Genomic DNA, 57,862 nt, shown 5'->3' on the forward strand with positions numbered 1-57,862 from the left:
ATATTAAAGACCAAGAATTTTTCTTTGCAAGTTAAAGTTCGCAACTCCAACTTGTTGAGGAGTGCTGAAGAGTGTATATGGAAGAGTCTTACATAAGTCTCATGGTCGGAAATATTAGAAAGAAAGAACATATATGGAAAAGTCCTACATGAGACTCATGAGAGGAAGTCTTACAAAAGTGTTTTAGTTCAAAGATGTTTTAGTTATTTTAGTTCTTTATAATTGATGTTTACTTTGTTTCTATTAGGAGTTCTATTATGGGTGTAACTGGGATAGATAGTTTAATTATACTTTGATGCTAAGTGTTCCCCCTATTATAAATAGAGGATCATTTTACTCAATTAACACAAAATTAATGCTTTTTTTCTTTCCTAAAATTTCAACAAAAAACACTTCCACACATACAACCATAATAACATAATAAAAATTATAGTGACTCACAAGCTATTGTTATGCATCCACTCTCAATGTGTTTCCAAAATTTGAAGTTCATTCCATTATTGAAAAGGCAAACAACACTTAACCATCGAATAGCATTACAATTAATTTCGACAAAAAGACTTACATGATTTCCATTAGGCTACAAAAACCTAATACACAACAACTCAAGACAACCATTGCATTTTTTCTTTAAGTGAGTACCCAACTCGCTTGACCTACTACACAATAATTCTAGCAACAAAGACTTCTAGAATAGATCGGAAAGAGGTTTTAGATTTGCATACACAAGGCTTGCACAATTACAATGTGCAAGGAACACTATCTTACAATATAATTATAATAAGTGCCGTTTGTATAGGCTGATTTAATAATATAAGATAAATTGAGAATAGCACACCCAAGCCAGAGTGCCTAATGACGTGATGAGTAGAAGTTGCGACTAAAAAGATTTAGAAAAATAATATTCTTTTTGAAATTCTCAAATATGATTTGAGCAAAAATCAATTTGTGAGCTGGTAAAGAAGATAATATGAAATTTGAATTGAAGGAGGATAGTTGAATACTATTCAATGATTTTAAAATCAAATCCAGACAATTTCAACGTTCACATGCTAAACACAATAAGTGCTTTTAAAATCAAAGCCTAGGGTTCTTAGCTATTTTAGAATGACAAAGATTTGAACTTTTAATCGTAATGGAAGTCTCCTCAAATAATTTGAAATATTTGGAAGCTTTGGAGTTGGTAGGAATCACTTGGGCGTTCCTTTCTTGGTTTGAAAATGGCGAGTTTGATTAAATAGCACAATCCTAAAGTTCTAAAAAGTAGTCGATGCTCTTTGAAAATAACTTTTTGGTTTGAAAATGGCAAGTTTGATTAAATAGCACAATCCTAAAGTTCTAAAAAGTAGTCGATGCTCTTTGAAAATAACTTTTTGTCCTCATAAGAAAAGCAATCAAAACATGCATAAAGGATTGCAAATAAGATGGTTAAGACGATGACATGAGATCCTTAACACAGTGGAAGATATTAAAAATATTTGAAGACCTAAAAACTCCAAATTCAAGCTAAAAAAATCTCCTCAACAAGTTTTGGGTTTGACTTGGTTGATCAACATTTCTTCTTTTGTTGTAGAACTTGGTCGATGAACTTGCTTCTAATAATATTTTGGTTTTACCAACTAGACTTTCAATATTCTTTTAAATTAATTTTTTGTCAATAAACCTTGTTCAACCAACTCGACTTGGTCAATCAACTTGACATCCATTAGCTTTTTGTATTAAAATCTTGGTTTATCAACATGACTTAGTCAGTCAACCTTCTTCAACTGCCTTGTTATGTTAAATCCTTAATCAACCAATATGACTTGGTCATTCAACATTCCTTCAATACTTTGTTTTTCCAATTATTTGATTGGTCAAACTTATTTGTTTCATCAAGTGCTTGTCAAATCCTTAATAAGTTTGACAATTTGTTCTTAAGCAAAAAAAATGGTTTCATTTGTTTGTTATCATAAAAATAAGGTGAAACGAGGATTTTTAGACAAATTCAAATCCTACAAAGTGGGCACCCCTTTTCTAATATCTATATATATATTTTGTGTAGAGTTGCATACAAGAAGGGAGGGGCTCAAATCTCTCCCTCATTTTGGGAGAAGGGTGACCTCATTTCTCATATCATGTCCTTGTCTTGGAGGGCAAATCCCACCATCCCCCTCCCCTCCTCCTGAACAAAGAGGGTTGCAACCAAACTCCCTGTTGAGGAAGGGCAATGTTTGTTTCCCACAAAGAGAACTCACTAGTAAAATAAAGAAGAGCATTGTCAACCTTCCTTTGCATAATCATCAAGACCTCATAAAAGACATATGAGGAGGTAGGATTGCATCCCCCTCCTTGATTGGAGAAGGTTGCTCAGTTATCCTCCTCTTATAGCTAGGGAGAAGGGAATATAAGTGAGCCCCCTTCCCTTTTTAATTTTTAACAACAAATTTAAAAAGAATTTATATATGATATTAAACAAAAGTAACACAATACGAACGATCATTTTACTTTGATTGCTAATATTTTATGTTGGTAAAACTTATAATATTGTTATATTTACAACGATAGTCTTTAACGACATTTTAAAAATATGATATTAAAAAATTAGTGAATAGGAGTTTAGTCATCAGATAAAATTGTTAGGCATAGTGACTAGGGGTGTAGTTATCTGTTAAAATTGTTAGCCATGGTGACTAGGGGTGTAGTTATCTGATAAAATTGTTAGGCATGGTGACAAGGGGTGTAGTCATAGATAAAATTGTTAGCCATGGTAACTAGGGGTGTAGTCATAGATAAAATTATTAGCCATGGTGACTAGGGATGTAGTCACAGATAAAATTATTAACCATGGTGACTAGGGGTGTAGTCATAAAATTGTTAGCCATGGTGACTAGGGGTGTAGTCATCAGAAAATAAAAATTGTTAGCCATGGTGACAAGGGGTGTAGTCATCAGAAAAAAAATTGTTAGCCATATCGACTCGACTAGGGTATAGTCATATGGTAAAATTGTTAGCCATGGTGACTAGGGGACTAGGTGTGGGTGGGGGGTAGGGGTATTGCCCAGTCAAATTATACTATGATAGTTTCTTTGTAATGTCATGATTCTTGGACCACCACGAATTGTGGGCAAGCGCCACAGGTTTTCGAGATTCCAAAGATATTATTTGCCAGCGCTTAGTCATCTATCTCGACTTTCCTTGATCTCTGGAAGCTCGGCAAATCCCCCTTACCTGAGAATTCAAATGGCCGTTAGTCTTTCCCACCCTCTCCCTTGCTTCTACTATATCTGCAGTAACAAATCCTCTTCATGTCACTCCACTCCCGCAAGGCGGACCTCTCCCATCTCATCTCTTGAAAGGCGCCCCAAGCTCAAATTAGCCTATCGAGTTGTCCCAAAGTGTTTGTCTCAGAAAACTTCTGTTCGTACCCAGAACGCCGACAATAATCTAGTACCAAAGCCGAAACCTTCCGTGTGCAAGAAAAAAATCACGAGCTCAAGACTCTTCTTCTGTTCATGGTCCGCAGAATCGATTTATCGTCTTTTCTGTGACATAGGGAACTGTAGTGGCAAAGACATCTCTTGCGTTGTTCTTTTTTTTTTAAGCCAATTCTGATCTTGTTATGCTTCCTGTTATTATTGCTATCATCGTTACTATTGATTATTATTGAATCTGAAGCTTGGGAATTTGATACGATATGCAGGAACGATTGGAAGATCGATGAGCTTGCTTTGGAGATACTAGCAATTGCACTACCAGCAGCATTGGCACTTGCTGCTGATCCCATTGCATCGCTAGTTGACAGTGCATTTGTGGGTCATTTGGGTAAGTTTATTCATTTGAAAAACCGTGGCCTTGTATCTGAAATGTCATTTAGAGATAGTTATAACTTGGTGGAACCAGTCTCAGTAAGTATTTCCTGAGAAGGTGTCAGATTCTGTATCTTTTGATCAATTAGCTTATACTGCAGAAATGAGATTGGACCAGTTGACGTAGAAAACTTATTTTTCCAGATTACTGATGCTTAGGGTACCAGGTAAAGAAAGCCAAGCTGAATCATTACCCACTAGAACCTACATATGGCCATACATGCACAGCCGCTGAAGTCCTTATCCCAACTTAAAACTGTTCTGAGTAATGTCATTACTTCGAGGAGAGGAAGGGTGGTTTGCAAGAATCTGATCTGGAATGTTGATTCCTTATTCTTCCAGCTAGTGTGAGCTAATAATTAATTTTCAGTTCGAGGCCATACTTAGAAAGTCTTATTTCAATGAGTGCAATTACACCATCCACAAGAATGTCATTCCAATTGTGAAAATTTCACTTAACTATTTGGTTCCACAAGGATGAACCTAGAGGGAATGAAGGGGGAGGGGGGGCTAATGTTAACTAAAAATCTCCCTAACTGACAAGTATGTCTCAATCAAGCAGTATAGATCCTGCAATCACAAGTTAGTTATCTATAGTAGTTCATAGCCTTCTCTACGGATTGCTAATCGACTCTCTAGGTGTTTGCATGTCAGAGTTAATTCACTATATTCAGTAGCTAAATAACATCTACAGGAGCAGACTGTAAAGGTTTAAATTATAACACCTGCCCACATTTGGGACTTACAATCAGTAGTCACTAGGTACACACACCTAGACCCACAAAAAGATTTTCAGCTACCAATTAGCTTATCTAAGCTTAATTAGTTGGTCTACAAATGCAAGGATCACTTGTTTTACTAATTGTAGCATAAAAGCCTTTAACAAGGCAGATTTTACAATTATATAAACACAATAATGATTCACCCAGTCTAGGTGATTCTATCACAACAATAACAACTCAATTTGATCTCAAAATGAGTTTAAAGTATAAGCATGATGATATTTAAGAACTCAATACTTAGATTTTTGAAATATAGCTGTCAAAGGCTTCAATTGAGAGTCTAATTTAAAAAAACTCATAGCTAAAACTCCAGCTGAACTCAAATATATGTTTCAAAATACAAGGAGCAAAGTCAGCTAAGAAACGACTAAGCACAATTAGTAGATCTCAAACTAAAAGTGCAATGTACTAAGCTTTTTCGAAAACCTCTTGGTTTTGGCCCATTTTGTTGAATTCAAGAATCACGAGTTGTTTGGAAGGCTTGGAAGAGCTTGGGATTGCTTTGATTTACAGTGGGAAAGCATTATCTATAGTGTGGGGTGTGAATTTTCTTAAATAGAGCTAAATTAAGTGGTAAAAAACTAGCATTTTCTCATGGTCCTTTGCAAAAGTTGACCAAATCAAAACATAAAAATCTCGGGAAAATAATTAAAATTAATGTTTTGAGCTGTTAATCAAAATAATAGGCAACTTACAAATTTTGGAGACCCATAGTGGCCAAATCAAATTTCTGAATCTTTACCCACAACATTTTTGGGTCGTCCTGTTCAAAGGCATATAGACTGTCTGAATGGTCTTCAGAATTTCCCCTTTCATTTTCTTCAGTCTGTCCAGATGGTTGGTTGGACCGTTCTTATAGACCCTTTACTCTCTCATGTCCATGCAGAAGCTATCGGTCTAGTAGAACAGTCTTCCTTAACACAGCATATTTCATCCTTTTTCTTTTTCTTATATAGAGTTTTCTCTCCTGGGCATTTGGGATGATATCTTTCTGGTCGAACAATCCTTCTGGTAGTGTATCTTTTCTAATTTCTTCTTTATGTCTTCATTAGCCTTGTCATTTGGACGTTTTAGGGTCAACAAATACAAATAGAGAGCTTTATCTCTCTTGTCCAGTCGAACAGTTGTTAGGCATTTATACAATCATCTTTGATCTTGAGCTGTCGTTCATTCCTTTTTATATGGGGCAGTTAGGCAGTCCTTGGTCTATAGAACGGATGTCCTGCAATTTTGTCTGAGGATTTTTCTATTATTATAGCTCACTCAAACTTCATAATTTGTTGATTAAATGTTTGTTATTATCAAAATTAACTTAAAGGCGATCTTGAGACCAACATTAAGATGCTGTGTAAATGAGGCAAAACCATTGTTTGTGTTTGCAACTTGTAACGGCTTCACACTGCTTCTAAAAGTTTTGCTCCAATTGGTCCCTTCTTACTTCACATACTCACTTAAATTAGTTACCAAGAGAAAATACCTCTGATTGTCTCCCCTCCCCCCACCCCTTCCAATTATTCTTTAGTGATCTATTTTTCAGCTTTACTGCATGGCACAATAAAGGTTGTATAATGGGTCATCCTGCACATGTTGATTTGAAAAGAAGGTTGAATTTCCATGTCTGTGGTGCTACTTCTGTTTCGTCATGAGGCTTTTTCAGGGTTATGACATGAGATTAATTACTGACAATCAAAACCCTTAATTTATTTACAAAAGAATATACCCTTCATATCACTACAAGAAACATCTTTACCCAAGAAGAAATGAGCGCTGTTATCCATGTCTCCAACTAATCCTGCTTCACTGGGCATGCAAATTTTTTGTTTTACCTATTGATGCTCAGTACTGCTCATGCTTCATTATGGCAATTTTTCGGTTGACTTGATGATACAAAAAGATTTCCATCAAGTAGTTCATATTTCCAATGGTTCTTATTTGATTAGTCTTGTGCTGCATAATTTGTTTTACATTATTAAGATGCAAAATGCAAACGGCATCTTTGTCATTCTTGTGCAGGATCTGTCGAATTGGCTGCTGTCGGTGTTTCAATGTCTGTTTTCAATCTGGTGTCAAAGCTATTCAATGTTCCCTTGCTTAACGTTACCACATCTTTTGTCGCTGAAGAGCAAGCCTTGGTCCAGGAAGGCAACAATAATGCGTTCCAAGTTGCCACAGGTTACAGATTCTAAGCTAATGCCACAAGTAAGATCGTTTCATTATACTGAAGGTGGCTCACTTTTGTAGGTAACAAAAAAGGCAAGAAGCTCCTACCGACAGTATCAACTTCTTTAGCTATGGCTACCGCTATTGGTATTGCTGAAATGGTGGCACTATCCGTTGGTTCAGGCTCCTTGATGGATGTCATTGGCATAACTGTTGTATGTAACACGTAAGCCCACATGAATAATTTTTTTAGTTGAACATTGTGCTATCTATTTTCTAAATATTTAGTACACGTTTTCTGCAGCAAGTTCATTGAGAACTTTGAATTCATCCCTGATTTTAAATGAATCTAAGATCGCAAACTGTTGGACCTTGATATGACTTTAGTAATGGGGTGTGGGAAGAGTGTTTTAGCTATTTTTATATTTTGTAATACATTCTTTTCTATCTTTACAATTGCACTTTCTTTTTGAGTTTTACATGTGTATCTTTTTGCTTTTGTTACTTTGTATAGAGCTTTTCTCTATGCACTTTGAAGTTCCTTAGCCTTTTCAGGTCTTGTGACCCACTGAGAGTATTTGCTTAATCTGTTTCTACTCTTGCTGGTTATCTTGTTAATTTATGCTTCTCATGGTAGTGGTTAGGTTTGGTTTTGCTCTTGCTTTAAGGACCATGAAGACACTTCCTAATGGTTTGGTTTTGCTCTTGCTTTAAGGAGCGTGAAGACACTTCTTTTGCTCTTGCTTTAAGGAACATGAAGACACTTTTTAATGTATTATGTTGGGGTTGAGCTAGAGTGTTAAACACCCATGCCATTCAGTGTTTGATTTTGTTTTTCTGATAACAATGGGAAGGTGGTTTCCATTGAGAGAGCTCCGGAGGGAGATGTAAGTATAGAAATTCATACATACATGCAAAGTGAGAACATGAAATAAGGTAAAAAAGGGGTCAAAGCAGGAGGCAGGTGACAACGAGTTGTTGTCGGGTAATTCCTTTCCTAGCCAAAGCATCAATTATGCTGTAGGCACACCTATGTGTGTGTGTGTGTGATCAAGTGTTATTCAAAATTTTAGAAATGCCTTCAATTTCATAAAAGGAAAAACCCAACTGATTAGGGGGACAAGGGTTTTGAGTCCCATTCAATGGCAAAGGGTGCCTGAAATCTGCCACTGTCTGTGGACCTTAAAGAAGCACTCTCACATCTGCCATCTTGATTCAAAGTGCACAGGGTAAATGAGAATGGACATGGCTGGTCCTTAATGACTCTTTGTCATTAGCCAAGTTAGGTTTGCTTTTGAACTGCTATCAACTTTTCGCTTTAACCAATCCTCAGAAGGACTTCAAGTGACAAGATTGGGTATGATGCGATCAATTGAGTAGATGTTATCGTTCCAATGTCTTCTGATTATTGAGAGAGGAACATGGGAGGTCTCATGTAGATTGCTTGGCCAGAATAGATTACAATGGAATAAGAATATTGCCTGTGGCAGCCATAGATGACATCAAGAAATTCTTTCCAGTTGTTCCCCATGGTATTGAAATGATTTGGTCAAGGAGGGCTGATAAGGAGGGAAGCATGATTGCAGTCCAAAGGCGCTCCAGACTTGCCTTGAGATTGGGCAGAGGAGGAAGAGGTAGTCCACAATCTTGGAGTGTAGACCACAGAGCTTAAGTTTAGTAATTAGCAATGTTTCTTCTCCTATGAGTTGTGCAATATTGAGAATCTTATCTTTTGCTGCAACCAAAAGGTAGAGGTGACTTTTGGAGGCAGTGGGATTGTCCAAACAATAGTTGTTGACACCTAGAGGAGCATACAAGTTTGGTCTTCATTCTGTATAAATGATACCTGTTTTTATTAGTTTGAAATAATGTTATGTTTGGTCAATTGTAATCTCAGCAGTTTCAAACAGCACTCTTTATTTCCATTTGCACAATTTGCTAAGAAATAATTCACTGAAGTACTTATGGTTATACAGGATTCACCAATGCGTGCACCTGCTGAGCAGTTCCTCACTCTGAGAGCTTTTGGTGCTCCACCATTGGTGATAGCTCTTGCCACACAAGGCATTTTTCGTGGGTTTAAGGACACGAAGACACCGTTATATGCTGTAGGTACGGTGCCTGACATCTCAATTAATCATTTTTTTTTTACTTTTTGGAAAAAAGAAATCATTTTAATAATTCTTTTCATCATCTAATCTTTTTTTGTTTTGAAAGCTCTCTTTTTTATATCTTATTAGATTCTGTTGCTGTTTATTCAGGATACATATGTCTATTCTCTATGTGATCTCTTTTACTTTACATGAATATGCGTGTGCATCTCCATAGTTCTGTTTACAACCTATTAATAACAAAATTCTAAATTCTAAATTCAAACAAATGGATCAAATCTATCTTGTAAAATCAAGGGAAGATAAAATAAAATAAAATAAAAAAGAATTCATTAAAACAAATAATCACCCAACCACATTGTGGTGGGTCCTGGTGGGGCCTGATGCCTCCGAGTGTACACTTATGTGATCGGCGGTATACTAGTAGCATTGCTAGATTTTTTCCTGTACTCTGATCACGAGGCCCTTCGCTATCTCAATTCCCAGAAGAAACTTAATCGCAACATGGTTGATGGGTCTAGTACCTGTAGCATTCTTTTGTTTTAAAGCACCAATCAGGAAATGAGAATAAGGTGGTAGATACCCTAAGTTGCAGAATTAGCTTGTTGTACACTGAGAGTGTTCAGGTTATTGGCTTATAAAAGCTCATAAACAATTACTCCTCGTGTTCCGATTTTGGTGGTGTTTATACTGATTTACGAGAGGGATTGTGTCATATCATTAATGACTTCCACATCCAGAATGATTATTTATTTCGAGCCGACAATCTGTGTGTGCCCCGTCCTTCAATGCAAGAGTTCTTGATTTGGGAAGTCTACGTGAGAGGACTCGGGGGATATTTTGGGCGCAACAAGATCATTAAGGAGGCAGAATGTCGATTTTACCGACCCTAGCTTGAAAAAGGGACGTTACAAAATTGCGAGGACAATGTAGGACATGTCAATTGGCCAAACAGAAGAAACAAAACACAGGGTTGTACACCCCTTACCAGTCCCTACATCCCTTGGTAAGACCTCAGCATCGTTTTCGTCTTAGGCCTTCCTCGTACCTTTCAGAAACATGACTCTTATCTTTGTTGTGGTGGACTCTTTTTCCAAGATGACTCATTTTATCCTCTGCACCAAAACTACCGATGCCTCCAAAGTTGCTTGACTTTTCTTCGATGAGATTGTTAAGCTATATGGTCTTCCTCAGATCATAGTTTTTGACCAGGATGTTCACTTTATGAGCTATTTTTAGAAAACTCTGTGGCATTTGGTGGGTTCATGATTGAAATTCTCTATTGCCTCCCTCCCTCATATTGATGGGCAGACAAAAGTCATTAATCGAAGCTTAGGGAACCTACTTCACTGCCTCGTGGGTAATCACCACCGAACTTGGGACTTAATTCTTCTAGCTACTCAATTTGCATATAACAATTTGGTGAATACGCCCGATAGGCATGAGCCCTTTTCAAGTTGTCTATGGTTATCAACCTCGGAAACCTTTAGATCTCATACCTATTCTCCCCATGTTAGGGTTTCTGAGTTGGCCAACTCATTTGCACGTGGAGTTCATGAATTGCATGCGGAAGTGACTCAATGTATTCAAGCAAGTAATGCCCAATACAAACTTTAGGCTGATGCGCATAAACGTAATAAACAATTTAATGTGGGTGACTATGTCATGGTTCAAATTCGACCGGAACAGTTTCCTACGGGGATTGCTTGAAAGTTGCAATCTCATGGTGCAAGACCATTTAAGGTACTAAAAAGAGTAGTCCAAATACTTATGTTGTTGATTTGTCACCTGATTCAGGAATTAGCTTCACTTTTAACATTGAGAACTTGATGACATATAGGAGTCACTCATCCATTCCTGATAATCCTTTTTGTATTACACCTCCAAACTCTACCACATTGACAGATACAACTCCCATTTCTTCTTCTGAAATACCTTTGAATCTTATTCCTCTTCTCATCACACCGCCACAAAAAGACAATATTGATGCTATTTTAGATGAACAAGTTGTTTTTACCAGGGTGATTGGATTCAGACTACACTTAGATTTCATGAGAGACATTGCAACAACTAGACTCTGATTTATTAGAGTATTATTAGAGCCACTAGGAGTTACACTCGATGGGGTCGAGTTTCGCCCACCCCGGGAGAGTTGGTGGGGACACCCGTATGCCACCGATCACATGAGTGTACACTCGGAGGCATTCGCCCCACCAGGACTCCCCACACTATTGTTGGGTGATTATTTGTTTTTACGAATTCTTTCATTTTATTTTTATTCTATTTTAACTTCCCCTGATTTTACTAGACAGATTTTATCCATTTGTTTGAATTTTGAATGTAGAGTTTTTGTTATTAATAGGTTGTAAACATCTTCTTCTTCTTAAAAAAGAAAAAGGTTGTAAAAATAATCATGGAGATGATTGATGAATGAATGAAATCTTTTCTGTTACCTTTTTCTTCTCATTCCTCCTCCTCTTCTTCTCCTTCGAATTTCAGCAACGGTGTTGATTAATCAATAATCAGGTGCGTTAATTAAAAACCATGTATTCATTCCTCATCAGGTAAGAAGTGTCGTCCATGGTCAGTTTGGTCATTTTCATTCAAGGGGTAGTTTAGTCCTATGCTTATTTCATATCTAGGCTTATTATCTGCTCATTGTGGAAGGGGACTCCAAGGTAGTCATTGGCTGGTGCTCCTCCACTGCATTCCCTCCATGGCATCATTGACAACTATTTCTTGATATTATGGACCTTGTTTCCTATATTGCCTGCTCCTGGTCTCATGTACTTAGATCAACCAATTCGACTGCAGACTCTTGTGCTAAATTGGGTCCCTTCCCTTCAATCTCTTGTTGTAAGGGGAGGCTTCCCTTGATGTATTTTCTTGCTATCTTTTGAAATAAAATCATCACCATTTCAAAAAAGAATATCTAGGTTTATTATGTTCCTTCTTATGTACTTAGTTTACTGTTTGATGTACTTAGAATGAGTGAATTCTAATGCATTAGTTGAGGGGCAAATATGTCTTTATATGTTATTTCTCTTAAGTGAGTTAATGAAAGAAGAAGGGGTCAAGTTCAATTCTCAATTAGGCTTCTTCTCAGCTTGTGGCAGCCTCCTCTTGTTCTTTCTTTCTTTCTTCTAAATATCTCTCCTTGATTTCTCTAAACTCATTATTTTACATGGTACAAAAGTGGATCTAAGTGTTTCTGGTAAGCTCCATCTACTTTTTCCTTTCCTCTCTCTTCTTGTCTGGTGTAGATGCTGTATTGTTTATGCTAGTGTGAATAATTCCCCATAAGTTAATATAGGAAAAGTCAAATACTGCTGAAGTGAATGCTCTTCTATTCGGCCTACAAATCTTCAAAAAGCGCCTCCATGGCAAGCTACTTATCGAAGGAGACTCAAAGACTATCATCAGCTGGTGTTCAAAAGATAGCTCCCCCCCTTGGCGCCATTGGCCAATCACTAATTGTGTTGCTGACATCGTGTCATCCATTCATTGTAATTGGAACCTCGTCCCTAGATCAGCCAATTCTTTGGTTGATAAATTGGCAAAATTCGGAACCTCCCAGCAATCTCTCATTGTTTGGGAAGGTTTCCCCCCCTTGTAATTTGCTCGTTTGAACTCTCTCTTAATAAAATTCAGCATCATTTAAAAAAAACTTTACTGGTCTTTGTGAGATGAGTTTGGACCCAACTTAAATATAGTGATAGAGCAGGATATCTGCTTTGTTGAGTCCAATTTGTGCCCCTTCAATTTGTACCCCGTCTGTGTTGTTCATATCTCAGGTCAATTGTCTGTTTGAGTAGGCTTGGATGTTGGGAGAGTGATAGTTGAATCATCCCATTTGGGTTAATATCAGGAAAAGTCATGTAGTTATGAATTGGAAAAATACCTCCTAATGGCTTATCATTTTGGGATGGACTTGGATCTAATAGTTTAAAAGTTAGAGATTTTTTCTATCTCAGCTGGGTTTTTTAGATTCTCTTTCCTTTCTTTGTGCCACAACCAATAGGTTGATGGTGTAAGGTAGCTTTTTAAGACTATGTTCGATAGATATATGCTCCACAGTGGGGTAGTTTACTGCTGCTCATTCCAGTCTGCTGAATCTACCTACATGGACTGGTTACTCCAGTGCTTGCTGTTTTTATGAAGTTTTGCTGAAGTACAACTGTTTTGGTTGGTTTCTGAAGGTATGAATGTACCGGATTAGTTACTAATGTTTGGTGGGTTGGCCTGATTATTGATCTTAGGAAAGGATGACAAGGATGGGAGACTTATGCAAATGGTCACTGTCAAAGTCAATGGTAGAAATTATTTACTTTGGCAAGAGATACGCAGATTTTTCTGGAGGCTAAGAATGAGGACAATTATATCTGGAAACTGGTTCCATCTCCTCTTCCTATTGGTTGGAAGCAGGAGAAGGAACTAGTGATGTCCTCACAATTGAATAGCATGAAGCTGACAATTAGTAGTTATGTTCTATGGAATTTCTAAAGACATGAAGACACCCACTAGAGGATGTATTCCCAATATCAATACCTGTCTAGAGTTGATGATTTGTACTTCATATTATTCTTTATGCAAGAAGGGAGAAGTTGATAGCTGAGTTTGTTGGTGAAGTAGTATCTGGTAGAAAATTTGCATGTATCCTCCAGTCACTCAAGATGAAAAGTTGCTTCTTAGGTAGAAGGAGGTGATAGCAATAGTTTTGTATCTACATGTCTTTGGTCTAGAGTATGAGTCTATTAGAACAAAGGTGTAGGAAAGTTGAGAAGGGCCATTTTTTGAAAATAATTGTTCCTGTGTATTGCAGGTTGAACCAGCTATGATTCCTGTCATAAATTTTGGAAACAAAACGAATGGGTTTGTGTTGAATTCAATTTCTATGTAAGCTGCAAGGGGATGTGGTAATTGCCAAAGAGGTCGAGGCTATGATAGGGGAGATCATGGTTGTGGCTGAGATGACAGGACGCATGTCTGCAAGGGATGCACTAACCATTTTTCAGAAAAGTGCTAAAAAAAATTGAAAACCGTGGTGGGATAATCAAGCTGTTCTGGGTGGTAGTGGTGTTTCTCTTGGTGTGTTTGAATTTGATGCTATATCAGAAACTAAAGATGAGGTACAGAAGTAGATGCATTGGTTGGAATAGGTGTATGCGTCATCCTTTCTTATCCAATCTACTCTCTCATCCTTTATCAGTGCCACTCTAGCCCATCTAGGTTCAAGTGCTTTTCATGCTTCTCCACTGGTAAGTGGGTCACTAATTCTGATGCTTTCCCTTATATGTCAGGTATTTCTTATTTTGCTTATATAACTCAGCCTTCGACATTTGGTGAATTGACTCTTGCCAATAATTCTGATTCTTGTGTTTGTCGTATTGGAGTACCCATGCCACTCCAAAGTCCTTATGTTTTGTTTTATATGTTTCAAAATTTTCTAATAATCTTCTTTCAGTTAGTCAATTTATTTATCTTCTAAATTACTTAGATGCTTTTTCCCTTTTGCACATATTAAGATTTTGTTGGATTTTTGGGTTGAGCCCGATTCAATCCCAAAATGACTAGCAACTTAGGAGGCCTATTTCTCTGCCTTATAACCCATTAACTTTTCTTCTCATTTTTCAATGTAGTATTTTTTTCTACTAAAGATTCCCCCTCACGTCCAAACTTACACATAATAGGTCTAAGATGTGGGCACAAACCTTCTAATGAGGCACAAACACTCTAATGGTGCACACTAACTTCTTCATGGAGCCCACAACACACATACTCCATAACTCTAATGGTGCACACTAACTTATTCATGGAGCCAACAATACACATATTCCTACCTTTTGAAGCGCACAACACATATATAACCTAGGGAGCACAAATTGGACCTTAGCCCATACACACAACCTGCTTTGATACCATGTCGGATTTTTGGGTTATCCAAAAATGACTAGCTACTTGGGAGGCCTATTAACCTTATAAGACATTAATTTTTCTTCTCATTTTGTCAATGTAGGATTTTTTCTTACTCAATAGATCTTAAGACAGAGGATGGTTAGTGAGGGATATGAGTGACAAAGACTTCATTACTGTGAAGATGTTACTGGCTTTACAGTCACCTGTCTCCCATTGGTGACTCGCTTGTCCCGCTCACTTATCTCCAGTTAAGTTCCAAATCTTTCCTTATGATAGTCTTTTTGTCATTTATAGGTGACACTTGTCTTCTGGGAAACATAAGCAACATTGTCGTCTCATGTTAATAACAAAATTCAGCTCCATTTGATTTAGTCACTCTAATGAATGAGGTCCATGTTGGTACCTAGTCCATTTGGTTACAAGTATTTCGTTTTGTTTGTTGATGATTGTAGTAGGATGAGTTAGGTTTTTGATGAAAGACAAGTGGGAAGTTGATGTATGCAGGTTCTTGTATAATTAAATAAAAGTCCAATTTGGTGTTCCTATTTATGTTTTATGTTTTTTACAATGTGCTTGAATATGTGCATCATTGTTTTGCTGAATTTTGTGATTCTCATGAACTTGTTCATCATGCCTTGTATGTTTATACCCATCAATAGAATGGGTAGTTGGGTGGAACCAAGACACTTGATGTGACTTGTATCTTGTTATTTCTTATAATATATTCCCAAATTTTTTTGGGGAGGTGTTGCATTATCACCGAGTTTGGATGGTCAAATTTATGTGTGCTTAACCAAGAATTTAGGCTGTTTACAATACCTCATCAAGTTTTTGGCTGTGTTTTGTTTGTAAATTCCTTTGGATCTTTTATGGACTAATTTTTTCTAAAAGTAGTTAAGTGTGTTTTCCTAGGGTATTCTTGTCTCGAAATAGGTTAAAAATGTTATGATCCTCTTGCAAGGAATGTGTATAGTTTGGCTGTTGTGATTTGTTGAAAAACAAGTACAAGGGAATTTTGGTCATTTTATCTTACCCTCATACTTATATCTTGGTGTAATCTTGTTTAGTATGTTGAATTAAATCCATGGTCAAATTTTCATGTATATAGGTCATGTAGAATAGGAGATATAAGAAGATTAGGGTTTCACTTAAGTGATGGGCATATTTGTAATTTTGATCAAACCTCTTAAATAAATAAGTTGGTGGTCGTGCACGACCCCCAACACAGCTCTATCTTTTGGAGCTCTTTCTTCTCCACTTTCTCTCTCTCTTATTCTCTCCCTCAATCTCTCTCTCCTTACCTTTTTCAACGTTCTTTGCAGATACCCATTATATGCTCACTCTAATGGATCCCATGTCTATGCCTCATGGGTGATTCCTCTTTTATTCCTAGTAAGTATCGTGCCACAAACTTTTTCTGAAACACTCTTGCAAACAACATTGCAAGGGTATCAAAGAAAGAAGAACACAAGTTTAGACAATGCAGCTCCTCTTCCATCATTACCTTTGCAAGGGGATCCTAATGCATTTGACATTGATCTCCCTATTCCTTTGAGAAAAAAGTGGTATGTTCTTCAATAAAAAATCTATTGTCTAAATTTGGGACCTTTGACCATTTCTCCTTCCAATATTTTGTATTTGCACTATCTAGTTCTTATGTTCCTAAGCCTCTACAAGAGGTTTGGATTTGTCTAGAGTGGAAAGAATCAATGGACGAGGAAATGCAGGCATTGGTGCCAAGGCAGACTTGGGGACCATGTGATCCTCCAAATGGTATTGAGATTATTGGATGTTATTCGGTTTAGACAACAAAGTGCAATCCCAATAGAGTGGTGGTGACATATAAAGCCAAGTTCCTCACTAAAGTGTATACACATGTAGATTGTTTTGAGACTCTCTTCAGTAGCTAGATTGAACTCTCTCAGAATCCTAATTTTTGTGGTTGTGAACAAAGGATCTTGTCTAATTATTTGTGAAAAAGGCCTTTCTATATGGAGTAAAGAAGAACTGGCTCACTATGAATCTCTTGGATATGTTGATCAAGGGATGGTATGCAAATTAAAGGTTATTCATGTTTTGAAACAGCACCCTCGAGCTTGGTTCGGTACATCCACTAGCGTCTTGATGTCTTTGTTCTTAAGAGAGACGTGACAGTTTTTAGATAATATATGTTGATAGTGGCTGAGTTAAGTGAGCACCAGGATATATTTGTAATTCTATTTAGTTTTTAGAAAGAGGGCAATGATTTGCAAGGTATTACGGCTATCATTTAAAATCTCACTTTCAGACCAAGTATCTGGGGCATTTATAGCATGTTTTGGAATACAAATAGTAAATCAGAAAAGGTGTATCTCAAAGAAAGTACGTTATTGTTTTTCTCTAAGGAAATACATTATTGATTTTTCTCACGGAAAAGACATTATTAATTTACTAAGTGAAATAGGAGTACTTGGGGCTAAACTTGTTGAATCACCACTGACCTTCATGATGATCAGAGTCCTATTTTAAAAGACAAAACTCAGTACAAGAGACTAGTGAAAAGTTAATTTATGTTATAGTGACTTGGCCAGGTATCTCTGATGCTGTGAGTGTGGTTAGTTTATGAAGAATCCTATGCAAGCCCATGTAGAGTTATAGGATCTTGAAATACTTGAAAAGTGCTCAAGATAAACTAATTTGATATTTGTTGGCATGATTATCTATACATGAAGGGATTTTCTGATGTTGATTATGTTGGGTCGAAGATTAGGACATAAAAAAATGGGTACTGCATATTTGTAGGAGGTTACTTGGTTGCATGGAAGAATAAGAAACTAACTGTGGTGGTTTGGTCTAGCATTGATGCTAAGTAGAGCCATGACCCATACTACATATTCATAGTGTTATCAGCTCTCTCATTGTTGAGTTTGAGTTTGTAGTTGAAGAACCTATAGCGATGGGATGTCACAATCAGGAATTATCTTTATTACAAACAATCCAGTGTTCCATGAGAGAACCAAACACATTGAGGGGATTACCACTTTATCAGATGTTGTCATGAGTGAGAAGATAGTGATCCCGTATGTTCGATCAACTAATTGACTTGGAGATTTCTTCACTTTAGTCGTTGGTGAAGGAAGTTTGATATATTTTCTAATAAAATAGGGCTATTCATTATATGTGCTGCAACTTGAAGGGGAAGGGTTAAGTATTGACCAGGGGCTTTTTTGGCATTTTTATTTAGAGGTAATTTAGTCATATGCCCTCTCCCATATCTTGGTTTTTTATTTTTCTTCTTAGCGGAGTTAGGAAAGGAAGATGGGGTTGAGTTTGACTCCCAATTAGATTTCTTAACTTGCGGCCTCCTCTCTCTTTCTCTATTCTCAATCTCTCTCCTTAATCTCTTTACACTCATTATTCTATATTGTAAATACAGAGCAAAGAAACTTGAGGAAATATAATGATTAACTTTCACCTGCATCACAAATATCCTATTCAATTTTACTGTTTTTCTTCATATAACGTATTATTGTCTTGAATAATCAGGTATTGGTAACTTACTGAATGCTATATTGGATCCAATACTGATATTTCTATGTGGTATTGGCATCAGTGGTGCTGCTGTTGCTACTGTGATTTCTGAGTACGTCTCTTCTGAAACAAAAGTATATTTTTGAAAAAATATGATGGGCTTTATGATGCATCATTCTTGAACAGCTATAGAGTATCACTCAGCCAGACTTTCATTTTTTGGTGCCCATTTCTTTCTCAGGTACGTGATAGCTTTGATCCTTCTTTGGGAGTTGAATTTGAAAGTCATTCTTGTTCCTCCAAATATTGATGGGGTTGGGGTTGCCCGTTATGTGAAATCTGGTATGGCTATCACCCACATGTACAAGATGTTTCTTCTCTTGTAGACTACTTTGTTCACATGGTAATCTGAAGGGATTGTGCTCAGTTTGTTTTTACTTTAGCTTATTGTCATCCTCCTGAAAATGTATTGTCATTAACTAATAACTACATGATACCACGTGTTTGTGAATTTCAAAGTCAAAGAATTGAAGATCCACTGGTTGCTGATGACTATTTATTTTTCAACTGCTGAATTCCATGAATATTACATTAGAGCTTCCATAGGGAGCATAAAGCAATAGATCACACATTAAAGAGTCATGGCTACCCTAAATGCCACAACCCAAGGATTTCTATATTTACATCCATAGCCTCTAGAATATTGTTGGAGATACAATCCATTAGTTTGAGAAAATTCTCTTATGTGTCTGCTTTGCCACAATTATTTGGAGTATTTGGATTCAGTACAACAGTATTTCATGTGAAATCCCTATCTACTGGTGGGATGGTTGTAAAACTCTTTTATCTTATACTCTTCTCGGTAAGTAAGATCCTAGAGTTTTGTTGGCTTTCAGAAAAACAGATAAAAGATGGAAATCTGAGTAAGAGAAAAAAAGAATGGATAAGATTAATCATCTTGTCCTCCTCCTTTATTATCTATTTATAATTGAAGATTACAATGCTTTCCTTATTTGAGTATGATAGAGAAATGAAAAACAACTAAGGACTCCTACATGCAGTCTCTTTCCCTGTTATACTTGAATTCTCTTCTTGTTATATTTTCATTAGCATATACTTCAATACTCCCTGTCAAATTGGCAAATGTTAAGTATAAATGCCCAACCTATTACTAACTGATGACACTGAAGCTGACTTTGAAGTTTTTGTAAATACGTCTTCAAACTGACTTTCTGATGAACCATGTTTGCTTTGTTTGACACTCTCTCATAAAAAAAAATTCCTTTAAAAAGATTCATGGATGCGATGACTATATGAGACTTGCAATAGTCAAATAAATTATTGGGCCTGATCTCAAAGACCGTCATGTTTTGACTCCGTTTCAAGCTAGGGAGTACATAACACGAAGTCCAGCTTGAATTGAAAATTTTCACTGAACTATAATATGAAGCTTTAAATTGCTCTCAGCATTTATCATCCTCTCCCTCTAAATAGCTACTCCATCTCAAGAAGTCCAATTGGATAGAGCCTATAACTTATTCAAAATCCAATAAGCTAGAAAACAAATAGTTATGTCAAGGGGAGAGATCCTCACTACCTTAACTAGAGGGCATGATCAGGAGTGGCCTTAAGCCGAGTCTAGCTTATTTAAACTCGGGCTCAGCTTGAGCTCATATTTGAGCCTATACCTGAGCTCGAGCTCGTGCTAATCCTTGGGCCTATAGCTGACTCAAGCTTGTGCTTGACCTTATAGCTGAGCTCGAGCTTGGTTCAGCTCAATGTAGATGTGACAGCCAGGACAGCTCAGAGGGAGAAAACTGAGAATGACAACACTAGGATCTGGTTGCTGAATCTGCAGCTCTTGGATCACTGTTAAGCCTTCTGAATTTTTCTGCCAATTTGATTCTATTTGATTTAGATCTGAATTGATTCTACCTAGTTGCCAGATTTGGATTTGTGCCGGCAATTTGATTCTATTTGATTTAGATCTGAATTGATTCTACCTAGTTGCCAGATTTGGATTTGTGCCGGAGTGCAAGGATTGCAATGAATGTACACACCAATCCACAATATTATATTGAAAAGACTTTTGTTGTTCAATGTTGTTTCAACACAAAAATTAGACTTCCACTTTCAGGAACCACAAAGGCATAAGAAGAGGAGCACCTTCCTGTGGCATGATGATAGGTAATGTGAAAGTTTCAAATTACAAAAGAAAAAATGCAAAAGAATGCAAAAAGTACCCTTTTTTTTATACTTGTGCTTTTAGATCCACCAAAAAATTAAAAATGCTTTCTGGGAAAGAGAAACAGTAAAATTTTGGCTGACAGTGTCTTGGCAAGTCGAAGGAAACAAGAATAGACACAAGATCGAGGGATGGGAAACAAAGGGGAAGAAGAAGACAATATAAGGAAGAGGAGGATCTTGACTTCTGTGATGAAAAAGAAGGGGAGGTAAACGAGAACAGAGGCAAGATCGAGTGATGGGAAACAAAGGAGAGGAAGAAGACAACAGATGGAAGAGAAGGATCTTACCTGTTTGTCCAATTAAGAGAGAAGACTGAGCATCTGGCTGAGTAAATGATTATCAGCTCTGGGCATTGAGAGAAGACTGAGCATTTGACTGAGGAGAAAAATTAGGAAATTGCCTTTTCTTGATATTTATATATAATGGCATCTTCATAAACCTCTTATTTTCAAGCCAGCTCACAAGCCACCGAATTGAATCAAAGAAAACTTGAGCTTCTCTCGATCTATCTAATGAGTTTAGCTCCAAGCTCAAACTCGGCTAAAAGATTAGCGAACTTGAGCCTGAGCTGCTTGTGAGGTGGCTTGGCTTAGTGCCACCCCTAGGCGTGGCACAATATACAATAAAAAGGGGTAAAAAAAGTAGGCGACACAAAAAATAAAATTCAAAATCAGCAATTTATGGAAAGCTCATTAAAAATTTGTTTAGAGGCAGTATATAGTGTTGTGGTACTTAAAACGGGTAGAGAAAGAAACAGTCAGTTGTAGGAAGATCAAGTGAAGAAACTGAGTACAAGCAATGGTTCATCTACTTGTGATTATGTGGCTGAAGTCTTCAATTCTAAGTATGGGCTCTTGGTTACTAAACCCATGGAGATGTGATGTGATAACTAAGCAGATGTTCATTCTGAGCAATGCTGTTTCCTATGAGCAATCAAAGCATATTGAAGCTGAGTGTCAGTTTGTTAGTAATACAATGTTGTCTAGAGTTATCTCTATGCCCTATGTGAAGTTCATGAACCAATTTGTTGATATATTCACAAGGCTCTAGAAAAGAAAGATTTATCAATTTTTGCAACAAGCTGGGGTGGTTTGACTTGTATGCCCTAATTGAGTGATTAAAGAGCAGTGGAAGAGTTTTAATTAATGTTATGAGTTAGTATACATTAGTGAAGGATATTGATGTATAATAACTTATTAGTGCATTCTTTGTAGTAAGTGTATCGGGCGTATTAACGTAATTGTGTAACAAGTGAGAAATTAATGAGTGTAAAGGGGAGAGGGGTTGATCTCTAGACCATCTCTAGACCCTAATCTTTTTTTCCTCTTCTTGTGCCAACTTCAAGGAGCCTCTTTCTCTCTCTTTTCTCTATTTTATCCTGAATCCAACTTTAATTCACTTCTACTCACATAAATAACATTTCTGCTTTAAAAATGAAGAATGAACATATTAATTTGGGGCATGCTAAGGCTGGTGTCAGATTCGTCGTTTTGATCAGGAGGCTGGTCTCAGATATTTTAAGCTGGTCCTCGTTGAAAGTAGCAGTTCATTGGGCCCATAATATGGAAGAGGCATGATAACATTTTTATGGGACATTTCCTTTTCTATGTCTGTCAGATTTAATCTTGTCGAGGTAGATGGAAGTTCATGATAGCAGCATAAGTGTAATTTTGAGTATATTCCTGTACACGTCTACACTTGTCAGGTTCCACTGCCTAGATAACCAATCTGTGCTTTTTTCAAAACCATCAATGTGGGCTGCAATGTTAAGTATGTGCTAAAATATCAGTATGTGCTAAAATTGCTTCAATTATATGCTTATTCCTCTAAGCGGCTGTTTTGTATTTTGTTATTTCATATAGGGGGGCTTTTGACTGGCAGAACCATAGCGGTGCTTGTGACAATGACTTTGGCAACATCCATGGCAGCACGATTAGGCCCCATTCCTATGGCAGGTCATCAGATCTGTTTGCAGGTGTGGTTGGCAGTGTCCCTCCTGAATGATGCTTTGGCTCTTGCAGGTCAGGCAAGTAATACTCATTTAATTAGTTACCATGCATATACTTTACCACCAATTTCAACAAACAATATAGCACTTTGCTTGTTTCTTCCAATCTCAAAATTTTGTCTCGTGGTTTAAGATTTTGGTTATGGCTTAGGTCCAGTCAAATCCAATTGTCAAGTTTCGTTCTAATCTAGAAATTCTCTCTTTTCCTCTATTTCTCTAGTTTCCCATTTTACCTTCTTCAGATTACCCTCTTTAAGACTGAAAAGTAGATTATAGTGGCCAATCATCAACTCCTGAACTGCTTCAGCCATCGCTATATTCTGGGTAACTGCATTGCTTTGTTCTGGTTCGGTGCTGTCATTGGAGAATGTAACCGTTACAGTGCCTTATGAAGAAAGGGTGAATAAGATGGATGAACTGGGAGGAAAGTTCTCATCCTTGAAAACTTGGTTGAATTTCTCTACAACCATGCCTTCTGCTTTTGGTGTAGATGCTCACAACTTTACAGTAGGTTACATAATTCTCTGTGACTTTCTCTTGGTACTGTTGTCCGGTTAGAGGTAGGATCATCTCACTCTCATAAATTTCTCAAAGGGCCCAGTCACAATGTCTCAGAAACGTTGATTCTGGAATTGAGCTCATCTTCCGTCTTCCCCTTCCATTTCTTGGTGATATGAGTCAACAATTCCCCTCCAAGAAACAGTGTTATCTCTTCCTTTTGTTGGTTTGAGTTTTTAGCAGTAGGTCTGTGTTTTTCCTGTCAGTTGATTAAGCTTAAAGTTTATCTAGTTACGTTACTGTCGCTTGTTCATTCTTTTCATTTGTACTGCTCTGTCATGGTGTGCTTGCCACAGTTGATGTGTCGTGGCATATGGAATTCTGATTGTTCTGGCAGTTTTTTCTGCATCTTGGGTCTTTAATTTCTGGTCTTTGTTGTTTTTTTTGGCTTTTCTGTTTTTTTTTTTTTTTTTTTGTGGGTGATCTTTGATTGCTCTGGAATATTAATCTGTTATTGTGTTTTTGTGTCTTGAGTTGTTCTGGTTGTTTGATTTCTGCGCATGGAGTTTGCTGTCGCAAAGATTTCTTCTGTCTTCTGCAATCTAAAGTGAATGGCCGCTTCAACTGATTCTGTCAGTATCAAGTGAGAGGAGTATCTCTCGGTTCTTGCATTGCCATTGCTAGAATTCTCTTTCGAGATACCTTTGCACAAGAAATGCCCAGTCTGTTGCCTCTTGCCTCTTGTTATCCCTGTATGGCTTGGTTATGTGCCTGTTACTGCTTGATTGATTTCCTGTTGGGTTCCTATGGCTGCTGGGAATGTTTCTAGAACCTGTAGGAGGTGAATTTGGAAAGTGCCACATTATTCATCTCTTATTCAGCGTCAAATGAATCTTTGGCAGATATTCTCTAAGAATGGTCTAGCGTCAGCAACTTCTCCAAGTTTGTCTTTTTGTTTCATTTTGGGAGTTCCCTTGTATACTGCACCACATCTCCTCCAATCAGCGCTGATTCAAGTACTTCGTATGTCTTACCTTTTGAGGTCAACATCCTAGCAATGAAGGAAACAAGTCCACAGTAGTTTCCATTTGAAAAAGGCTTTGTCTTGATTTCAATCATTAATTAGTCTTGGTGATTAATTTCATGGTTGAGTTTTCATGGTGAATTTTTTTGGTTAATTTGATGGTTGATTTAATGGAAAAACCAGAAACCAGTAACCAAAAACCTGGAAAAAGATCTTCCCTTATGTAGATTTCTGCTTCAAAGAGGAGAAAAAACTTCCAAAGATCCTTCCCAAATGCGATTTATTGCTCTGATACCATGTGTAAAAAGTAAGAAAAAGAGAGGTTGAAGAGAGAGAATGAGAAGGAGAGAGCTTGTAGAAGAGAAATTGAGCTAAGAAAACTGACAATTCGTGGTTGGACTTCCTCCAGCTTCTACTTATAGATTTAGGGTTGAGTCAGTGAGGTCAATTTACAACATTGCTCCTACCATAAGTGAAAACCCTAATTCTCTATATCTCCTATTCTACGTGTCCCCTTTACATGAAATTTGGTCCTTAAACATAGTTTGACATGTAGAATAAGATTACATCAAGAAATATAAATGACGACAAGGTAAAATAACCAAAATACTCCTGTTCTTGTTTTTCAACAATTGCTTTGGAAGATTTTCTTCTTCCTCAAAGTCAGCCATGTACAACATCAGTTGGTCTTCTTATTTTGCTATGTATGGGTGATTTTGTCTTTTTGTGACTTATTCTTGCCCTTGAGTGTTTTTTATTGTTGTTCTTAAGTGGGTTTACGACCTTAAGTGACCGGTGCTTAGTAACTGTTATCAACATAGATGTGAGGAAAAGGTTCCATCCCCCCTGTTTTTGCTGTTACTTATTCTTGAAATTACCATGATTTTAAAAAAAAAGGAATATGCTTTGCTTATGAATCTTTTTCCTTTTAAGTTGATACTAGCTAAAATTTTGCCTCTTATACTAGGAAAAGATGTATTTGTTCATTCAAGGGTTAGTTCTATCCTTGCAATCTGCATGGATTTATATAATGTTACTGTTGGGTCAGAGCCAGCTACCCTCCAACTCAAACTGATTTGATTTGACCTATTGCTACCCCTTTTAAAAAAAAAAAGCAACTATTTTCATGAGAAAAGAATATTGTCTCTGATACCTATTCTTTTACAGGCTCTTCTTGCTGGGGCCTATGCTCAAGGGAACTATAAAAAAGGTCGCCATGTGATTAACAAAGTCATACAGGTTGATAATTTATTTTTCCAACATCTGGATAATTTTGTGTTTCTAATTTTGTCTGAATTCATTGAAACATAATATAGAATTTTTTTTACTGGTCTTAGTGAATGGTGTTTCAGATGCTTTTATTGTTTGAATGCAATCAGATTGGAATTGCTACTGGAGTTGCTTTAGCTATCATCATGCTTGTTGGATTTGGACCTTTTTCTAGAGTATTTAGCAATGATCCAGCTGTTCTGAAGGTTGCCTTGTCCGGTGTCATGGTAAGAAAGTAAATGCAACCAGTTATCTGGGCATACCTCTCTTAGTGAAGTGACGTATTATGGTTGTTCAAAATATATTGCAGTTTGTTGCTGGGTCTCAACCCTTTAATGCCCTTGCCTTTGTCATGGATGGGATCTATTATGGTCTTTCAGACTTTGAATATGCTGCTTATTCCATGGTATGTTTACCTTGCCGCATGGTAGAGAATGTTTGTTACCCACTTTGTATAAAGTACAAAATTCTTTTTTTGGGTAAAATGTATAAGGTTTGTGATTATTTACTGGTGTTAAAAACCTTGTCTCTTGTCTCTTTTGTTCAGATATTTTCAGGACTTATTTCTTCAATATTCATGTTGGTGGCTGCTCCTCTGTTTGGTCTTGTTGGAATCTGGACTGGATTGTTTCTTTTCATGGCTTTGCGTGTCTTAGCTGGATTTCAGAGGTACAATTTTCATTTAAGGAGACTCCTAATATGGCTTTAAAGTTTCTGGGATCAATAGATCTCTGATCTCCTCATCCTTACTAAAATTTTGATTAAGTGAGTTGAGCTAGTAAATCACAAAACATGTACTTACTGTTGTAAGTTGTGTTGGCTGGTTTCCCGTTGCCTATCCAAGCTATCTGCATAATTTCGTCGATTGGTAGATCTTCTTTCTGAAAGTGTAAGTGATGTGTACGTTTGAGATGCCTGAAATCTTTTTGAAGTTTAGAAATTTCCATAAATTATTTTCTGTAGTTTTTTCCAATTAATCAATTTCCCCATTTGTATACAATAAATTATTACTGGGGCATAATAGAACATCTCCATGATGTTTGCATGAGCAATGCTAGCTCTTATTTGTTTTCTCTATGCACGGCTTCTGTATCATTTGCTGATAGGTCAAGAGTTTTTATGGTTTTCAAGGTCTCTTTTTTAATTGTTTCTATACACTCTAAATTGCAATTTCTCTAGATTCGGTGCCAAAGATGGACCATGGAAACTGATTTGGTCCGATACAGAGATGAGTGTCACAGAGGAATGATTGGAATTATCATCTGGCAAGATGTTAAGCACAATGAGACTCCTAAGGTTAGTTTATTAGCTCATTTCTTGGCTTCATTATGAAGAAATTAATGTAGTTGATGCTCCTCCATACCTACTCTGTACATATTTTATTGAGTCAGAATCTTTGACCATTGGGGTAATTGATCTTTGACGCCTGGAGATGCATGTAAATCAAGAACTTGGACCATATTGCAGTTTAAGTTGAACCCTTGATGGTTAGAAGGATCCATTGAAGAAATTATAGGTGGCCACAAAGGTTGTGCTTTTCCACGTTTAGTTGTCACTGAAGGCCAGAAGAATTATAGAAGCAAGCTGTCAATTCTTTTCAAGTTTTCGGATCGAAGAATATAGAGTTGCTGATCCCCACTTGTTGCGTTTTTTCCCCTGTATATCTTATGACTCTCATTTGAGTTAATTTGCTTGGCTCTATAACATGAACATGGTCAGGGTGTTAGCAACTCAATTGTACATAACTGTCAGGTTGTTCATTCTTTTCTGATAAATGATAAGAGTGGAGATCAATGTGTTAGAATGTAGTAAGCAATGGTTATTTTGGTTTATGTAGTCTACATTATTTTCTATCATATGCACTTTCTTTGAAACTGAAATTTGGTCCAGAATCTGGCTCCAGCTTCATGTTTTATAATGTGATGGTGCTGATGGGACTACAAAATGCTGGTTCCGTTTGCATATAAAATCCCCAACTGAAAGACTCAGTATGCTTGGAGTTCATGTTAGAGGCAGACCCAAGGTCAACTTGTCCCAGTTTTTCATATACTGGATCTTATTATGCTGCAAGCTGCTCTCATTTGTACTTGATTCTTGTATTACTCACCAGAGCCTATGAAATACAAATACATAAAATATCGGTACTATGTGATTTATTCAATTTGGGCTAAGTGATTTGCTCGGGGGAGACGATCAAGGAGAAGAAGCCAAATAAAAGTTTTGTTTTGATAAGCAATTTAGCTTCCAAAGTTTTGTTTCGGTAGGCCCCTGGTGCTGCCTTTGCAAATCTAGGAGATTTAATGGAAAAGATACTAGTTTGTTTTCAGGTCCATACCATCTCGGTAGATATGGGGGTATTGGTGGATATCAAGGATTTTTTCAGCAACATCAGGGGCCATGTACTTTCTGATGTGAATTGAACCCCAAGCTCTGTTATTTGGAGAGAGTAATGTACTTACTAGGGGAGGGGTCCTTCCAATTTTCTAGGGAGGTTAGTAAGGGGTCATGGGTATGGGTGGGTATTGAATGTGTTTTGTGGGTATACCTAATCTGATCTGACCCGTAAACCCTAGGGACGAGTTTTAAGTTTCACCCCACATGTCGGGAATGAGATTGAGGGAAAAAAACCCTAGAGATGGGTTTTAAGTTTCACCCCACTTGTCGGGAATGAAATTGAGGAAAAAAGAAAAAAAGAGGGCAAGTTTTACCAAAATCAACTCAACCCCAATCCGACCCTAACCCTAACGTAACCAAATTAACTTATGTATCATTTTTTTAAATTATAATATATATAATAGTAAAAATAAAAAGAGAGAAATCCCTTAATTTTTAGGAGATTTTTATTATTTTTTATACAACTTAATAATTTTTTATATTGACTAATTTTTTAAAATTTTTATAATGTTAAATGAATGGTAAATATGGGCATTAGGGGTGAAGCTTCTTCTTACTTTGTAGGACCAAAGGAAATAACAAATGATTTATTCAACATTAATGTGAACATGTTTGGAGAGTTGGAAACAACTTAAAAATATGAATTGGAATGCTTACAAGGACAAACTAGATGAGAGTTGCTCTCCCTTGTTGCAAAGCAATTTTTGCAATTTTAAGATGATATTCTTGCCATATACCACATTCAGGTGAGAGGTTGGCCCCGATAGCATCTCAGGAGGGGATAAAATCAAATTTAAGCGCTTATGGTGCAAGTAAAAAAAAATAGAAAAATAAAAGACATATGTACAAAACCACAAAGAGGTAATTTTTTTATCGATATTCCCATAGTAGTAATCACTACCCAAGAACCCTTTCTCAGAAAAATTTCACTAATATACTCTATTAGTTGAAAATATAAATAGATTCCAGTTGTCAAATTACACAATACCCAATCTCTCCCTAACAAATTTAGTATAACTAGATTCCCACTCTAGTGAGCACTCCTTTTTTTAGATTCAAGGCTCTAGAATGCCAATTATTCTAGCTTTCAATGTACTAGAGAACCTCTTATAAAGAAAGTGAAAAACAAAAGAGATAAAAATGTATCTTACAACTTTGTTTTGGAGAGACAACTTTTCTCTTAGGGACACCCAAACTTTCAAAACTTTAGGCGCGTAGAATAAGATGTGTGGAGCTTGATGGAACTAGGAATTATGAGAGATGTAAGAGGATATGAAGTGATTTGGTGGAAATAAAGTTTTTCTCTTACAAAGGTATAAAATAGTAAATTTTTACCTGAAAATCTTTCTTCAAAGCTTAGATATGTCAATAAAAGTTCGACTCATACTCTACTAGTTTGGGATCTTATATATAAGTTTCCTAGCAAAAATAACCATTATTAGACTGTTTAAAAAAAGTTGCACAAAGGGTTGACAATTATAAGTTTAGCCTTATGGTCGATCATGCTTAAAGGTTGATTGATCAATTAAGCTAATATGGTTGATCAATCATGCTAGATACATTGGTCTAGCAGGATTGATCCATCAACTTCTATACGTTGATCCATTATGATATGGATTGATCGATCAAGTTGTTTTCAAGTGTATCTTAGTAACTTCTAAGCTTAATTTAGGCTATTTTAAAGGCATTTAAGGTTTATAAAATATTTATATGCATTGTAAAAGTATGTGCTTAGAAAACAATGCATATCCTAATGTTTTTTCTTGAATTAATGGATCGATGTGATATAAAGGTAAGAAGTTTGAGTTTCAAGTGAAGTTATTTTTTGGTGAAAGCTTATGTTACGATTTCAAAACCTTTCTATAACATGAAGAAGATGATTTTGAGTATTGTTTTTGAAAAAAAAAAAAATGAATGTTCAAATGCCCTAATGAAATATTTGTGCTTAAGAATCAGAATTTGGCTGGTTATCCACTTATAGAGTTAGAATTCTTGAGATTTTTCTAATGATGCTTGGACACTAGTCTTCAAATCTTCAATATTCGATGAGTTTTTGCTTTGGGTCTTGACTTTGCAACTTGATGATCATTCTGTTGTCTTCAACTTTTGTCATAGACCTCAAAATATTTGCGCTAGAAGCCATATATCTAACATACACTAATATACCATTAGTGGTACAATTTCAAGTTGCCCATTTTGTTATCATCTCAATAATCGAGACCAACATGAGTTTAACATTGGTCTGAAAAACATGTTTCTATGAAAATTACCAAATTTTTGATAGCTCCAACTTTTGAGTTTTTCTCTAGTGCATATAAGCTTTTTTTCATGAGGAATTAGAGGAGACAATGGCACAATGCCGTAGGATTGGGTGATCCAGGTATTTAAAACAATACGTTCATGTTTTGGGTATCACATTCACACTGTTTCATTAAACTCTATCAAAGGAATCTAGAGTTTGGGATTTAGGGCTCGCTATTTGACCGGGATCCTAGAATTTCCTAATATCTATCCATCCATGTGTCAACAAATTGTTTAAGTAGTAGCTATGTTGTGAGGGTCTAGGGTTGGGGCTGAATTTGTTAGAAGGGTTAAGGACAATGTTGAAGTCAATGAGAAGCACCCAAAGGTCTGAGGTGTGGTATGCAAAATCTTGTAGCCCAGTGAGACCTTCACACCATTTAGTAAGGTCTAGATTGAGGTAAACTATAGGTGGTATATACCAATTCTAAGGGATATGACTTCGCAATGTGTGATAGAGCTTTAAAAGTATAAAACATTTAGGCCCTGTTAGTGTCTTTAGTTGGAAATTTATATCCCAGGAAAAGTTAGAAATGTTTTTCCTAAGATACACATTTCCAATAAATTTTCAGATAAAATTCTATTAGTGCCTTAGTAGAAATTACATGAAAAAATTTAGAAATTTTCAAGGAAAACTAAATGGACATGTTAGTACCTTTTCTAGGGAAATAAATATAAATTAATAATCAATCTCATACATTACCATATTTATCTGATAAATTTTCAGTAAAATAAAATGTTAAATACAAAATTTCCTTGTGCTGAAAGTATTATAACATCAATTGTCAAATATTTATTCAAAATTTTCCATATGGTTTTTCGTCTTATCTTGGCTGGAAAATCTTACTTGCAAAACTATATGATTTTCTTGGTAAGAATTTTCAGCTAGAAATGTATTTTCAAGAAACATGAAGCACTAATGGTCCCTGGAAACGTATTTCTTCTAGAAATGTCTTTCCAATGTTTCATGGAAAAGGTACTAATAGGGCCTCAGATGAGCCAGGCAAGACCATAAGAGGGACTACGAGGTTTCAAATTGATTTTTTTAGCGAGCCAAGAAAAGACTTTGAAGTAGTGCAACAAGAATATCTCAAGGTATTGTGATATGAAATTTACTATACATCCTTCAAGGTGGTGCTATGAGTCCCTCAGATGTTCCAAAAGAGGACATTTATGAAAAGAAAGATGGGGAGATGTTCCACCAAGGTACCTTGTGGAGAAGATAAGTGATTGGTCTCTCTAGTAATACTTCAGCTCGTTGCTTTTGGATCAGTATTGGAGTGCTTCCACAGCTTCAATGCTTTCGGATCAGTATTGGAGTGCTTCCACAGCTTCAATGCTTTCATTTCCTAGGGTGACTGCAGAAGGTGGGACTAAGATTCTCTTTCTTCCGTGTAGGTCCCAGGCATTATAAGCTAGGATTACGACTTTGTCCATCTCCTTGACATATCACACAAGGGCAGAAACCGGTTTGGTGGCGCTTCAGCCATGTGTTTTTATTCAACCATGTTTGTGGGAACTTGCTTTGGAAGCATTCAGGTTAGTGGGTGGAATGACAGTGTTCTATTGCTGAACGGAGGAGAGAGCATTACCAGACAGAAGAGTGAGGAACCAAGTTGGAGAGTGAGGTAGTAGAGGATTCTGAGGGTCTGGAATCATAGTTTTTTGTGTTGGTTGTAGAAGCCATGGGAACATGGACTAGCTTTGTATGGATGAAGGCTCTGCGAAAGGGTGGAGACAATCTCAGGTGGTATGAATTGTGATGGCTATGGACAAGCTTAAAAGTAGGAAGCATGGTGGCTGAGCGGGTATGGTGCTCGGCTATTGTGGTTAGGGGGGAACTGTATTGCCTTGGTTGTGAGAATGGTTGGTGAGAGGCCCTGTTGATTTGTTCGATTTCTAGGTGACCAAGTGCCAACCCTGTTGTGAGGAATCAGCATCGGGTCTTGGTGTGAGTGGTGAACATAGAAGTTCTCATTCATTCTGGTTCTTGATCATCCGTGCACGCGATGGAGACCTGAAGCATATGAGTGATGGGGAAGCAGATATAGTTACGGCAAAAATATCAACGAAGCTCTCATTCATTCCAGTCCTTTCATTGACGCATGCTGAGAGATGGAGATTAGGTGCATGGCTCTAATTAGACGAGTGGTTTGGTTGTGTGGTTGGGGTGCGGATAGAAGAGCAAGAGGCAGAGGTAGAGGACGAAGAAGATAGAGGTGTGAGCAATATGGTGGGCACTGTTGTCGGGGAGCATTCCGATTGTGGCAAGCCAGGCCACTGCTGCAGAATGATAAGCGCGATAGGCCGTGGAGGCCTCTGGATTGTGGTGCTGCTGCTAGGCAACAAGATTGTAAGAAGGGTTGTTGTCAGGCTAACTGGAGAGGAAGAAGAGGATGCTCGAGAGCTCTGGTGCAGCAGCGATGAGGAGTTGCAATGGAAGAGAAGGCTGAGTGGCGGAGTATGCGGAGCCAACAAAATGCGTATCTCATGGGGTTTCAATTAGGGTGGCTTCGAACGGAGCCGGCTCGCAAGCGGCTCAAGTTTGGCTCGATTCCGGTTCGGTTCCATTCGGTGTACTTGGATCTCGAACTCGGCTCAAGATCCAGGATCGGCTCGTTAATAAACGAACCGAGCTCGACCGAATCAAGGTTGGGCTGGAAAACTCGCGAGTCGAGTCGTTAATTTAACGAGCAGCACGGGATACGGGATTCGAGGAATTTGGGGGAGTTTGGACCGGGGAGCGGGACCATGAGCTCCTTCACCTTTGTTTCCCTCGCCACCACCTCCATCGCAGGTGTTCTAATCCTTTATCGAGATTCAATCCCGAACTCTCCTATCATTTTTTTTATAAAATGTATGCATAATTTTATATATAATTTATTTGACATATATTTTATGTAGAGTATTAAATGTAGGTTAAGCTTGAACTCGGCTAGAGCTCGAACTTGAACTCGTTTAAAATTATTAGGCTCGAGCTCGAGTTTGAAATATTTAAATCAAGCTCGGCTCGAACATAGGAAGGTTGGGGCTTAACTCAATTGGATGCCACCCTTATGCCCAATTTTAAGTAGAGGTCACGCCCAATTTTATGTAGAGGTCATGGTCTATTTTATGTAAAATATATGCATAATTTTATATACACTTTATTTAACTTGTATTTTTTGAAAAGTTTTAAATGAATGTTGAAGTTTGAGCTCGACTCGAACTCGGTTAAAATTATTGGACTCGAGCTCGATAACAATTTTAGGCTAGAGGCTGGGCTCGACTCGAGTTCGAGTTCGAATTCGAAATATTTAATCAAGCTCGATTCGAACATAGGCAAGTTCGGATTTAGCTCGGTTCGATGCCACCCCTAGTTTCAACTATGAAAAAGATGTGAAGCCTTGTTGAAGTAATGGAAATGGACGGATGAGAGGTTCCATGAGGTGATTGTGGCACATTGTGGATTTGGACAGGAGTTCATATCAATAAGTTAGGGGTGGCTTCGAATTGAGCCGGTTTGCGAGCAGTTCGAGTTTGGCTCAGTTCGATTCAGTATACTTGGATCTTGAACCGAGTTCGAGATCTGGGATCGGCTCTTTTAATTTAACGAGCCGAGCTCAATCGAATCAAAGTTCAATTTGAAAGCTTGCGAGCCGGCTCATTACTGAGTCAGGAGCGAGAGCGAGGTCGGGGGGATTAATTCAAGCACTTGAAAATTCAGGGACTTAATTCAAGTACCGATTATGAGTCATTACACATTGATTAACATAATCTTTTAAACTTATTTTATTTTCATAATGATAAGTGAAATTATGATGTTTGAAGAGGTAATATTGAATTATTTTTTATTACATAAATATTAAACAAATTTATTAAGATAGTTTTAAAGGCTTTTTTAATTGATATTAATTGAGTCTTCTCATCCCCATCCAATTCTTGAGTTCTTCAAATATACTCCCAAGCCATTGAAGTCTTTGAGTGAAAAGGGGCCTACCAAAGCTAGGGTATTCTAGTAACTGCCTATGTGGACTACCTCGTAAAAGTTTGAACAAAACGGAAATATCTGAAATCTAAAACGACTTTCCAGTGCCTTCCACCAAACTGTTGCCCTCCTCTTTCTACATTATTACGAAAATGCAACTGGTTGATTTTTTCTCCACTTTTGTCACGCGAAAGATCTCTCTATAGATAAATAAAATATTTATTTTTAATTAATTTTTATTCCAGTGACTTCCACCAAACAGTTGCCCTCCTCTTTCTGCATTATTACGAAAATGCACTGGTTGATTTTTTCTCCACTTCTCTCAAGCGAAGGACAGATAAATAAAATAACGAAAAACATTTATTTGTAATTATTTTTATTATAAAAATAAAATAAAATTTTTAATAGGTAAAAATAAAAAAATAAAAATAAAAAATAATCAGTAAAGATCTCAGGCAACCAATTTGGACGGCTGAGGTCACCCCTTCCGTCATAGCGACTCCCTTGTGGGGTCAGTGCACCCAGACGACGAGCCCCCAGTGGAGGGGCCCACAAGTAGCTGGATGCCGCAAGCTATCGTTACTTGCAACTTGCAAGCGGGATCCAGTGGAATGGCAATGAGTGATAATTACGTAAATAAGTCGATTTGCTCGGTCAAAAATTAGTGCTGTTGGTCGTAGAAGTTCATGGGTAAGAAACCCGAGTAAGGGTAGCCAAACTTCTAGAATCTACCTGCCAGGTGTTACGTGTAACGGCTGTGCGCTTGCCACGTTAAAGATATTGTGACACGTCATCGAAGGCCGCTTAGGAATTGAAATATCCACTGGAGGCTTATAAATATCAGGCCGCTCCAGAAGGCTGAGAGTTTACATTTCTTCGTTCAGAGAACGAATCGTGAAGAACTCACCAAAGCAGCGAAGCAGAGAGAGAGGAGGAAAAGAAAAGAAGGCGAGAGAAACATACAAGGGAGTTGGAGGCCAGTCTCAGTCGCTTTAGAGGCCAAAGAATTTCTTGGGAAAGAACGTTACATCGCATGTCGGAGCCACTAAGGCAAGTAGCTTCTCCTTTTGTTCTTTGAGCTGTGTTTCTGTTGAAATTGAATATAATGGATTGGAGGGTTTTGTGTGTTTAGGTTCTTTTTGAGTTTTCGATTCGTTGGGGTTTTTCTTTTTGTTAGTTTTGTGTTTTTTCTTGTGTCTTTCGATGCGTTGTTTGGTTGTCAGTCTCTTGTTTTGATGGATTTTTGAAATACCTGCATTAGGGTTTTGGATGGAACAAAAAGTAGAAATAGATTTTTGGCAAGGGTCTTATGTTTATTTTCGTTAAAGGATGATACAACTGCCGTATTGCAATATTTGTCAGAGATAGAGAATGAGAGAGAGAGAGAGAGAGAGAGAGGAAGGGGGCGGGGGGATGCTAAAAAAATGTCGTTGACAAGATCGAAGTGCATTTTCAAGCTTATCTAAGGTGCTGGAAACACTTTAACGAATTTCAACCTTGTGTCTGTAATTAATTTTTGTTTTCTAATTTAAGGGTTTGAGGGTTTGATGCATAGCCTTTCGATTCTTGTTTGTTTGCAAATCTTTGAATATCTTTTGAGGGTTTGGTTGTGTTGTGATGTATTTTCTGCCAATTCGCTGAAGTCTTATCATAGACGAAATTTATGCTCTGTTGATGTTTTTAGTTCTGTATTTCCTTGATTGAGAAAATATCTTTGCTATTAATGTTTTAGCTATTCATACTTTTTCATGTGGAATCGATCGAATTTTAAGTTGAACGATGTGATTGTTATTCTGAAGTTAATTTCGAAAGTTATACTGCTTTGGAAGTGTCAAATGATGATCGAGTTTCATTTCACTGAACAATTTTCGTATCAGTGTGAAATAATTTTGAAAACTATTCTGCACACTAATCATCACGGTTTAATGGAAGTGTCAACCTGGATTTTTATCTATATATAAACACTCAGCCGTAAATTTTATATTCTCATATAAACTGTGTACTAGAATATGTGTGTGCAGCAGATTAGGTTATTTGTTTATGAAACTGTGATCTTCATGTTGTTGGCAAGTCAAATGCCTTATTTACAGATGTTTATACATATAACACTGAAATCTTTTGAACTTGTATATTGCAGACAGAGGAAATCACGAAAGCGTAATGGAAGTATTTCGATAGCAGACACACTTGCAAGGTGGAAGGAGCACAACAGCCAACTAGACAGTTCTAATGATTTAAAAAACAACCGGAAAGCGCCTGCAAAGGGTTCAAAGAAGGGTTGCATGCGGGGTAAAGGAGGACCAGAGAACTCTGAATGCAATTACAGAGGCGTAAGGCAGAGGACATGGGGCAAGTGGGTTGCTGAAATACGTGAGCCTAATCGAGGTAACAGACTCTGGTTGGGCACTTTTCCCACTGCTACAGAAGCTGCGCTTGCATATGATGAAGCTGCAAGGGCTATGTATGGCCCTGCTGCCCGTCTTAATCTCCCTCATATGGACTCATCAGTTACAACAACATCCTCAACTGCAGCATCAGATTCAACTACGACAACAAGTGTTTCTCACAACTCGGATGTTGCAGAAGAGTCTAATGAAGATATCCCAAAGATTAAATGTGAAGACAGTTTGTTGGCAAGTGGCAAGGCTGAAGTTGCAGATTCAAGTACAATTAAAAATGAGGTGGTGCCTGGGGATGCTAATGTCGCCTCCCCAAACCTGGATTTTGCAACGGACGAGATGTTTGATGTTAATGAGCTGCTTAGAATGATGGACAGCAGTGAGGGAAATGAACCTGGGTTGAGCGCGGAGACCGACTACAGCAACAAAATAGGCAGTTATTGGTTGCATTCGGGTAGCGATCAGCTGCCATGGGTGTTACCATCCGCCCTCTCGTTTCAGATGGATAACCCTGATGACAAATTGCTGGGCAGTGCGCAACATATGGACCAGGCTCCTGTGTGCTTTGATTATGGATATGATTTTCTCAGACCCAAGCAGGAGAACGAGTCCATGTTGAATTACGGGTGGGGAGGAGACCAACAACCATTGCTTGGTTTAGACTCGAGTGATTTGCAGTTTGAAGACTAAGGAGAAAACAACTGATGGATTACGGTTTTTCGTAGGCAGTATGATTTTTTAATTTTTTAGGGATATCTTTGAGATCTGTTAATAGTTTTTGGAGTCAGCAGGAACCGGAATAGATTCTCCGTGAAGTTTTAGAGATGACGGAGATTCATTTTGCAGGATTCCTATACTACAAATAAGGGGGAGGAAGTTGAATGCGTTCTCTTCTTCTAGTTTGGCTACTGTAGAAGCTTTCTTGAAAGTGTTGAATTGATTTTTTGTTACATTCTTTATATTGTTTTAGTGAGGGTTGCTTCTGTACAAATACAAAAATGTAAATACACTAACTGTACACATTAGGGATTGAATTCCAATTTCAGAATATATTTTGCTTCTTTTTTTTTATTTTCTTCATCAATAAAAGTTATTAAATTAATTAATTAATTAATTAATTAGGTTTTCATTTATATATTATTTTTTAGAAATTAATATTTAAAATAATTGTATATAATTTGGAAAATTAAAATAAAATTAACATATAAAATTTCGTTTAATATAAATAAATAAATATTAATAATATGAGATATAAAAATTAGTTCTATATTTTAATATTAATATTATTCATTCTAAGACTTCATCTATCTACTAATGTTTTTATATTAGTTTCATAATTTAAAATATATTTATGTTCCTTAATAAAAAATTAATATGAAGAAAAATATTTTTAATATTAAGAACAAATATGTATTTTAATAAGATAAATTTATAGTGACTAATAAATATTTAAAATATAGTGAAATAAAAATATTTTTTTAAATACAAATTAAAAGTATAAAATAAAAGATATAATTTTTTTGAAATAATTATTTTATTTAAATAGATATAAAATAAATAAACTGTAAGAAAAAATAGATAAATAAGAATATAATTAATTAATTGATTAGTATATAAGTATGTATATAAATAAATAAATAATAAGCATTAACCCAACATGTTGAGCTTGATTTCACCTATATAATTATGTATATAAATAAATAAATAATAAATTGACCTAACATGTTGAGCTTGATTTCACCTACTTCATGGTCCTATGGATGGTGGATGTAGCCAACAACACTCATGCTGACGGTGTATCCATTAAACAACTATCCTAGAGTGTCACATAATCGATCTTGATGAGGAAGTTGTTAGCCTCACCAAGAAGGGCCATTGGGGAAGTAAAATTTGTCAAATTTGGATTCGCCGAATATAAGATTTGGCCCTTGTATTCATTTTGTATTTAAGATTGAAGGTGAAGTCATTTTGTAAAATTTGTACATATTTTCTTGTGAATAAAAGGCAACCACTAGTGTGCATTTCCATATCTTTTTGATATATGACCAAACGGAGGAGAAAATTTAAGCTAAAAGTCAAATTCAAGGGTAGAAACAGACTAAGCAATTGAAACTCAAATGCTTATGGGAATTATTATTTTTAGTTTGTATAAGTTAGGTTTTCTCATCATAAAAAAAAAAGACCTAAGTTGACTTCCATCCATATTATGATGATAATACATTTTAAATGAGCTAATGATTGTAAATTAATCAATTTAGATGTTATACCTTCAAGAGACAATTTCGATAGTCTTTCTAAAAGAAGCAACAATTCTTCTTAAGACCTCAAGTTTGTTTAAGAGAAGTGTCAAGTCATCTTGAAGAAACGTCTACAAGTTTGTAGACTTGAAAACTAGAGTCAAGTCGGTAGAAATATATTAAGGACTCTACAAATGTATGAGAATAGTCAACTAACCTTCAATCCGTAAGTACACAAGAAACTTTAGAGCTTTAGGACAAAATATTTCAAAATCATGTTTAGCCGATGTACACTAACGGATAAAACTTACTAGATCACCTTGGTATAAATTTTATCATGCTTAGAAGCCTCTTTAGAATACTAACAATTGACATGATCGATCATATATAGTGTAATCCAACAAACAATATAAAGCATGATCAATCATCCTAATTGGTTTGATCGATCATCTAGTATCCTACCAAAGTGAGTTATAAAGCATGATCGATCATCTAGAGAGGATTATTGATTGTACTAAGCCTAAGCATAATGAACTATAAAGTTTAATCAATCATACCAACTAGCTTGATCAATTAAACATAAGTATGCCATTAAGGTGTTGACTCCCTTTTTTTTTATTTTGATGATAACAAAAATTAATTGAGCTAGCAATTAAGATTCAAGTGTTTTAGATGCATTTCATTCAAAGAGATAAAAAAGTCAAAGGTCTATGCAATGGGTTGACAAAAGCTTCTCAAAGACCTTGAGTTACAAAAAGAAGCAAAGCTTTGAACACTAGAGTTTAGGAAGTCATGAAAATCTCAAAACTTAGTCTATGTAAGAGAACAGTCTCAAACCTTCCAAACTTGAGGTACAATGAAAATTTCTGGAGCTTTAAGTTATATTTACATTTCTACATATTTAACCAAAGCATACACACATTTCAAATATGTTAGAATCACTTAGGATCACTTCTATTCATGCTTTAAAAATTCACTTAGTGAATTGGCACTAGATTGATTGATCGATCAACATCTACTAATGAGTGATCAACCAAAAGTACACAGGAAAATAAAGCATGATCAATCAATTAGGGTCGATTGATCGATTGAACAGAACATGGCCAAATTGTGCTATAAAGTATGAACGATCAACCTAGGGGACTGATCAATCAATGTTGGCCAAATAATGTAAAATCATGTTGATTGATTGATTAACCTTCAGACACTGATCGATCATACAAAGATTTACCAACCAGGGACATAAAACATGATCGATCATAGTAAAATCATTGATCAACCATACTTGTTATGTATTGCAAGTAGGAATTCTAACCAATCGATCATACCTTATACATTGATCGATCAACTTAAGTTTTGAGACCCAATGAGAGGATATTGATTGATCATACCATTGACCAATAAGTCATTTTCTAACAAAATATAATCATTACACACGATTGATTGATCAATATTTTACATTGATCAATCAATGTAAAATCTCCTCTTTACAAACGGGTAAAAATGACTATAACATACAGAAATTTCATTAACAAAAATTCAAAAATTAAACTATAAATCACAAGAAAAATCAATATAGACTACTACAACAAATCAATACATTAATTAAATACCTAAATTAAAATCAATACGATAATTAAATAGCTAAATTAAAATCTATACGATAATTAAATACAAAAATTAGATTCAACTAACAAAAACCCTAAAAAATTACTTTGATCAATCAGCTACTGAAATTCGGGTTTGGAGGGTGAGAGGAGTTCAAGTCGACTTCGATTTTGCGAGAGGGGGCGGCAAGAGGATGAAATGATAAAGTATTAAGAGAAGGGGTGCTGAGAGGATGAAATGATACGCTTGGTTTTGAGACAGGGGGTCGTGAGAGGATGAAGAAAGGGGAACATAGAAGAAGGGTGAGAGAAGTGGCTCAAACGAAGACTGGGTTGAGAGGAAGAGAAGGCAGTTGAGAGAGGCGGTCGAGGCTAAGGCCGAGTGGCGACAACAGGGGAGCAATGGCCGAGTGAGAGGGAAGCAGGCACAACAAGAGAGTGAGAGGAACGTCAAGAGAAAGCGAGCAACAAGAGAGAGTGAGACTCCAGAGAGCAAATGAATGGAAAATTAGAGGGTCAAGAGAGGGCTTACGTAGCATAATGATGACGTGTTATAATGATGGGGCATCCTACATGGATAATGACATGGCTATTCAATGACATGTTAGGTGACATGTCCTTAGATTCTTCGGGGTAATGATGTGGCACTATGTAAGTGGTCAAAGTTATGTGTCACCTTTGACCATACACATGTACAGTTGATCGGTCAAAATTAAGTAATTTTTATATTAAGTCTAAAAGTTGGTTATTTGTGCTAATATATATAATGAAAAAAAGGGTTATATAGTAAAATTCCCTTTAAAAATCTCTAAAGGAAAAAGGATGAGATTGGAATCATAGAAGTTATTTCAAGATCCTCCCAGTAACATGATTGTTAATCGCAGAATATCAAACAGGTCTCTGACCTCTCACTCTCTTGTGATCTTCCAAAACCCTCGGACGGCAGTTAGCATTTCAACGGTCAAAACTTCCTTGAGCCAACCTTTTCTCCCATCCCTTGGGATACTCCTCGGCTGTCATATCCTTACTTGTTTTCGTTTCTTCCACTTTAAATTCTCCTTTTTCCTTTTTCTCAGCTCTGCATTCTCCCCTTTGTAAACAAAGCTTTGGCAATGGCGTTAATCGTCGTCAACTTGACGTCTCAGCCACTATGTTATTCAGTAAACAAAATAAACTCATCTGGCGTATGGGTCGGCCATAAGCCCTTCGACTACAGCATGCCCTTAATCTGCATGCAAATGGCAACGGTTCTTTGTGTTGTTAAATTCGTTCACTACATACTCAGGCCCTTCAAGCAGCCCATTGTTGTCGCCCAAATCATCGTAATTTTTCTTAAATTCCTTTGCTCGTCCGAAACGATGGCTTCTGTGAATGATCGATCACTTTTCCATTTAAATGGCGTTTTGTGTTTTTCAGGCTGCTATAATCTTGGGTCCATCTTTTCTAGGACGTGACAAGAAGCTGGGTAATGCGCTTTTCCCTGGGAATGGAGCAACGGTGGTGAGTACCCTGTCGAAGCTCGGAGTCATGTACTTCGTCTTCCTAGCCGGCGTTAAGATGGATGCCACAATGTTGTGGCGATCAGGGAAGAAGACGCTGGTGGTCGCCGGCTTTGGCATCGTGCTGCCTGTTTTGGCGGTGGGTTGCGCTACCTTTTTGCTCAAAGATCGCTTGGGTGGGAATGGATTTAACGACACCACTTTCATCATACTTTTCAGCATCTTCTCGGGGGTGACATCCTTCCCAGTTATCCAGCCCATCCTCGTCCAGCTCAACCTCCTTAGTTCCAAGCTCGGACGACTGGCCATGTCAGCCGCCATGATGAACCAAACCATCGGGCATGTTCTGATGTTATTGGTACAGGCCTTTTCCGTGAGCAAAATCAGCGTGGCAATTGCAATTTCTTTCATCATTTCACTTTTTTTTATCGTGATTCTGGGAATTTTTGTGGTGCGACCCATCATGATGTCGATAATCCGAGCGACACCGGAAGGGGAGCCGGTGAAATATTTTTACACATCATTCATCCTACTCGCGGTGATGTTGGTAGGCTTCTTCAGTGACATCCTTGGAGGAAACATAATCGCCGGTCCCATGGTATTTGGACTCGTTATACCGGACGGTCCACCGCTAGGGGCGGCGATCGCGGCGAAATCGGAGACAGTGATCGATGGGCTTCTTATGTCCATCTTTATCACTTCGTGCGGGATGAGGGTGGATTTGTTTGGTCCACAAGAGCAGGGTTCGAGCTTGCTTGTGTACTCGGTCTTCTTCCTCGGCTGCGCCGCCAAGGTGTTCGGAACAGTAATCGCTTGCATCTACAGCAAAATGCCGCTCAGTGACTCCCTAGCTGTTGGTCTTATCATGTCCTTCAAAGGCGAGGTTGACATGATCGTCTACTCCTACTGGCTCGACGGCAAGGCATGTCACTAAACACTAGTTTTCGGTATTTTGAAGAAGCTCCAACAACCAGAGGAGTATCAATGGCTTCTTGATTACTGATTGAACCCGTTAGTTTTTTTTTTACAGCTGTTGGAAGAACAAACATTCTCATCGATGGTGGTGTCAGTCGCAATAATCACAGGCCTCGCAACTCCGATAGTGAAACGGCTCTCAAGGATCACGAGGACATCCATGGACCGCCACCCTCGGAGGATGATTCAATACGACAGGCTTCTGAAAGAGTTACGGGTGGCGACCTGTATCCACAGCAAGGAGACTGTCCCCTACGTCCTCAACCTCATGGATGCGTCTTACGCCACTAAAGAGACCCCTCTCATTCTCCACGTTCTCCACCTCGTCGAGCTCGTTGGCAGTGCTACGCCCATGTTGATTTCCCACGAAAAGAACGACGAGAACTCGACGAGCGGCAGCTTAGATCATATCCTCAATGCCTTCAAGAAATTCGAGCAGCAGAATACAAATGGTGGTTTTGTGGTCGAAGCCTTCACTTGCATTGCTCCCTACAACTCCATGGATGAAGACATCTGCCAGTTTGCTTTTGATAAGAAGGTTGCGCTCATTATCATCCCCTTTTATAAGCATCACGTCGGTGGAATGGAAGTAATGGATCGTTGCTTCCAGATCATCAACCCCAAAGTCCTGGATAAGGCTCCTTGCTCCGTCGGGATCCTCGTAGATAGAAAGAGTCCAGTACATGTCTGCAAGTATCAGACGGAACATCATGTCGGCATTCTCTTCCTTGGGGGGCCTGATGACCGCGAGGCGCTCTCTTGTGGCTACCGTTTCACTCGCCACCCTCGTGTATTCGTTAACGTGGTGCGCTTCCTCCCCCTGGACCCGAGAGGGGACGATGAGCGGCAGAGGCGGCTTGATGATGACCTGATGGATGATTTCAGAAACAAGTGTTCCAAGAACGATCGAGTCTTCTACAGGGAGGTGATGGTGAGAGATGGGGAAGAAACAGTGAGCGAGATCAGAGCGATAGATGACATTTTCGATATCATAATTGTCGGCCTCACACAGAAGACCAGCCCGAAACTGGTGGAAGGGTTATCAGAATGGAGTGAGAATCCCGAACTGGGAGTGATTGGTGATATAGTTTCCTCTTCTTCTGATTCCTCGGGGCGGACTGTTACGGTTTTGGTTGTGAAGCAGCAAGGATAATTTCAAATCCGAAAAGCCTGGAAATTTGAGACCAATTTAGCAGCCTGAGCATTTGCGGCTTACGTTCTCTTACTGGAAGACAGGTTGAGAGTCTGGAGATCAGGTAACAGTTGTGTAAACCTTTCCGGACTTTCAAAAACAAAAACAAATCCATAAGAATCGAAGATAAAATCAGTACATCTAAAACGTGGATTAAGGAGGTTTGGAGGAAATGGGCATCACTGATGTCTCCTTAGCTCATCTTGGGAAGAACTGACAACTGAAGTGCGAAGGTAGAGAAGAATAGATGAGAGATAGATGAGGGATGACTTTTTGTTTTTTTAAATCTTTTGTGCTTGTAATACATCTTCTTCAAGTTAAACGATGTTCGACAAGTTGTCTGAGAATTCTTAATTAGAACGAGAGAGATTGTTAAAGTCGGTTATTTGTTTCATCATTTGTTACATTCGTCATTGGGTGTCACACCGCTAGATTGAGCAAGAAAAAACTCTTAGTCCTCGGTCTGCCATCTAACTTTGGGTGAAAAGTAAGCTAGTCAATCTTTTTTTTTTTAAGAAAAAACTAAGTCAAAATGAAGATAAATGAGTTTTTTATAGAAATGTGAAACTCTAAGTACGAATTTGAAGAAGTTTACAAGTGATTTACAAGGCTCTCTTTATAGGTCAAAGAGAAACCCTTATCACTTATTCAATTCTAACCAATGAGAAATTGCCACCTAAGTAAGGTAAATCTCAAATTTATTCAAATTCAAACAATCCCACATGCCTAAAATCCCTCAAAAATCTTATCTAAATCCATCTAGGCCCCCAACTTCAAATTCAGCATTTTGAACCCATCAGCCAGTCATCTAGAGAGGTCCAGCCTGGCCTGCAAGTGCGACTGGGTTGTGCGCCTACGTAATATTTCCTGCCATAATAATACAAACATCCTCATCGCATTACTTTCCTTGATGGCTGAGAAGAAATACCCACCAAATCGATGCACTCCCTCGATCATTTGGCAAACTGCAAGTCAATTGGGCTCCTCCCAAACTTGCTAAAAAATGTGTCAACTCATACCTGAAGCAATGATGGCAGCAATAGTAGTTGAAGTTGCAGGAGAAGATGGAGAGGATACCATCAGATTTTTCATCATCTGCATTAATTCATAATCATCATCGATTATTGTCTTCTTGCCTCTTTGTGTCTCATATTTGTCCTCATTTTTTTCATTATTAACTGAAGCTGATTGGTAGTGACCCAGTTCGGTTTGCCATAACGCTTCCAACAGGTATCCTCCAGATGGTTTAGTCCACCACAATGTGCAAACCTAGTTATCTGGCCTTGAAGAACCAGAGCCAGTTCTACCACCTCTTGCACCGCCTCCTCTATAATTTCTATCGCACCCTCGAGTGGTAGAAGATGTACCCCTACATGAGTATGACACTTCAGTATGAGAGGTGGAGGAAGGATTTGATATTTAAAGTAATGTTGCACTTATATCGTCGAATGATGGATGTGCGGAGGAGCTGAGAAGTTGAGTCTTAGCCACTACAAGATATGACTTGATATTTGAAAAACAAATAGCAGCTACTAAGGCCTCCCGCTACTTTTCTTGAAATGAGATGTCAGTGGAATAGGGCTGAGCAGTCTTCCACTTTTGAATTGGTCCTCTAAATCTAGCCAAGTATTCATGTAGATTGTCTCATTGCTTTGTATTGAACATGTAGAACACATCATATAACTTTTGTAAGTTTTCAGTATTTGAGTACAACTTAACACAAGTGTCCTAAATTTGTTTGGCAATCTCAAGGTGACCAACATTGTTGGCTACATACTCCACCATGCTATTTATTAACCAACTAATGACTAAGGTGTCATTCTTGAACCATTTCGCATAAGAACTATCTTCTTCATCAATTAGTGGAGATGGTTTGGTTAGGTGTGTTAGATTTAGGACTTCATGATAAGGTACTCAACGAAGAGGGTGAGAGAGGAGAGAAAGAGGAAGAGAAGAAGAAAAAAGAGAGGAAGAAGGAAGAGAGGAGAAAGGTGCGAGAGAGACGGCTAAGGAGATGGAGAGAGAGGAGAGGAGCTCGAGGAAGAAGGAAGAGAGGAGAGGAGCTTGAGGTGAAGGAAGAGTGGTGGGAGAATTAGGGTTTGAAGTTATGAAACTAGTCCTCCCCCAGATTTCTATATAATCACTTGAAAGGTTGTATTTCATAAATAATCTTTACCCTAAGGGCTGAAAATAAAGACCAAAGAAATCAAACTGATTTATAATTGTGCCACTACCCTTCTATCTTTTAACAACATTTGGGAGGGTTTTTCTATCATTTTGAACTCACTCTAAGACTTCCATTTTTTTTGTTTTTTTGAAGAGGATTGTCAATCATGTTTGGGTCTCCTAGAGAACCTTCATTTTGAGATTAGACAGATTTTACATTTTGTGCTCAACATAGTAAATTAGATAGATTTACCGTGAGGCTTTGATTCTCATTTTTTTTAGAGAGGATCTACTTATAATCATTGAACTCTTGAGTTTTGCATGGATGTGACCAAACACTCAAAAACTTAGCTTAATTGAGACATCCAATGGCTTCACTGCTCTATGCATACATTCACTCAACATTCGATCATATATAACTACAACACATCAAGTAATTTCACCACACACATTCTATGTACAGTTTTGAAGAAATTCAGTGATGTCTATCATGCCTATGCACCCAGTTGATTTACTTTCCTAAATTTCTGTTTGGATGGGAAGTTTACCCATTTCTTTCTAGCTGCCAACTTTTGATGCTTATTTCTAATTCAAAATTCTCCTCAAAGACTTTTTTCACTCAGCACATTTTGACATTTAAATTTTATGAGGATTTTCCTATATGCTCAAACCTCAATGAATAAGTTGAAGTGAACCATATGAGTAGTCATCCCTAGTCTGCCACAATTTGTTTTTACAATTTAAAGCTCATATCTAGGTAAGCACATCCAAAGTGTTTTTGTGAAGATCACCTTGGATTTAACAATGTGGAATTCAATATCTTTCTCAACTCAATTTTATGAGTAATGCCTAATTGTCACTTACATTTATAGGCAAGTTTGATTGGATTAAGCATATTCAAATATATCTTCATAGCACAACAATTAGCAAATATAGATGTTTATGCTAATGCTATGACTCTATGTCAAGAGGGAGAATCCACATTACAAAGTTCATGGAAAACAAATTAGATCTAGAATTTCACAAGACCTTGATCATAAGCCAAACATAAGTGCATTTGGTTTAACTTCTGGCTATCAATGGTATTTGTTGAAGAGAAGATATGGAAGCCTCTTACATGACTCTCACAATAAGAAGTCTTACAAAGCCAAAATTATTTTGCAAGGAGGTCTCATAGAAGAGTTTCAGTTTAAATGTATTTTAGTTATGTTAGTCTTCTATTTATATTGAGTTATTTAATTATACTATTATTTTTTAAGTGTTAGAGTTTGGGTGTAATTGGGACAAGGATAGTTTAATTGTAATTGGACTCTACTACTTTCATCTATTATAAATAGGGGTTCATGTACTCTGATTACAAAAAGCCAATGAAGTATTTCTCTTTTCCATAAATTAAATAGTATTCATGCCTGTAAAACATACGCATGCTCTCTTGACTCATTGTTTCACCCTCTTAAGCATAATTGATTAGTTCTACCATGAGATAAGATTATCAAGACCTTTAACATAAGCCAAACATATATGCATTTGGTTTAACTTTTGGCTATCAGTGGCATTCATGCCTATAATACATATGCACACCTTCTTGACTCATTGTTTCCTCTCCCCTGTGCAGGGGAAAAAAGGAAAAGAATAAAAAATAAAAGGTGTAAAGAAATCAATTATTAAATATTAAAGAAAAAAGGAAAAGATAATTAATACTACTAAGAAAATCAGTTGAACCAATTAGTTAGTCAATAATACATTTAAAATGGGTTCAATTAATTAGCTAATTAAGTTATGACTGCATGTTCAATTAATTTATTGATTAGTTATTTCATTAAAAGGGCAATTGGCCGTTAATTATCATAAATCATCACGGAATTGATTATTTTTCTTACCTAATCAATAATTATTCAATCAATAAATGTATTAACTAGTATTAGCCACAATCAAATAGTAAGTAATCCTAGTTGCTAACTCTAATCTGACCAATCAAATTAAATTAATCAATTAATTAGTTAATTTTATAATAAGAATGTGTTCAATTACTTAGATAATTAAGTATTTACTACCTATCTGATTAAATAATTAATTAGTTTTTACATTAAATAGAGCAATTACTTGGTTAATTAGCAAAAATCATGCATAATTAAAATTTTATTTCTTAATTAATAATTATTTAACTATTAGATACCTTAATTTCCAATTAATTAACTACAATTAACTGCAATCAAATAGTATGTCAATCTCACACTAACTCTATTAATCACACTAAAATATTAATTTGAATCAATTAATTAATTAATTATTTAATTAGAATGTGTTCAATTAATTACTTATTTCATTAACTAGGTCAAATTCCTATTAATTAATAAAAATCATCAGATAAATGTATTAATCACCTATTAATTAACTAGTATTAGCTGCTATCAATTAGTATGTCATTCTAGTTGTTTGCACCCACTCTCTTAATCCTACTAACCAAATTTATTGAATCAAGTAATGAGTTAATTATATAATTAGAATGTGTTAAATTACTTAGATAATTAAGTGATTACTTCCTTTCGGTTAAATAATTGATTAACCATTAAATTAAATAGGTTAATTACCTCGTTAATTAGCACAAATCATCATATAATTGATTATTTTCTTACCTAATAAGTAATTATTCAATAAAAAATGTATAAATTTTAATTAATTAACTAGTATTCGTTGCGATAAAATAGTTAGTCATTCTAGTTGTCTGCACCTTCATTAATCTTACTAACCAAATTAATTGTAGAATGTGTTCAAGTAATTAGATAATTAAGTAATTACTACTTATTCCATTAAATAATTGACTAGTTATTTAGTTGAATTATGTTCTTGCACAAGGAAAAATGAAAACAGGAAATAAAAGAAAAAGAAAAAATTCAGAAAAATTAAATAAATGGTTGTCTTCTCATAACTGACCTTGTCCTTGTTTTTGGTCATCAGGTCAAGCGGGGCGTACTCCAAAAATGGAATCGGTCAACCCCTTCTTCACCGAACTTCTCTCCTGTCCCTCCTCGCTTCCTTCAAGACTCCCCTTCCCTCACCTTCTCTTCTTGGTTTCACTCTCTGGGCTCCCGCGATGGACGATACCCTGCAAATGGCACACCGTTCTGTTTGTTTCACCTTGCCCGTGATGAATTCCCCAGGTTTTTACTCCACAAAATGGCCTCAAGCCTACTCTGTCCCTCTCCTCTCGATGCAAGCAATAACAATACTTGCCATTTGTGCTCTCGGTCATTTTTTGCTCAAGCCGTTCCACCAGCCCCTGATAGTGGTGCAGATAATCGCAAATTCTGTCTTCTTCTTTATTTTTATTTTTTATTTTCTTTGACTGATTTTCTTCTGCTCTGCGATGAAATCCTTTCTTCTTGTGCTAGAGCTGCAGATCTGAATTGTTTTATGCGTCTTTTCGTTTCAGTCGGAAGAAAAGTGTGGATCTGTGTGAAGTTAATCTCATCTTCTTGCTGGTAATTTGTGCTTTGCGCCTTGCAGTGTGGAATACTATTGGGACCATCGTTCCTGTCACGAGATGAGGTGTTTAAAGACTTCATGTTCCCTCGTAGTGGTCAATATATCTACGAGACGTTCTCAAAGCTTGGCGTCATCTTTTACCTCTTCATTTCTGGAGTCAAGATGGATCCCACTCTAATGTGGAAATCTGGAAAGACGGCTTTCATCGTCGCCATGGGCAGCATCGTGATCCCATTAGCCACAGTTGGTCCAATCTACTTCATCCTCCAAGAATACTTGGCGGACGTCTTGAGCCATACTTCTCTGTTGTTTTTGTCTGAGTTTATCGTCAACCTCCTCCATTGTCGTCCATTCCATCCTCGGCGAACTCAAGCTCCTAAGTACCAAGTTGGGACTATTGAGCACGGTGGAATCTGGTCCACACATGCGAGCAGGACATGAAGGGCATTTGTGATTTTATTTTACCCTTTGGCGTAGGCTACACTCAAGGGAAAATTAAATTTCCCTCTGTTCGATTTGATTTTTTTTTTTTGTATGTCTTCCGGACTTACAGAGAGCATAAAAAGGGGCTTCGACGCTGTTGCTGGAAACAGAGCACCGCGGGACTCGATCTAGCAGCAAGTGAATGCTGCCACCGGAAGAGCGAGGTCGACGTTGTTGCTGCCCAGAAATAGCAGCTCGGGACCGTTCTCGCCGTTGCCGGAGGAGAGGCTGTTGTGCCTCCCGTTGCCGGAAGAGAGGTTGTTGTGCGTTGCTGGAAGAGAGGTTGTTGTGCCTCATCGTTGCCGGAAGAGAAGGCTGAGAAAGGCAACTCTGTTTGAACAGAGAAGGCTCGAGAGGCTGAGAAGGGTGCGCCATTTCCAGAAGAGAAGGGCGATGCATTGTGTCTTGCTGTGAGAAGACACAGAGAGAGACTCTCTCGGGACGCTGTATTTGCGTCGTTGTGATTTCTTTGTGGGAAATCAGGGACTATTGTATTGTGATCCTCTTATCAGAAATAAAATCATTTGCAGCTCCGTGGACGTAGGCAATTTGTCAAACCACGTAAAATCTTTGTGCCGTGTGATTACTTGTCTTGTTATTGTCATCGGTTTTTTCATAACAACTGGTATCAGAGCTCAGGCTCGGGTCTGAGGGAAAATGATGGCTGGAGACGAAGTGGAGGTATCGGGGATCGAGAAATTTGATGGCAAAGACTTTGGATTCTAGAGGATGCAGATAGAGGACTACCTGCATGGGAGGAAACTCCATCTTCCACTGTTGGGGAAGAAATCGGAAAAATGGAAGAAGACGATTGGAATCAGTTGGATCGACAGGTTCTGGGGATTATTCGGCTAACCCTGTCGAGATCCGTTGCACACAACGTCAGTAAGGTGAAGACGATTGTGGGTCTCATAGAGGCTTTGTCAGGTATGTACGAAAAGCCTTCATCGAATAATAAAGTTTATTTAATGAAAAAGTTATTCAATTTGAAGATGGTAGAAGGTACATCTGTTGCACAACATCTGAATGCTTTTAATACTATCACAAATCAATTGTCATCTATTGAAATTGAATTTGATGATGAGATACGTCCACTGATACTATTGGCTTCATTGCTAAATAGTTGGGAAGCCATGAGAATGGTTGAGAGTAATTCTGTTGATAAATCAAAGTTGAAATATGATGATATTCGTGATTTGATTTTGGTTGAGGAGGTGCGCAGGAGAGATTCAGGCGAGACCTCGGGTTCGAGTTCAGTTTTGAATGTTGATTATCAGGGGAGATCACATGACAGGAACTCAAACAAAAACAGATCAAAATCAAAGAGCAGGGGCAAGAGCAAGTCAAGGCTTGGTCAGTAGGCAACTTGCTGGAATTGTGGCAAAGCTGGCCACATAAAGAGAAACTATAAAAGCCCTAAGAAGACCGAGAAAGATAGTGCCAATGCAGTAACTGAAGAAGTACCGAATGCACTATTTCTTGCAGTTCATAGTCCAGTTGATAACTGGATACTGGATTCAGGGGCTTCCTTCTATACATCTTACCATCAGGAGATAATGCAAAACTATATTGCAGGTGACTTTGGGAAGGTATACTTGGCTGATGGAGAGGCCTTGAATGTGGTGGGGATGGGAGACATTGACATTGCACTCCCTAACAATAACATATGGACCTGCAAAAGGTTCGGCACATTCTTGAGTTGAAGAAGAACCTCATTTTTGTTGGGCAGCTTGATGACTGTGGCCATTCAGTGGTGTTCTCAGATAACACCTGGAAGGTCACCAAAGGGGCATTGGTACTGGCTTGGGGTAAGAAAACCGGTACACTCTATCCAACTACTGGTTTGATTAACACTATTGCTACTACCGTTGCAGAAAGCACAACAGATTTATGGCATCGCAGGCTTGGCCATATGAGTCAGATGGACATGACAGAACTGTTGTCTAGAGGCAAGCTACCAGAACTGAAATCAGTTAATCTCAGTATGTGTGAGAGTTGCATTACGGGGAAACAGAAGAAGGTCAGTTTTTTGAAGGGTGGCAGAACAGTGAAGAAATAAAAACTAGACCTTGTCCACACAGATGTGTGGGGACCTTCCCCAGTGGCATCCCTTGGAGGTTCTCATTACTATGTCACGTTCATTGATGATCATAGTAGGAAGGTATGAGTTTCTTTTTTGAAGCATAAATCTGAGGTATTCAATGTGTTCAAAATTTGGAAGGTTATGGTTTAAACAGAGACAAGCTTGAAACTGAAATGTTTGAGGTCTGATAATGGCGGTGAGTATATTGATGGCGGGTTTAAGGAATATTTGACTTTGGGTGTAACTTGGACAAGGGTAGTTTATTTGTAATCTAATTCTAGTTGTTTCCTATATTATAAATAGATATTCGTTGTACTTAGTTATAGAATAAGTCAAAGAAGTTTTTTTTCCAAAAATTTAACAATTTTCATTTCTCAAGTCATGAATGTTTGAAGAATAAAGTTCAAATCTCTCACTTTCTGAGATGAGCCTTTCACTTTTCTTTTTTAAGCTCTTCTAAGTTGGAGAAATAATCAACTTTCAAATATTTGATTTCCTTTTCTAATTGTGAAAGTTTCCATCTCAACTTCTTAGTTTCTTTTTCTTTTCTTCAAAGTGAGGAAATGGATTCATCTAGTTGTCTCATAAGTTCTTCTTGGTCCACTTTGCCATAACTATCACTCTTTGAAGTTTCATGTCTATCAGATATGATGTTTCCAACTAAGCATTAGTGATATTGTCTTCAATGCCTATAATGTCTCTACGTGTAGTGCATTGAAAGAGTGAAGAGCTAAAATTCATGTTTCAAGACAAATTAAATTCTAGTTTATTTCATAAATCATTAGCTCAATTACAAGATAAAAAAAGAATCTACCAATTCATCACTTAAGGAACTAAGGATGAGTTACATAGCCTTAGCATTGCCATCAACTTTTGCAATGTCTAAGTCATCTCAATCATATACTTGTTTAGGAACAATCCTTCTTTTTACATTTTGGGATGAGGTGAAGGAGCCCATCAGTGATTGCACGATAGTATTGTGAGCTATCAAGTATAGGTGCGGGATAGGGATCATGACCTTCTTAGAACATAATTTCTTCTTGAGATGCCATAAATTAGATTGAATGAAATCGAATGTAATTTTTTATATCAAATGACTAAGGGCAACTCTAAAACCAATTGTTAGCCGAGGTGGCTTCTCAAGAGGGGGGTGAATTGAGATTCTAAATTTTAATTTAAGCGCCTAGTGTAGTGTACAAAAATAAAATTTGACAAACAATTACCAAGCACATACTATAAGGAGAATGATTTTCGTTCTCGATGTTTCTTGATGGTAATCACCACCCAAGAACCCTTGCTCAAGAAAATTCCATTAATGAGCTCTATTAGCTGAAATTTTACACTTAAAAGAGATTGTGGCTCTCTTTTAGCCAAGTATAATCCCCAATTACACAATTCCCCAAGATATTGTACAACTAGATTATGGCTCTAGTAAACTCTTCCCTTCTAGATTGAGTTTCTAAAAGACTTCTCAAAAGATAATTCAATAATACACATATAAAATGAAAACTTACACCATTTTTTAATAGGAGATACAACCTTCTCCCGGAGAGTTCGAGGTCTCCAATCTTTTGAGCACAAAAGTTGATGTAGAGGAGCTTGAGATAACTAAGAACGTTAAGTGATTTGAGAGAGATTAGAATGATTTTGAGATTAAACTACTTTTTTCCTTTCAATGTGGGTTTGGTATACAATTTCAATTGTAAAAGCCTTTCAATTGCCAATAAATTCTGACTTCTTAGTCTCCTAAGAGTTTGGGGGCCTATTTATAACTTTCTCGGCCACACTAGCCCTTTTTTAGCTCATTCCTAAAATGTTGCATAAGTGTTGATCAATCACTAGAAATGTATGATCGATCGACCATGTATAACGGATTTTTTATTTTTCCTTAAGCCTATTGATTGATCGGGGCATCAACCAAGGAGTTTTTATCCTTTTAGAAAACTCATTGAATGGTCAACCCATTTCGATTGATCAATCATGCTTTATAGGCATAGCTATGCAGAATTCTATATGATCAATCATGCAACAAAGGATGATCGATCATACTTTATAACTTCTTTTTTGGTAGCATTTGTTTGATTGATCATGTTTGAGCCAATGGTCAATCATGGCTTATAAATTCGGCCAAACTTCATCTTACGTGATTGCTTAAGTTCATGTAGGTTCATGCAATATGTTAGTGTACTATTTTGATATTTATGCAAGACAGAGGGTATACTAATGGATTATCAATTTAAAAAAATATATATATATGTACTGATAAAACATGTGTTTAGAAAAATTTTATGCGCTAAAGCTCCATGATATAATTATGCTTAAGAATCTGAATTTGGTTGGCTATCTACCTATAGAGCTAGAATTCTTGTTATTCTTTATCTGACTCTGACTCTTGGTCTTCAAGTCTTCAAACTTCTTCTTTGTGTAAATTCTTCTTCACAACAATTTTCAATGTCTTTTTTCTTTGGGTCTTGACTTGACAACTTGATTAATCTTTCTTTTTGTCTTGAGTTTTTGCCTTAGACCTCATAATATTTGTGTTGGACGGCATGTGTGTAAAATACACTGATAACCCCATTAATAGCACACTTTCAAACTACCTATTTTTCTATCATCAAAATCATAGAGACCGACATGATTTTACCATTGGTCTAACTAATGAGGTAATTAAAAGCATTAACTTTCCAAGATAATCTTTTGTATTGTTGTATTGTATTTGTATAAATAAGGTGTAATTTTAATTGCATTAATCAGATAATTAGATTACAAGGTTTTTGAATTGACAAGTAATCAAATCATGAAATGGTCTCATGTATTACATAGTCTTCCACTACTATAGGTAGGGGTGGCATCGAGCCGAGCCGAGCCCGAACCTGCCTATGTTCGAGTCGAGTTTGATTTAAATATTTCGAGCTGAGCTTCGAGCCGAGCCTCGTCTCAAGCATAAAATTGTTATCGAGCTCGAGCCCAAAAATCTTAACCGAGCTCGAGCCGAGCTTCGAGCCGAACTTGAGCCTCAACATACATTTAAAAATTTTCAAAAAATATATATCAAATTAATTATATATAAAATTATACATACATTTTACATAAAATTGGACATGACCTCTACAAAAAATTAAGCATAACCTATATATATAATATAAGATTGAGGCATAACCTCTTCTTAAAATTGAGTATAATCTATGTATATAATACCTGTATAAAATTCGGCATGACCTCTACTTAAAATTGGACATAATCAATATACATAATACCTGCATAAACACTCCATAAATACTCCATAAACACTCCATAAATACTCCATAAGCACTCCATAAACACTCCATAAACACTCCATAAAATTATCTATACATTCCATAAACACTCCATAAAATAGTCTAAACACTTCATACACTGCATAATATTATAAATAAACTTCATACAATAATCAAACACAACAAAATTAAATGAAATATCACTATCCATTTACAATCACCCAAATAAAAACTATAAATCCATTATAAAATTACAAACTATAATTGTTTCTCTTAATGCTAGAAAATAATATACATCCCTGCATGAGCAAAATCTCCACCTACGACAAAAACAAAAAAATAAAATTAGTTATTGTCAGATAAAAAAATACTCTTCCATTACTAGTTACTTAATGTTGTTAAAAATATTAAAATTACCATGATGAGAGAAACATGAAAAATCATGTAGCTGGTAGCATTATCTCTACACTCTTCTTCTCAGGCTGTAATCATAAAACAAAATTTTAATAAATAAAACTAAAAAATATACTAAAAAATATCATAATAAAGAATTGATCAAAGAAATTCACCTTTTGATTTTTCTTTACACCGTGAAGAACCCGAATCCAATCACTGCCATAAATCAAAGCTTGAACTGTACTTGGTGCCAAGGAAGAACGATATGAGTCTATTACTCTACCACCAGCACTAAATGTAGACTCTGAAGCTATTGTGGATATGGGAATTATAAGGATGTTTACTGCCATCTTAGATAATACTCGAAATTTCATATGATTCACTTGCCACCATTCTAAAACATCAAAATCATATTGTGAAGTTTCCTCACAACTATATACACCTTCTTCAAGATAAATTTCCAATTCTGACCTTGGTAAATTAACTACATCCTTTTATTTCATATAACTCATCAACTTTGACCAACCTGAACTTGATGAAGGCCTACAACTTGTGGAAACACCCATAGAGCTACTAGTATTTGAAACAATCTCTTCATTTCTAATATCCACATTATATAAGGATACATATTCATCGTAGATCTCATATAAGGTGCGTCGAACTAAATTTATATTCATTGTAGCTTCCTCCATAGAATATATCACTGGAAAACACATTTCGATTAACTTTAATTTGACCCTTGGATCCAAAACTGAAGCAACAGCCATCAATAAATTGCATTCACCCCAATACTTCTCAAATTTCTCTTTCATTCTACTAACCATTGTCCTAATGAAAATATTTTCATTTGTAGAATGAAAATCCAGAACTTCTTTTACCCTATATGCCTCACTAAGATACAAATTAGAAGTAGGGTAGTCACTCCCATAAATTATATTAGTAACTGCATTAAAAACTTCTAAAATCTCACACACCATGTCAACTTTTTCCCATTCATCAAAACTTGGCAAACAATCATAAGTTGGTTCTCTAACTTTAAATCTAGAGAATGCATCTTTGAATTTTAATGCAGAAGACAACATGTCATAAGTAGAGTTCCAATGAGCTGGACAATCAATAACCAACCTCTTTTCACCAAGTTCTAATTGTTGTACAATTTCAGAAAAAGTGCGAAGTCTAGCCTCAGACAGATTTATGAATTTGACACTTTCACGCACATTATCAATGATATCTTTAATATGAACAAGACCATCTTGGACTAATAAGTTCAAAATATGAGCATAACAATGCACATGAAACAACTTTCCACCACACACCAAATTTTTTTTCCTTGGAAAATCTTGTTTCAAAACTCTAATACAAACATCATTATATGCAGCATTATCAACTGAAATACTAAAAACTTTATTTTCAATCTCCCACTCTTTCAAACACTTGTAAATAGCATCTACTATATCAACGCCACGACGAGGAGGAGGAACATGCACAAAACTCAAGACTCGTTTTTGTAGCTTCCAATTACTATCAATAAAATGCCTAGTAATAACCATGTATTCAATTTTTTTATTTTGAGACTTCCAAAGATCCGTGGTAAGACTACTCTTGTTAATCTCTTTTAACAAAATTTTCAATTTCTTTTTCTCTGCCTCATACACCTCCATACACTCCTTCTTAATAGTCTTCCGGGATATTTTCTCATAATTCATATTTGCCATCTTTATTACAAAATTAAATCCCTCCTCTTCTACTATCATGAATGGATGCTCATACATAAGAATCTAATGAGCAATAAGTACTCTCATTTTAGCTTGATCATAATTTCCTCCAAAATCCATAAAAGGAAGTCCAGATGGACTCTGATCAACATTAGACCCCGCTCCCACTGGTTGAAAGTTTAAGGTTTTTTGTTTTCTCATTGCCACTTTTCTACTAGTGCAACGTTTCAAATGTCGACTCATATGTGTGGTCACTCCACTACTAATAACACTCAAATTGATTTTACAATGAACACACTGAGCCTTTTTTGTATCATTAAGTGATACTTCTT

At 36.9% G+C, this 57,862-nt stretch overlaps 3 protein-coding genes across 3 annotated transcripts; all 3 read left to right on the forward strand.

Annotated features, from left to right (window-relative positions):
• Positions 1-3,143: 3,143 nt before the first annotated feature.
• LOC137934001 (protein DETOXIFICATION 44, chloroplastic) lies at positions 3,144-27,169 on the forward strand. Its single transcript, XM_068778176.1, has 14 exons — positions 3,144-3,497; positions 3,683-3,804; positions 6,644-6,802; positions 6,872-7,005; positions 8,767-8,902; positions 18,343-18,439; positions 18,569-18,669; positions 22,437-22,600; positions 25,272-25,343; positions 25,484-25,600; positions 25,684-25,779; positions 25,921-26,042; positions 26,553-26,669; positions 26,765-27,169. The coding sequence occupies exons 1-13, from the start codon at positions 3,223-3,225 to the stop codon at positions 26,620-26,622; spliced, it is 1,665 nt and encodes a 554-aa protein (XP_068634277.1). The 5' UTR covers positions 3,144-3,222; the 3' UTR covers positions 26,623-26,669; positions 26,765-27,169.
• An 8,925-nt stretch (positions 27,170-36,094) lies between these two features.
• LOC137942678 (dehydration-responsive element-binding protein 2A-like) lies at positions 36,095-37,384 on the forward strand. The gene has a single exon (XM_068788410.1). It carries the CDS (start codon positions 36,111-36,113, stop codon positions 37,122-37,124), a length of 1,014 nt encoding a protein of 337 aa, XP_068644511.1. The 5' UTR covers positions 36,095-36,110; the 3' UTR covers positions 37,125-37,384.
• Positions 37,385-41,673: 4,289 nt separating this feature from the next.
• LOC137939742 (cation/H(+) antiporter 15-like) lies at positions 41,674-43,905 on the forward strand. Its single transcript, XM_068784868.1, has 2 exons — positions 41,674-42,699; positions 42,808-43,905. Exons 1-2 carry the CDS (start codon positions 41,674-41,676, stop codon positions 43,903-43,905), a joined length of 2,124 nt encoding a protein of 707 aa, XP_068640969.1.
• The last annotated feature ends 13,957 nt before the right edge of the window (positions 43,906-57,862 follow it).

The sequence above is a fragment of the Aristolochia californica genome, unplaced genomic scaffold, assembly GCF_029961685.1.
Source record: "Aristolochia californica isolate CCGP_79_NKW_82.1479 unplaced genomic scaffold, dmAriCali1.0.hap1 SCAF_10, whole genome shotgun sequence".
NCBI classification, from domain to species: domain Eukaryota; kingdom Viridiplantae; phylum Streptophyta; class Magnoliopsida; order Piperales; family Aristolochiaceae; genus Aristolochia; species Aristolochia californica.

Excerpts from the sequence above, each read along its gene's own strand:
- LOC137934001 (XM_068778176.1), top strand. The coding sequence starts at position 3,223 with ATGGCCGTTAGTCTTTCCCACCCTCTCCCTTGCTTCTACTATATCTGC. Across the intron at positions 3,805-6,643 it reads TGCATTTGTGGGTCATTTGG|GATCTGTCGAATTGGCTGCT; the intron begins GTAAGTTTATTC and ends ATTCTTGTGCAG. Across the intron at positions 18,440-18,568 it reads GTTGCTACTGTGATTTCTGA|GTACGTGATAGCTTTGATCC; the intron begins GTACGTCTCTTC and ends TTTCTTTCTCAG.
- LOC137942678 (XM_068788410.1), top strand. The coding sequence starts at position 36,111 with ATGCCTTATTTACAGATGTTTATACATATAACACTGAAATCTTTTGAA.
- LOC137939742 (XM_068784868.1), top strand. The coding sequence starts at position 41,674 with ATGGCGTTTTGTGTTTTTCAGGCTGCTATAATCTTGGGTCCATCTTTT. Across the intron at positions 42,700-42,807 it reads CCTACTGGCTCGACGGCAAG|CTGTTGGAAGAACAAACATT; the intron begins GCATGTCACTAA and ends TTTTTTTTACAG.